Source organism: Triticum urartu, chromosome 5A, assembly GCF_056163025.1.
Source record: "Triticum urartu cultivar PI428250 chromosome 5A, HENAU_Tu73, whole genome shotgun sequence".
NCBI classification, from domain to species: Eukaryota; Viridiplantae; Streptophyta; class Magnoliopsida; order Poales; family Poaceae; genus Triticum; species Triticum urartu.
The window spans coordinates 381,125,638-381,197,726 of NC_141877.1; the positions used below are offsets into that span (position 1 = coordinate 381,125,638).

The 72,089-nt window shown below is 46.1% G+C and overlaps 1 protein-coding gene across 1 annotated transcript; it reads right to left on the minus strand.

The window, feature by feature from the left end:
* Window positions 1-31,921: 31,921 nt before the first annotated feature.
* LOC125509117 (Leucine-rich repeat protein kinase family protein) lies at window positions 31,922-35,144 on the minus strand. The gene has a single exon (XM_048674003.2). The coding sequence runs from the start codon at window positions 34,810-34,812 to the stop codon at window positions 32,083-32,085; it is 2,730 nt and encodes a 909-aa protein (XP_048529960.2). The 5' UTR covers window positions 34,813-35,144; the 3' UTR covers window positions 31,922-32,082.
* Window positions 35,145-72,089: the final 36,945 nt, after the last annotated feature.

Here is a 72,089-nt window from a genome sequence, read left to right on the forward strand (position 1 = left end):
TCCAGAACTGCAACGATAAAATTGTGGCAACAACACCTCGGAGCTCAACTCCCCGGGACACTGCCACAACCCCTAAATGACAGGAAGCACCAAGAACAATGTTCTCGTCACAAATCCATCGGAACAATTCCAAAATACCCGCGTGATCCTTAAAAAAATTAGTGAAATTTGGGAAGAGAAGAGTCAAAACTCTATGTCAGGAAGCCTTACCAGAGCGATGAGGAGACTGGGGAGTAAAAAGAATTCCTAAACTCTCCAATATATAATTCCTAAATGACTCAAAACATTTTTCTAGACTCAACAACGGCTGCTAAAAACGATCAAGCAGTGGGGGCTCCTAAGGTCAGGGAAGGCTCTGATTACCAACTTGTAACGCCCTCGATGCGGCTATATCTCCTACGTGTCGAAGCACGACTTAGAGGCATAACCGCATTGAAAGCAATGTCGCAAGTAAGGCAATATTCACAACATCCCATGTAATATAGATAATAAAAGGGGAAGGTACATAGTTGGCTTACACTCGCCACGTCAAACAAAGTACATAAATAGCATTACATCATCCAATCACTCATGGCCCGACTACGGTGCCAAAATAAAATATCAACCCAACATGCGACATGGTCCCGATCGCCCAACTGGGCACCACTACTGATCATCAGGGAAAGACACGTAGTAGCGGCGTGAGTCCTCGTCGAACTCCCACTTGAGCTCAAGCGCGTCATCTGGAATGGAGTCAACAGGCCCTGCATCTGGTTTGGAAGTAATCTGTGAGCCACAGGGACTCAGCAATCTCGCACCCTTGTGATCAAGACTATTTAAGCTTATAGGTAAGGCAAGGTTAATATGTGGAGCTGCAGGAAGCGACTAGCATATATGGTGGCTAACATGTTCGCAAAAGAGAGCGAGAAGAGAAGGCAAAGCGTTACTCCAACACCGTGTTCACTTCCCGGACTCCGCCGAGAAGAGACCATCACGGTAACTCACACAGTTGATTCATTTTAATTAAGTTAAGGTTCAAGTTATCTACAACCGGACATTAACAAATTCCCATCTGCCCATAACCGCGGGCACGGCTTTCGAAAGTTCAAATCCCTGCAGGGGAGTCCCAACTTAGCCCATGAAAAGCTCTCACGGTCAACGAAGGATATACCTTCTCCCGAGACGTTCTGGTCAGACTCGGTATCCCGGTTCTACAAGACAACTCCGACAATGGTAAAACAAGTCCAGCAACACCACCCGCTATGCTGACAAATCCCGATAGGAGCTGCACATATCTTATTCTCAGGGCACACCGGATAAGCTAAGCGTACGGGAGCCAACGTAACCCAAGTTGCTAAGGGACGGCCCCGCACGGTGCTCTAGGTTGGACCAACGCTTAGAGAAGCACTGGCCCGGGGGTTTAAAATAAAGATGACCCTTGAGTCCGCGAAACCCATGGGAAAAAGCCTAGGTGGCAAATGGTAAAACCAAGGTTGGGCATTGCTGGAGTTTTATTCAAGGCAGACTGTCAAGGGGTTCCCATTATCACCCAACCGCGTAAGGAACGCAAAATCCGGGAACATAACACCGATATGACGGAAACTAAGGCGGCAAGAGTGGAAAAAACACTAGGCGAGAGGCCGAGCCTTCCACCCTTTACCAAGTATATAGATGCATTAAGATAACAAGATAATATAATGATATCCCAACAAGTAAACAATGTTCCAACAAGGAACGGTCTCCAATCTTCACCTGCAACTAGCAACGCTATAAGAGGGGTGAGCAAAGCGGTAACATAGCCAATCAACGGTTTGCTAGGACATGGTGGGTTAGAGGTTTGACATGGCAATCTGGGAGGCATGATAAGCAAGTGGTAGGCATCGTAGCATAGGCATAGCAAAAAAGCGAGCATCTAGCAAAGCAAAGATAGAAGTGATTTTGAGGGTATGATCATCTTGCCTGCAAAGTTGTCAGAGTTGACTGGATCCTCGAAAGCAAAATCAACGGGCTCCTCGTTAGCGAACTCGTCTCCTGGCTGTACCCAAGCAAGACAAAAAAGCAACAAGAACACAATCAACCACGTGCAAAGCTCAAACAACATGATGCAACATGGTATGCTATGCGGGATGCGATATGTGATGCATATGTAAGATTTGACAAGGAATGAAAGAACCTGGCCTCAACTTGGAAATCCAAGTGTGCCACTAGAAAGGTGAGGTGATTTAGGTTGAAAACGATTTGAAGAACACCGGAATCGGAGACACGGTTTGGAAATGGCAAGCAATTCAAATATGGCACCGGTCTGCGATAAACAGCAAGTAGCCATCTAAATGCAACAAGACAAACATGCTACAGCACCCAAACATGGCAACAAAATACATGGCAGGGATCCAATCATAATTCTTAACAAAAGATGAACACTGAGCTACGGCCAATTCATCCATTAACAGGTTCAAACAAGCATGGCAAAAGTGCAATTGGTAAACAGATTTCAGACAGTGAAATTAACACTTGTCTGGAATTTCAGATCAAGTAGCACACTTTGGAGCATGAAAACTAGATGCTACAGGAACTTAACATGGCAAAGTAAAGCATGGCATGGAGCTACTCAAAGAGCTTAACAAAACTCCCTTAGTAACTTTGAGCCAAAAGGGATCAGAAAATACAATTGCAAGCATGTGAACATGGCACAAACATAAACAGATCACAGACTTAGAGAAAAACTGGAGCATGCAAATCAGATATCAAGTAGGCATGTTTACGAGCTCGATGCACTCACTACAGAGCATGTCATGATAATCTAAGCATACCCCCATCAAGAATACACATTATACAAGCTAGACATGGCAAGAACAAGAACATAGCATGCACGGATCAACTACAACATCCTCGGCAAAATCGCTAACAAGTAGACAATCTGCCCAGATTCACGAAATAGCAAAAGTAGAGCTCAATTGACTCAAGCTAGGGTGCTCCATAAATGCAAACAAGGACACGGATGGATAGAGCACTACAAGATTAACAAAACATCCTTACTAATCATCCTCATAAGAGGCACGGATCACTAGGAAACAACATGAACATATGGCATATTCATCAAAACAGTCCAAGGACTCAGTGGAATTGCTAAGTCCCTGTAATCAGCATTAACGAATGCACCACTTTGCAAGCGTGTGCTAGTCACCACACACATCACAAAAATACATGGATGGCACCTATGGAAAGATGGCAAAGCATATAACAAAACACATGTAGAGCTCAGGGGCATATCATGCACACATTAATCATGGAAAAAATGACAAATAGCTATTTGGAGCAGCAGATCTGACAATTAACTCAAATAGCACTCTTCCAACAGCATTTCGGGCATCAATATGAACTCAAATGAAAATGATGCAATGAGATGAAATGATGTACTCTCTGAGGCGAACATTTTGATATGCTACACGCCCAAAACAGATCTACGGATGCAAAGTTATGGCACGATAAACATGGCAATAAAATTAGGGTTTCGGGAGGAGAAACAACCCTCTCAGATCTAGATCCGGATCTGGGTACTGTTCATGCGCGGATTCTGAGGATCGCCCGACCGGACTTGATGACCTCGCCGGAGTTGGAGGGGCCGGCCGGAGGAGGTGCGGGCGTGGAGAAGGAGGTGCGGGCCGAGGAACTTGCCGCGGCGGAGCGGCGACGACTCGTCAGCGGCGTGCAGCGCGGGAACCGGTGTGGCGGGCGGCGACTCGAGCTTGCCAGAGTTGGCAACGCGGCGACCGGAGGTGGCCGGAGCCGAGCAAGGTGGCGGCAGGGCGTTCGGGTGCGGGGCGTGGGGCGGCGCCCGGATCTGGGCCGCGGGGACCGGCCTTGGGCCCCGGCGGGCCCGCGCGGGGTGGCGGCGCGGTTGAAGTGGGCGCGGACGGCGGCGAGTGGGAGGCGGACACGTGGCGGCGGCGGCTGGGTCGGACGTGTCCGGCCCGAGCGGACGCGTCCGGCGGCGAGAGGTGGAAGACGACTAGGGTTTCGGGAGAGGAAAACGAGAATTTCGGAGGGGGTATATTTATAGGCATAGAGGGAGCTAGGAGTGTCCAAATGAGGTGCGGTTTTCGGCCACGTGATCATGATCGAACGCTCTAGATGATGGAGAGGGTTTTGGTGGGTTTTGGGCCAAATTGGAGGGGTGTTGGGCTGCAACACACACGAGGCCTTCTCGGTCCCTCGGTTAACCGTTGGAGCATCAAACGAAGTCCAAATGGTACGAAACTTGACAGGCGGTCTACCGGTAGTAAACCAAGGCCGCTTGGCAAGTATCGGTCCAATCCGGAAATGTTTAGCCCCCACACACGAAAGGAAGGTAGAGATGACCACCGGAGGAGAACGGAGCGCCGGAATGCAAAATGGACAACGGGGAAAAAGCTCGGATGCATGAGACGAACACGTATGCAAATGCAATGCACATGATGACATGATATTAGATGCATGACAATGACAACAACACACGGAGACAAAAACCCGAACCCGAGAAAATAAAATAACTTAACGCCGGAAACGGCAAGAGTTGGATTACATATTAGGTAAATCACATCCGGGGTGTTACATACTGCTTCCCCCATTCATAAGCACCTTGGTGAACTTATACCCCCCAACCTGAGGTGCCACCACTAAGGCCAGCTGACCCGGATTATCCACCTAGGGTGGGTGATCCTCTCTACTCCATAAAATGGGCTGCTCAAACCAGCGCAGATACTGAGGCACCACCGGTTCAACAGAGTTTACTACCCTCTTGTGAAGCTTCTGATCACGTTTACATAAGCTAGTGGTAAAGACATGATACTGCCCACTATTCAACTGCTTCGGACTGCTATGATAACCCGACTGCTGCTGCTGATTCCCCTGATGGTTATAACCTCCTTGATTGCCCTGGTTCCCTTGATGGCCATGTCCGGTTTGATTGCCTTGGAATCCTGAACCGGAGCTGCCACCTTCGTAACCCGGCCCATGAAAACCGCCTCCTGAACCGCCGGGCGGGCCGTTGTCATATTGAAACATATTGGAATTCTTAAACTCCCGCATAATGAAACAATCCTTCCAAAGATGTGAAGCTGGCCTTTCCTTCGATCCCTGCTTTGGACAAGGCTGATTTAACAGGCGCTCCAGATTGGGGCCTGACCCTCCGCCCCTCTGAGGCTGTTTACCCTTACGACACTGACCGTTGTCCTGAGTGTTGGTGTTAGCCACAAAGTCCAAACTATTGTCCGCCTTGCGCTTGCCATTATTCCCATGACCTGTCGGATTGTGCTACTGCCCATTAGTATTGCCGTTCTTTTTCCCTTTCCCCGGTTAGTCATCCTCAGACTCAGGGTCTTTGGTACTATCTGAATCGGCGTATTTCACCAAAGCAGCCATAAGAGTTGACATATCATTGCAGTGACGCTTGAGCCTCCCTAGCTTCAATTTTAATGGCATAAACCGGCAGTTTCCCTCCAACGTCAAAACTGTTGTATCTACATTAATGCGGTCTGACGAATGCAAAATAGCTAAGACTCGGTTCACCCAATGTGTGGTAGACTCCCCCTCCTCTTGAACACAAGTGGCTAGGTCCACAGTTGACATAGGCTGCTTACATGTATCTTTGAAATTCTGGATAAACCGGTGCTTTAGCTCAGCCCATGACCCGACAGAGTTAGCTGGTAAGCTCTTTAACCAGGTTCGAGCGGTCCCATCCAACATCATGGTGAAGTATTTAGCACACACTGCTTCATCCACGTCCAGCATCTCCATCGCCATCTCATAACTCACCACCCACGACTCCGGTTGCAAATCGGTGGTGTAATTGGGCACCTTACGAGGTCCCTTAAAATCCTTGGGCAGCCGTACATTACGCAAAGCGGGGGTAAGACACGGCACCCCTAAAGAACTGAAGACCACGCCGGGCTCCACTGAGGTGGCAGGGAAAACCGGAGTAGGTTGACGAGCGGCGTGCAGGGCTGCCAACTCGGCTTCTCGACGTGCACGACCATGATCCACCACATCCTGCGCATTAGCTCCACCACCTGTCGGGTTGTGTCCTCGCGGCGAGTTACGGTGACGTGCACTACTTGACACGGTCGGTTCGTCCTCAATGTGCCTTCTGTAGCTCCGACTCGGACGGGGGGTGGAGTGAATCCTCTCGCGACTATGCAAATAAGCCTGCTGCTGGTTTAAAGTTGTTTGAAGGAGCTCTCTGGCCCGTCGTGTCTCAACCGCCACTGGTGACTCGCCGTTAGTTGGGAGGGCTGCCAATCGTGAAGCGGCGGCCACAATGTTATCCAACGGGTTGGAGTAATGCCCCGAGGGCGTCGGGACATACTGCGGCACAACGTTGTTCTGACGAGGCGGGTTCATCATGCACGGCTGAACCGGCGCTCCTGTTCCCGGTGCCTCCGTCCGATTTACCACTGGCTGGTTACTGGTTCCGGCTCCTGGCATGTTGAAGAGATTTCTTGGCTCATAACCCGGCTGGAGGTGCGACCGGTATCTCCTTCTCATGACTTCATCTGAGGCATTCTGGTCCAACCTAAGCCGGTAGGCCTGAGCTTCCAACTCGGCCGTTCTGTAGCCATCCTGGCGTTCTCTGCTTCCAGGTCCGCTTTAGCCTGAGTTATCTGATCTTTCACCTTTGCAATCTCCGCATTGTGCTGATCTCGGGCTGCCGCGTCCACCTCCGCGGCCATCAATGTTGCCAAAGCGTCGAACAAATCAGACAAAACCTGAGCAGGAGGTGGCGCAGAGCCCCCTGCTCCTGCTCGTGTTGCTGTTGCTGAACTGGAGAACATTGCCGCGGCGATAGAAGAGTGTTGCGCTGGTTGTGTACCGGCCATGAAGACCGTGACCCGGTGCTACCTCTTGAGCACTGCGTTGGATTTCCCCGAAGAGGAGAGGATGATGCAGCAAAGTAGCGTAAGTATTTCCCTCAGTTTTGAGAACCAAGGTATCAATCCAGTAGGAGCCTACGCGTGAGTCCCTCGTACCTACACAAAAACAATAGCTCAACGCAACGAACGCGCTTAGGGGTTGTCAATCCCTTCACGGTCACTTACGAAAGTGAGATCTGATAGAGATGATAAATAATATTTTTGGTATTTTTGGTATAGAGATGCAAAGTAAAAAGTAAAAGCAAAGTAAAAGCAAAGCAATAATAAAGTGATGGAGATTGATATGATGAGAAAGAGACCCGGGGGCCATAGGTTTCACTAGTGGCTTCTCTCAAGAGCATAAGTATTCTACGGTGGGTGAACAAATTACTGTTGAGCAATTGACAGAATTGAGCATAGTTATGAGAATATCTAGGTATGATCATGTATATAGGCATCATGTCCGAGACAAGTAGACCGACTCCTGCCTGCATCTACTACTATTACTCCACTCATTGACCGCTATCCAGCATGCATCTAGAGTATTAAGTTAAAACAGAGTAACGCCTTAAGCAAGATGACATGATGTAGCGGGATAGTTTCATGCAATATGATAAAAACCCCATCTTGTTATCCTCGATGGCAACAATACAATACATGCCTTGCTTCCCCTTCTGTCACTGGGAAAGGACACCGCAAGATCGAACCCAAAGCTAAGCACTTCTCCCATGGCAAGAAAAACCAATCTAGTAGGCCAAACCAAACTGATAATTCGAAGAGACTTGCAAAGATAACCAATCATACATAAAAGAATTCAGAGAAGATTCAAATATTATTCATAGATAGACTTGATCATAAACCCACAATTCATCGGTCTCACCAAACACACCGCAAAAAGAAGATTACATCGAATAGATCTCCATGAGAGAGGGGGAGAACATTGTATTGAGATCCAAAAAGAGAGAAGAAGCCATCTAGCTACTAACTATGGACCCGTAGGTCTGAAATAAACTACTCACACTTCACCGGAGGGGCTTGGATGATGATGTAGAAGCCCTCCATGATCGATGCCCCCTCCGGCGGAACTCCGGAACAGGCCCCAAGATGGGATCTCGTGGATACAGAAAGTTGCGGCGGTGGAATTAGGTTTTTGGCTCCGTCCCCAATCGTTTGGGGGTACGTAGGTATATATAGGAGGAAGAAGTACGTCGGTGGAGCTTTGAGGGGCCCACGAGGCAGGGGGCGCGCCCTAGAGGGGCGCCCTCCACCCTCGTGACCGCCTCGTGGCTTTCTTGACGGAGGGTCCAAGTCTCCTGGATCTTATCTGATGAGAAAATCATGTTTCCGAAGGTTTCATTCCGTTTGGACTCTCTTTGATATTATGTTTCTCCGAAACACTAAAATAGGCAAAAAATAGCAATTCTGGGCTGGGCCTCTGGTTAATAGGTTAGTCCCAAAAGTAATATAAAAGTGGAAAATAAAGCCCAATATAGTCCAAAATAGTAGATAATATAGCATGGAGCAATAAAAAATTATAGATACGTTGGAGACGTATCAAGCATCCCAAGCTTAATTCCTGCTCTTCCTCGAGTAGGTATATGATAAAAAGAGAATTTTTGATGCAGAGTGCTACTTGGCATAATTTTAATGTAATTCTTCTTAATTGTGGTATGAATATTCAGATCCGAAATATTCAAGACAAAAGTTCATATTGAGATAAAAATGATAATACTTCAAGCATACTAACTAAGCAATTATGTCTTCTCAAAATAACATGGCCAAAGAAAGTTCATCCCTACAAAATCATATAGTTTAGTCATGTTTCATTTTCGTCACATAAGAATGCTCTCATCATGCACAACCCCGATGACAAGCCAAGCAATTGTTTCATACTTTAGTAATCTCAAACCTATAAACTTTCACGCAATATATGAGCGCGAGCCATGGACATAGCACTATGGGTGGAATAGAATATAATGAGGGGGGTTATGTGGAGAAGACAAAAAAGGAGAAAGTCTCACATCAACGAGGCTAATAAATGGGCTATGGAGATGCCCACCGATTGATGTTAATGCAAGGAGTAGGGATTGCCATGCAACGGATGCACTAGAGCTATAAATGTATGAAAGCTCCACAAAAGAAAATAGTGGGTGTGCATCCAACTTGCTTGCTCACGAAGACCTGGGGCACTTGAGGAGGCCCATTGTTGGAATATACAAGCCAAGTTCTATAATGAAAAATTCCCACTAGTATATGAAAGTGATAACATGAGAGACTCTCTACTATGAAGATCATGGTGCTACTTTGAAGCACAAGTGTGGTAAAAGGATAGTAACATTGTCCCTTCTCTCTTTTTCTCTCATTTTTTTGGGGGCCTTCTCTTTTTTATGGCCTTTTTTGGGCCTTCTCTTTTTTTATGGCCTTTCTCTTTTTTTTTATTCCTCGCTTGGGACAATGCTCTAATAATGATGATCATCACACTTCTATTTATTTACAACTCAATGATTACAACTCGATACTAGAACAAAGATAACTCTATATGAATGCCTCCGGTGGTGTACCGGGATATGCAATGAACCAAGAGTGACATGTATGAAAGAATTATGAACGGTGGCTTTGCCACAAATACTATGTCAACTACATGATCATGCTAAGCAATATGACAATGATGAATGTGTCATGATGAACGGAATGATGGAAAGTTGCATGGCAATATATCTTGGAATGGCTATGGAAATGCCATAATAGGTAGGTATGGTGGCTGTTTTGAGGAAGATATAAGGAGGTTTATGTGTGAAAGAGCGTATCATATCACGGGGTTTGGATGCACCGGCGAAGTTTGTGCCAACTCTCAATGTGAGAAAGGGCAATGCACGGTACCGAAGAGGCTAGCAAGGATGGAAGGGTGAGAGTGCGTATAATCCATGGACTCAACATTAGTCATAAAGAACTCACATACTTATTGCAAAAATCTACAAGTCATCAAAAACCTCGGCACTACGCGCATGCTCCTAGGGGGATATATTGGTAGGAAAAGACCATCGCTCATCCCCGACCGCCACTCATAAGGAAGACAATCAAATAACACCTCATGTTTCAAATTTGTTGCATAACGTTTACCATACGTGCATGCTACGGGACTTGCAAACTTCAACACAAGTATTTCTCAATTTCACAACTACTCAACTAGCATGACTTTGATATTATTACCTCCATATCTCAAAACAATCATCAAGCATCAAACTTTTCTTAGTATTCAACACACTCATACGAAAGTTTTATTATTAATCTTGCATACCAAGCACATTAGGATTTTAAGAAAATTACCATGCTATTAAGACTCTAAAAATAATCTAAGTGAAGCATGAGAGATCAATAGTTTCTATCAAACAAATCCACCACCGTGCTCTAAAAGATATAAGTGAAGCACTAGAGGAAAACTATAAAGCTCAAAAGATATAAGTGAAGCACATAGAGTATTCTATCAAATTACAAATCATGTATGGCTCTCTCAAAAGGTGTGTACAGCAAGGATGATTGTGGTACACTGACAAGCAAAGACTCAAATCATAAAAGACGCTCCAAGCAAAACACATATCATGTGGTGAATAAAAATATAGCTCCAAGTAAAGTTACCGATAGAAGTAGACGAAAGAGGAGATGCCTTCCGGGGCATCCCCAAGCTTTGGCTTTTAGGTGTCCTTAGATTATCTTGGGGGTTCCATGGGCATCACCAAGCTTAGGCTCTTGCCACTCCTTGTTCCATATTCCATCAAATCTTTACCCAAAACTTAAAAACTTCACAACACAAAACTTAAAGTAGAAAATCTCGTGAGCTCCATTAGCGAAAGAAAACAAAAGACCACTTCAAGGTAATGTAATTAACTCATTCTTTATTTATATCGGTGTTAAACCTACTGTATTCCAACTTTTCTATGGATTATAAACTATTTCACTAGCCATAGATTCATCAAAATAAGCAAACAACACACGAAAAACAGAATCTGTCAAAAACAGAACAGTCTGTAGTAATCTGTAGCTAGCGCAAGATATGGAACCCCAAAAATTCTAAAATACATTTCTGTACGTGAGGAATTTATCTATTAATCATCTGCAAAAAGAATTAACTAAATAGCACTTTCCAAATAAAAATGACAGCAGTTCTCGTGAGCGCTAAAGTTTCTGTTTTTTACAGCAAGTTCAACAAGACTTTCCCCAAGTCTTCCCAACGGTTCTACTTGGCACAAACACTAATTAAACACAAAAAACGCAACCAAAACAGATGCTAGATAATTTATTTATTACTAAACAGGAGCAAAAAGCAAGGAATAAAAATAAAATTGGGTTGCCTCCCAACAAGCGCTATCGTTTAACGCCCCTAGCTAGGCATAACAAGCAAGAATAGATCTAGGTATTGCCATATTTGGTAGGCAATTCTTCAATGAGGCATATATCTCCCTTAGGAATTTCTTTCTTTCTAGTGATTATCAAACTCTTAGGCACAAGATCGAAAAATTCATTTGTAGCAATTGGTTCCTTAATGATAGCAAAAGGATTGGGATGAATACTTATAGATTTAAGATCCGCAGTTTCCTTTCTAGATGATTCACCCTTATTTTTAGGAACATACATAAGCTTGGAAATTTTAGTAGGAGGACTTGGAGTATTCTTTACGGAAGAAAAAGCGGTTCCCAAGTTTGTAATGATACCCTCAAGTTTATCGATTCTAGTGGAATCTAGATTTATTTTCTCATTAACTATGGGTTCCTTTTCCTTAATATTTTTCAAAGTCATTCCTACCCTAGATCCATATTGGGTAATTTGATTGTGGATCTTTTTATCTAGATTTTCAATTAATTCAACGGTAGCAACTTTATTTTCAATAATTTCAAGTCTTTGCATAACATGCTCCAAAGTTAACATAGTTCCATTAACCAAAAGAGGTGGTGAGCCAAATAAATCTAACATAGCATTATAAGAATCAAAAGTATGGCTACCCAAGAAATTCCCTCCGGTAATGGTATCAAGGATATATCTATACCAAGGACTAGCACCTACATAAAAATTGCGGAGAAGAACTGAAGTAGATTGCTTCCTGGTAGATCTATTCTGAGCATTGCAAATTCTATACCAAGCATCTTTTAGAATTTCTCCCTCCCTTTGTTTAAAATTTAGAACTTCATTCTCGGGAGACAATGGAGAAGATATGAGACTAGCCATAACGACAAGCAAACAAACTAACACACAAGCAAACAAAAAGCAAACGGGCAAAAAGAGGCAAATAGAGAGGGATGATAGAGAGAGAGGGCGAATAAAACGGCAAGGGTGAAGTGGGGGAGAGGAAAACGAGAGGCAAATGGCAAATAATGTAATGCGGGAGATAGGGATTGTGATGGGTACTTGGTATGTTGACTTTTGCGCAGACTCCCTGGCAACGGCGCCAGAAATGGCTCATTGTCGGGAGTCAAATATTGACTTGCGTGAACCTCCCCGGAAACGGCGCCAGAAATTCTTCTTGCTACCTCTTGAGCACTACGTTGGATTTCCCCAAAGAGGAGAGGATGATGCAGCAAAGTAGCGTAAGTATTTCCCTTAGTTTTTGAGAACCAAGGTATCAATCCAGTAGGAGGCTACGCGCGAGTCCCTCGTACATACACAAAAACAATAGCTCAACGCAACCAACGCGCTTAGGGGTTGTCAATCCCTTCACGGTCACTTACGAAAGTGAGATCTGATAGAGATGATAAATAATATTTTTGGTATTTTTGGTATAGAGATGCAAAGTAAAAAGTAAAAGCAAAGTAAAAGCAAAGCAATAATAAAGTGATGGAGATTGATATGATGAGAAAGAGACCCGGGGGACATAGGTTTCACTAGTGGCTTCTCTCAAGAGCATAAGTATTCTACGGTGGGTGAACAAATTACTGTTGAGCAATTGACAGAATTGAGCATAGTTATGAGAATATCTAGGTATGATCATGTATATAGGCATCACGTCCGAGACAAGTAGATCGACTCCTGCCTGCATCTACTACTATTACTCCACTCATCGACTGCTATCCAGCATGCATCTAGAGTATTAAGTTAAAAACAGAGTAATGCCTTAAGCAAGATGACATGATGTAGAGGGATAGTTTCACGCAATATGATAAAAACCCCATCTTGTTATCCTTGATGGCAACAATACAATACATGCCTTGCTTCCCCTTCTGTCACTGGGAAAGGACACCGCAAGATCGAACCCAAAGCTAAGCACTTCTCCCATGGCAAGAAAAACCAATCTAGTAGGCCAAACCAAACTGATAATTCGAAGAGACTTGCAAAGATAACCAATCATACATAAAAGAATTCAGAGAAGATTCAAATATTATTCATAGATAGACTTGATCATAAACCCACAATTCATCGGTCTCACCAACCACACCGCAAAAAGAAGATTACATCGAATAGATCTCCACGAGAGAGGGGGAGAACATTGTATTGAGATCCAAAATGAGAGAAGAAGCCATCTAGCTACTAACTATTGACCCGTAGGTCTGAAATAAACTACTCACACTTCACTGGAGGGGCTTGGATGATGATGTAGAAGCCCTCCGTGATCGATGCCCCCTCCGGCGGAGCTCCGGAACAGGCCCCAAGATGGGATCTCGTGGATACAGAAAGTTGCGGCGGTGGAATTAGGTTTTTGGCTCCGTCCCCGATCGTTTGGGGGTACGTAGGTATATATAGGAGGAAGAAGTACATCGGTGGAGCTTTGAGGGGCCCACGAGGCAGGGGGCGCACCCTCCACCCTCGTGACCGCCTCGTGGCTTTCTTGACGGAGGGTCCAAGTCTCATGGATCTTATCTGATGAGAAAATCACGTTCCGAAGGTTTCATTCTGTTTGGACTCCGTTTGATATTCTGTTTCTCCGAAACACTGAAATTGGCAAAAAACAGCAATTCTGGGCTAGGCCTCCAGTTAATAGGTTAGTCCCAAAAGTAATATAAAAGTGGAAAATAAAGCCCAATATAGTCCAAAATAGTAGATAATATAGCATGGAGCAATCAAAAATTATAGATACATTGGAGACATATCACCCAGCTTGGCAGATTGAGGGGGTCCGGAATACTGTTGCCATCGGAACTCCCACTAATCCGACCGTCCTGCAGCTGATATAGCGACTCGGTTTCTCCGGTTGAAGACTAGTCATCAGAACAGACAACGGCTTCCCCATCAGATGCCAGTCCATCCTCATATTTTGATCCATGGATGACACCTACGAAAACATGCCTTGGTGCGGGCTGAACCGGGGTAAGGCTTGCACGCTGAGCCGTCTGGATGATGTCGGTGCAGGTGTCCGGCTCAGGGCCCAGTTCGCCGATCTTGCCGATGAATAAGTGAATTCCGCCAAAGGGGACCCGGTACCCGTATTCCACTAAACCGGCCTCGGGACCCCATCCTGCGTCGTCGATGTAGAGCTTGCCGCGACGACTCTTCGTCATCCGGCCCACAGCATATCCCTTGAGTCCTTCGAAGCTGCCCTTCAAGAACTCGAAACCATCATGCGATAGCCCCACGATGGGCGCCAACTGTCGTGGTTTTTTTCACGGCAGATGTCCTCGTGAAAGGACTTAGTCGTGGAGCCATTGCTACGGGTTAGCTTAAAGGGGTTAAACCGAACAAGGGACACGATGGTTTGTATACTAGTTCGGCCCCTTCGATGAAGGTAAAAGCCTGCGTCTAGTTGAGTTGGTATTGCTAGGGTTTCGATGACCAGGGAGCGAATCCGCTTTGCCTGGCTCTCAAGTTGTTGTCTGTTGTCCCTAAACCGCTGCCGGGTCGTCCCTTTATATACATAGGTTGACGCCTGCCGGTTTACAGAGTCCCGAGGCCGGATCATAAACGTGTCTAGCTCGGTCCCTATCCTTCCTATCTTACAATGCAAGTTACATAATAAGGTCGGTTTACATCTACAGGCCTTAACTCGCCTTTGGGCCTTGGGCCTTGGGCCTTCGTAAAGCGTCATCATTCTTAGGTCCTCATGGGCTTCTAATCTTCATAAAGTTAATCCGGCTACTCCTGGCCGGTTTACGTCCAGTAGTAATATCCCAAACGGTGTGTTTCTCTGAATTTCTTTTCTATTTATTCAAGTCGTATCAAGGAGAAGACCATGATGAAAACATCGAGTGGCTCTCATATGAATAACTGTTGATCTAATAAAGAGCCCATTTTACCTTGTCTTCTCCCGTTGAATAAAATGTTTGCAGATTCCAGCTTAGTCCACGGCACTCTTGCACTATTATTATTTTCATATCGTTCGGTCGTACAAGTGAAATGCAATAATGATGACATTCGATGAACTAGCTGTGGTAGAGAGAAATGGGTATGAACTCGACTTGTTCTGTTTGTGTAAATATGTTTAACCTAGTATCCATGATTCAACCCATTATGATTAAACACGTTTGCAATGACAATTAGAGATTATAGTTTCTCATGCCATGCATAAGTATCTAGGAGTGGATAATGATTTATCTTGGATATCAACATTGAGTTAAAATGATTGTGATGTAGTATGATGATATGGTATCCTCCTCCGAATGTTCGAGTGGCTTGACTTGGCACATGTTCATGCATGTAGTTAAATCAAAACCAACATAGCCTCTATGATATTTATGTTCATGGTGTCCATATCCTACTCAGACAAGTGTCCAATGTTACTTATGCATAATGCATGTTCATGATCGTTGTTGCTCTCTAGCTGGCCGCTTGTCAACCTATTTGCTAGCCTTCGCATGTACTAAGTGAGAATTCTGCTTGTACATCAAAAACCTTGAACCCAAAATTTTGCGATATTACCCTGCCATCCTAAGTAAATTTGCATGTGCCACCACTAAAAACTTCTAATAAATATCTTTTTTGTGTGCCCGAATCGTTCGTGGAACGACGGGAGGTGGTCGGTATCTTCCATGCTAAGCGGGTTATTCTCAGGTCGAGTGTTTCTTCACTCGCCATCGCACGAGAAAAGGGCGGTAATAGGGATGCCCAGTCCCAAACTGCAAACAGAAAAAGCTTACAAATAATCAAACAAAAACTCCCAATGGAGTAAAAACCTTTACTTTTATCACTCGGGAACCATCACTAACGTGCTTAGCATGGAAGATATTGATAATGGATAGTCGTGAAGTAAATGAGAAGGGTGCATGTCTCAAAATATCATTTACCTCTGTTTTAAAATTTTGAGCTCTGGCACCTCTGCAAATCACGGCTTCCCTCTGCGAAGGGACTATCTATTTACTTATATGTTGTTTCATGACCTTCTAAAACAAGCGCCAGAACCTGAGAGCATTGCAGTCATGACTTATGCATTGTGTGTAGCTAATGTTGGGTGCATCATGACTGGATCTTTTCTATCATGAAGTACAATGTTTAGTCGCTGCTTGCACTTTGGAGGTGCTCTGCATTTATGTTTTGCGGTCTCAGAAAGGGCTAGTGAGATACCACTATTGTCATATTATATCATGATTGTTTTGATAACGTGTTGCCGTTTGAGATATCTTATTATTGCTCACTAGCTGATTATGTTATTGATATGAGTTAATATAATTTATAAGAGTTATTGTCGGCATGGTTAGTTATGATGTTGGCTGAAAACCTGGGTGATGTTTAAGCTTATTTATGCAAAAAAGAGCAAAAGAGTTCGTAAAAGTTATCTACTTTTCCTAACGCTTTTAAGCTTATCTAGTTTCCTAAACCTGGGTGCTTTTTAAGCTTATTGATATGAGTTATCTACTTTTCCTAACGCTTTTCCTCTTGTTTTGGACTCTAATTTGCATGATTTGAATGAAACTAACCCCGGACTGACGCAGTTTTCAGCAGAACTACCATGGTGTTGTTTTTGTGCAGAAATAAAAATTCTCGGAATGGAACGAAACTTTGCAAGGATTTTTTTTTACAATAAACAAGAATTGTAGGAGCCAAGATCCACTGGAGGGGGCACCTGGGTGGGCATAACCCACCAGGGAGCCCCCCTCCTAGCGCGCCCAGGTGGGTTGTCCCCACCGGGTGGCCCCGCAGACCCTCAAACCGACGCTATAAAATCCTATTTTTCCAGAAGAAAAAAATCAGGGAGAAAGAATTATCTCGATCCACGAGACGGAGCCACCGTCACCTCCTATTCTTCATCGGGAGGCCAGATCTGGAGTCCGTTTGGGGCTCCGGAGAGGGGGATCTTCGTTCTTCGACATCACCAACCCTTCTCCATCGCCAATTCCATGATGCTCCCTGCCGGGAGTGAGTAATTCCTTCGTAGGCTCGCTGGTCGGTGAGGAGTTGGATGATATTCATCATGTAATCGAGTTAGTTTTGTTAGGGCTTGATCCCTAGTATCCACCACTACTGCAGGATGCTGCTAACGAGACACTACGATCAGAGACCCTTCGACGAAATTGTGTGTGATGCCATAATCACAAACGGTGCTGTAAAAACTCATCAAAAAAGGTGAAAACATTTGCGATGGAGGATGCATCAAAGACGGTTCAGATTTTAGTTGCGTGTGCGATGCAGGGCATACGGTTCAGCTCAATTAACTGTTTGCGATGAGGAGGAACAAAAGAAATGGGCAGCCAGATGAAGGTGTGTGTGATGTACAGCATACGGTTCACTCAGATGAACTGTTTGTGATTAGGCAACACAAAAGAAACGGTCAGCCAGATCAAAGGTGTGTGCGATATACGGCATGTGGTTCACTCGAATGAACTGTTTGCGTTGAGACATGAGAGCAGAAATGGTTCAATATAACAAGATGTTTGTGATACGCGACAAACAGGTCTGTAATCAGAAATGTGTGCGAATACCGATAATAATAGAAACGGTTCCCTAGTGTGGTCCGTGTTCATCTGATCATCATCTCCTTCTTGTGCTAGCTCGATGTTCCTTCTATGCTAAGTTTCCATTAATTGATGGGTTTTATGAACACGCCGCCGTTTCCCGCCATTTCCTCACATATTTCCCGCCACCCAGCGATATTGCGCATAGGCGGCGCGCGACGCACGGAGGTGACAACCGCAGCCTGTAGCACAGCCACCTTTTCCAATCATGCAAACCCACCAAAGCGCCGCCTCTGCCATCAACCTCGTCGACGAGGAAAATGAGCAGGCGCCACAGCCCATCGAGGCTGAGGCACTCCCCGACAACGCGACGGATGACGTCGTGATGCGCGTCATCGCCAGGGTTGAGCAGACCTTTGGCGCGTGGTGGTTGAGCGCCGCGGATCAAGATAGTCATGTCAGCACCGATAGGCAGCAGCTCACCACACAACATGATCGATGGCACGCCACAGAGCAAGCTAGGCGTGTACGCGCCTATAGGCTGCGGCTCGCCGCACAGCGAGACCGTTGGAGTGCCGCAGAGCGAGAGGCGTGGTGCGCCGCACAGCAAGAGAGGATCCATCGGCGCTTCTGTTGTCGACACGGTGTCGCAGCTGGGTAAACGTCCGGTCAGTACTCACATTCCTCGCCAGGAGTGGGCAGAGGCCCGCAGCGCCGTACTTGCACCAGAGGCCGGCCGTGCCATACTTGCACCGGACGCCCGCTGCGCCGTTCGCATGGGTGTCGTCGTTCGCCTTGTCCGTGGCCCGCTGGATGCCAACGCGCTGGTCCGTAGGCTCGACCGCCTCCTTGGCCCAGGTGTCCACCTGGGCGGAGTAGAGGAACATGGTCGTCCCATCCTCGAGCTGGTGATCTCCGATGAAATAGCCAACTTGGAGCTTGAGATCGCGCTCCAGATGTACCGCGAGCGTGTCGACCGCTTGGACGAACGCCTGCACGAGTTCAGGCAGAGCCAAGAGCTACCGTAGGCAAGGCTGCTGGTCATGGTCTCATGGACGCATTTTATTTTGAGAAGTCGTTTCGACGTGGATAGCTATGTATTCACAGTAATCATAGTATTGCTCTGTTTCAATGTGTGTACTTTGTTTTCCATTCTTATATGTTTTGTTTCAATGTGTGTATATACGCTTTCCATTCTGTATATGTGTATGATAACAGCTAGATTCAAATTAGTATACAAAAACAGATAGAAAATGGAATTTATAATATATATGTACATTAAATGTTCATTAGTTCATCATAGAATATATATATATATATATAATATCATCACATATACGTGATGATACTTAACTACTAGGTGCAATGCATAAAATTGAAAATGAACAATACTAAAACTAATAATCCCTCCTGGGGCCAGTATTCCGGCAGCCCCTCGCCAGCAGCCCCTTGGTGCGCGGCGTCTTCCCAGTGCGGAGATAGTACTCCACCTCCTCTGCCTCGCAGCGCTTGACGTACCAATCTGCCTCTTGCTGGCGGACGCGCGCGACAGATCTTGTCATTTCGTTAGGCGCCCACTGGAGCTCCCCGTCGGTGGCATGCTGCATCTTATCGGCCTACCTCCACGCAGCGACGAGGCGCCCAATGCCTATGACCTTCCTCACGAAGTATCCGTCTTCGTACACCTCCTCGGCACGATGACGCGCCCGCCCACAAAGCTCCGCTGCCTCGTTTTTCCAGGCGGCATCACGGGCTTCACAGGCCGCCTAGTACCTGGCTTCCTCCTCCGCCATCTCCTCCGTGAACGCCACTTGCCTGGCTTTCTCAGCCGGCGGCAGCGACTTCCACAGACAAAGATTGTACTGGCCCCAAAACCAATCCGAGGGTCCAGCGCAACCTCGTCAGGCGGCGCGTAGGGGTCCTCGTCGCTGCTAATCGAGTGAGCGTCCTCAGGGGGCGGCAACTCCTTGCTGGCACGTGGGCAGACCGGCGGCGCCATGGCAGAGATTTGAGAGAGAGAGAGAGAGAGAGAGAGAGAGAGAGAGAGGGCGAGCGAGCGGGTATGTAGATGAGAATGCAGGCGGGACGACGTGAGCAATGTAGTATTTATTGGCGGGCGGAATATAGATCGACGGGGACAGTACACATGCCAGTCGCCGGAATTTACGAGTACTGTAGTTTGAAATACACACGATTCCCACAGCAAAATCCGTGTGTGAACATAATAGCCAAAATTCATGTGTGAACATAATAGCTGACAGTTTCCAATGTAGAACCGTGTCTGATTAATGATCCCCGCCACTCACCTACCAAACCTCGAGCCGCGAGATAGAGTGCCAATCGTGTGGGGGGCGGTTGTCTTGCCAGATCTTTACATTTTCTTTTTTGAACACCAAATATTTACATCGTCTTATGATTTTTTAACTCGCACACAAGTACACAAAAATATGATTTTTCAAACCGTTATGGTTAGGCATTGCATGTAGATGTAGTTCAAATTTGAATTACGGTCATTAAATGGTTAGAAAATCACTTAAATGACTTTAAAAGGTCAAATGACCCCTGAAATTTTCCAAATTTTCGCAAGACAGTTGTATTAGTGCACGTTAAACATAGAAAAAAAATTAAAGGACGTAAGAGGAAGCTATCTCCCCTTCGTCATCAAACATGCATTGTTCCCTCTCGGAACCACGAACCTTCTAGTGAGTTGCTCCGGTTTTTGAGGGGTGTGTGTCCAAACTTTTGTCAAACATGCCAATTTTTTACCACATCATCTTGGTGGCATGACATTAAATCAAGCAAGGTTTCATGTTTTCTAATCATTTTTAAATTATTTGGAATTAAAATGCCATGGCACTCCATGCATGTGTGCCCATGCCTTGAGACCAATTTTTTTGAAAGTTCCTTCCAATTTACTGCACATGGAATTAACTCGCACACAAGTACACAAAAATATGATTTTCCGAACCATTATGGTTAGGCGTTGCATGTAGATGTAGTTCAAATTTGAATTATGGTTATTAAATGGTTAGAAAATCACTTAAATGTCTTTAAAAGGTCAAATGACCCCTAAAATTTTCCAAATTTTCACAAGACAGTTGTATTAGTGCACGTTAAACATAGAAAAAAATTTGAAGGCCATAATAGGAAGCTATCTCCCGTTCGTCATCAAACATGCATTGTTCCCTCTCGAAACCATGAACCTTCTAGTGAGTTGCTCCGGTTTGTGAGGGGTGTGTGTCCAACCTTTCATCAAACAGCCCAATTTTTTTACCACATCATCTGGGTGGCATGACATTAAATCAAGCAAGCTTTCATGTTTTTCTGATCATTTTTTAATTTTTTGGAATTAAAATGCCATGGCACTCCATGCATGTGTGCCCATGCCTTGAGACCAATATGTTTGAAAATTCCTTCTAATTTACTGCACATGAAATTAACTCGCACACAAGTATAAAAAAATATGATTTTTCAAACCGTTATGGTTTGGCATTGCATGTAGATGTAGTTCAAATTTGAATTACGGTCATTAAATGGCTAGAAAATCACTTAAATGTCTTTTAAAGGTCAAATGACCCCTGGAATTTTCAAAAATTTCACATGACTGTTGTATTAGTGCACGTTAGACGTTGAAAAAAATTTGAAGGCCGTAAGAGGAAGCTATCTCCCGTTCGTCATCAAACATGCATTGTTCCCTCTCGGAACCACGAACCTTCTAGTGAGTTGCTCCGGTTTGTGAGGGGTGTGTGTCCAAACTTTCATCAAACAGGCCAATTTTTTTACCACATCATCTTGATGGCATGACATTAAATCAACCAAGGTTTCATGTTTTTTGATCATTTTTTAAATTTTTTGTAATTAAAATGCCATGTCACTCCATGCATACGTATGCATGTGTCCATGTTGTGAGACCAATATGTTTGAAAATTCTTTCTAATTTACTGCACATGGAATTAACTTGCACACAAGTACACAGATATGATTTTTCAAACCATTTTGGTTAGGCATTGCATGTAAATGTAGTTTAAATTTGAATTACGTTCATTAAATGGCTAGAAAATCACTTAAATGTCTTTAAAAGGTCAAATGACCCCTAGAATTTTCAAAAAAATCACATTACAGTTGTAGTAGTGCACGTTAGACGTAGAAAAAAATTGAAGGTCGTAAGAGGAAGCTATCTCCCGTTCGTCATCAAACATGCATTGTTCCCTCTCGGAACCACGAGCCTTCTAGTGAGTTGCTCCGGTTTCTGAGGGGTGTGTGTCCAAACTTTCGTCAAACATGCCAATTTTTTACCACATCATCTTGGTGGCATGACATTACATCAACCAAGGTTTCATGTGTTTCTGATTTTTTTTTTAGTTTTTTGGAATTAAAATGTCATGTCACTCCATGCATACATATGCATGTGTCCATGTCGTGAGACAAATATATTTGAAAATTCCTTCTAATTTACTGCACATGGAGTTAACTCGCACACAAGTACACAAATATGATTTGTCAAACCGTTATGGTTAGGCGTTGCATGTAGATGTAGTTCAAATTTGAATTAAATGGCTAGAAAATCACTTAAATATCTTTAAAAGGTCAAATGACCCCTAGAATTTTCCAAGATTTCACATTACAGTTGTAGTAGTGCACGTTAAACATAGAAAAAAATTGAAGGCCGTAAGAGGAAGCTATCTCCTGTTCATCATCAAGCATGCATTGTTCCCTCTCGGAACTACGAGCCTTCTAGTGAGTTGCTCCGGTTTGTGAGGGGTGTGTGTCCAAACTTTCGTCAAACATGCCAAATTTTTTTCCACATCATCTTGGTGGCATGACATTACATCAACCAAGGTTTCATGTGTTTCTGATATTTCTTTTATTTTGTTGGAATTAAAATGCCATGTCACTCCATGCTTAATTGTGTCATAGCCGTGAGACCAATATGTTTGAAAATTCCTTCCAATTTACTGCACATGGAATTAAATCGCACACAAGTACACAAATATGAGTTTTCAAACGGTTATGGTTAGCTGTTGCATGTACATGTAGTTCAAATTTCAATTACGGTCATTAAATGGCTAGAAAATCACTTAAATGACTTAAAAGGTCAAATGACCCCTGAAATTTTCCAAATTTTGACATGACAGTTGTATTAGTACTACAAACGTTCTCGTACATTTAAAACACCATCCGTTGCCATTGTACTGCAAATTCGTTTTTCACATCTAATAAAAATATCTACAACATCGCACCCAGTTGTTTTCTAGGAACCGTTTGCGATGAAAATATCTGGGTCTATTTAAGTCTCCCTCCTTAAGCTTCGTCGGCTCGTCTGCTTCAGTGCCGGCAACCCCCGAATCCACGAATCCCGACCCCATTCCCGCACCCCTTTCTTGCAAAGATGACGCCATGGAAATGCTCGTGAAGGCCCGTACGATGGCCGCGTCCCCCCTGAGCGCCGCCGCCTGCGCCGAGAGCGCGGCTGCCTACGCCGGGAGTGCCGCCGCATCCGCATTGAGCGCGGCCGCTTCCACCGAGAGGGTGTCTGCAGCAGTCGATAGGGCATCTGCAGCACCCGAGACGGCTGCATCTGCAGCCGCTACTGCGACGATGGCTACAAACGCCAAGAGCGCTCGAGCTGCCGTTCGTGCCACTGATGTCGCCCTGGCCTGGGTCGAGGCCATCCACGCCAAGATCGTGGATGCACACGCCAAGATATTCTAGGCCACCTCGGACTCCAGCATGCAACCCACATCTGAAAAGGCGACTGTGACCATGGAGCACCTGCTTCCTCATGAGGTCGCCGAGCGGGAGATGGAGATGCAGGAGGCGGTGGAGATCGAGGAGGACCGGGAGGAGGAGTTGCGCGTGGCCGAGGTCGAGGTAGAGAAGAGTTTGTCCATTGAGGAATTAGCGGTGGAGTACCAACACGAGCTCTGGCGTAGCCACTACTACGAGTACTACAACCTTGAGGGCGGCGCCGAGGACGAGGACGAGGACGCGGTCGACTTCCGCAGGGGGGACGGGGAGTCCACCAACGGCGGCATGTCGCCAGGATAAGTCATCAACGTCTCATCTCAAAGCGGTGATGCATAGGCCGGCGCGGCGGCGGATTTGTTAAAATTATGCTTTGTTTTTAATGTTGGTCTTTTGTTAGAGCAACGTTTAGGTCAACTGGCTCTGTTTAATTACTAAAATTGCTCGATTCAGTAAGTGTGGCATGTCTGTTGTACGCTCTTTTGTGTGCCCAAATTAGCAAGCGATGTTAAATTATACAATGACATACCCGGGGAAATTTCCACCAAAATTTGAATTATCAAACTCATCTCATGTGCGTAAAGCAGGAGAATCGTTTGCGATGCACACAATCGTTTAAAGTGAATGGTCCGGCGGCACCACGCGCAAAGTTTTCCTCCACGTTTCCAAAATTTTGGCCTACCGCCAAAATATCTACCATAAGTCACATTTCCCCTGTTTCCTCCTTCCTTCCTTCCTTGCTAAGCTATAGCTGCTTCCTCGCTCTCGCCGTCTCACATCCTACCACCGGGGTCGCCATGGTCTTCTTCAAAGACCTCTCCAGCGGTTCCTCCTCTGGCGACTACTCCTTCACCATTCGGGTATGCCTCTCTTCTCTCTCTCGGGCTATGACTTGGAATGAAGGATTTTTATCCGGGGGTCGATTTGATTCATTTCTTCCTCTTGTAGCTCCCTAAGACCATCAGTGGCAACGAATGGAGCGGGGTGGCTGAAGATCTATCTGCTCGTTGTCACCATCAATCTCCATGCGTGAAGCTAGTTGTGTTTGATTCTGTGGATAGTGGGAGGAAGTTTCCGACATGGGCAGAGAAGGTTAGACCCTCTTTTGTTGTTACAAATCATTTGTTAGATGTGATTCAGACACTGTCACGGTCCCAACCCATTCATACCATACCTTCAACCAAACGCATCCTAAGACAGTGTCACAGTTTGTATCTAGTATCTTAAATTGTTGCCATATCATCAGCGGTGCCATTAGAAAATTATTTGGCACCGCTTCAGCAGTTTGTGCAGCCAACTTTGGTCCACACATCCGAACAGCCAAGTAGTAAAATACTAAATCTTTATGGCACGAAGGAACTGGGTATCAGAGCAACTACGTGCTCCGGAGTCCGGGTCCTTGATTTTTTCCGCTACATCAGCTCGCCAGTGCAGGGCACCGATGCGAGATGTAGCAACACAGTTGTCTTTACCCCAGTTTTGGCATACATAGTGGACGTCGTTAGTGCTATTAGTTCTATATTACTAAATTTGTGCATGTACACACCTGTTAGTATCAATTTGTTGTCATCCAAACACTATCGCTATGCTATTGCAGTTATATTTACCTTCCTCATAAAATGTTCAATTTGTTATTTATTGTACATGAGTAAGAACTTGTAGCGTCGTTGTAGTTAATTATAGCTTCTGATGTTCCAGAATTTGGCTGTTGTCTCAGTACCATTTATTTCATTTGCACATTGATCTTTTTGAGAAGATATGTTATAATTAACATGTTTCTTCAGTTTTTCAAAAATAAGCATTGGTGATTTTCTATGTTGCTATAAACCCATTTCCCCTACAATTGTTACTAATCTAGTTTAAAATATTATAGGATGAACGGAAGTGTTCTTACTTGGAGTGGGTTGATCAAGAGTGGCCACAGTCTTTGAAGATGTGCCTAGCGAAGCTCTGGAGCATGTATGAGGAAGAGAACACACGTAGGCTTAGAGAAAGTGTTGTCAACGTTGAAGCATATTTCAAGATGCGGGATAAAAAGTTGAAGGTGGAGAATGAGCTTGGATTTTTAAAATCAGACTTTGCTAAGATGGTGTTGGCGAAGGAGGAGGCACTTTCCCAGTTGGCCCGTGCAAAACGGGTTCTTACAGAACTGAAAGCAGAGGTGGATAAAACGAGCCTGGATGATCTCGATTAGGAAAATGAATATATTGTTCTTATGAAGTTGAACTGGCTATATGTTGTACTGTGTTATTTTCATGTAGCTACCGTACTGTGATGTTATAATATATTTATGTGCCTGATGTGAAATTGGCAAACAGTTGTTCGATATGAAATGTGAATTTGCTTAATATTGGGATTACTAATTGTAAACTAATAAACCTGCTAAATGTGTCATTGACCTTTGGAAACGGTTCTAGCAGAAAAAGCGCTTGCGATGGATAGCCCAATGCCACACAGTTTTCTTCATCAAATCATGTGTGATATAGTTCATAAAAGCAAACGGTTAACCATGGCAAACCGTGTGTAATAGTTACACCTTTCACACACGAGCCTACACATAAAACAGTGTGGGATATACATACAAACGGAAACGCTTTCCCTGGATTGACTGTATGAGATGTACATTAGAACGGAAACGTATTCCTTGGATTGACTGTGTGTGATATACATACCTACAGAAATGTTTTTCTGGGATTCACCGTGTGGGATGTACATACCTACGGAAATGATTTTCTCGGATTACCATGTGGGATGTACATACCTACAGAAATGATTGGGTTTCGATGCCTCGCCCGATCGCACACGACCCCAGCCTGGGTCCCAGGAGGGCCTATCCCTAACGATTTCTGGGTCGTGTGCGAAGGACACCCTATCGCACACACTCACTTGGCGACGGTTCCATATGCCGTCGCGGAAAGGGGTTAAAAATCGTTTGTTTAGGACCGACGCACACCAGTGCACTATGTTCTAAGATTGATGTTGCTATGACTTTGCCATGCTTAATGCTTGTCACTTTGGGGCCGGGAGCCATGATTTCAGATCTGAACCGTTTATGTCATCACCATTATATAAATGTTCTAGATCCGATCTTGCAAGTTATAGTCACCTACTACGTGTTATGATCCAGCAACCCCGGAGTGACAATAGTCGGGACCACTCCCGGTGATGACCGTAGTTTGAGGAGTTCATGTATTCATCGTGTGTTAATGCTTTGTTCCGATTCTCTATTAAAAGGAGGCATTAATATCCCTTAGTTTCCAATAGGACCCTGCTGCCACGGGAGGGTAGGACAAAAAATGTCATGCAAGTTCTTTCCATAAGCACGTATGACTATTTATGGAATACATGCCTACATTATATTGATGAACTGAAGCTAGTGCCGTATGGCCCTAGGTTATAACTGTCTCATGATGAATATCATCCAACAAGTCACCGATCCAATGCCTACGAATTTATCTTATATTGTTCTTGCTAAGTTACTATTGCTATCATTACTGTTGCACTTGTTACAAAACTACTGTTATCACCATTGTCGTTACTGTTACTGCTGTCACTATTATCAAAACTATCATATTACTTTGCTACTGATCACGTTGCCGCAGATAATTAATCTCCAGGGGTTGAATTGACAACTCAGCTGCTAATACCTTCAAATATTCTTTGGCTCCCCTTGTGTCGAATCTATACATTTGGTTTGAATACTCTACCCTCGAAAACTGTTGCGATCCCCTATACTTGTGGGTTATCAGGCCACACTAGTGGCATTGTTGTTGGTGGACGACATGGTGGTTTGGTGGAGGTGGATGAGCGTCGGGGTGCATTACTTATGTGGTTCTTTGGCTGGCCGACGGTGGCGCTATCCGCGAGCGTCTTTCCCTTCCCGAAGGCTCCGTCACGGCTGCTCCGGTTTACTCCGAGTGAAAACTTGATCTTCTGGATCGGATGATGGCGGCACTCTGGTGTCGTGCCCTTCTTGGAGGCACCATCTTGGAGTCTTTGCTACATTGTAGGCCGGCCTCACTTCTTCATGGTGGCTAGCTCATAGTGAAGGTCGTCGGCCTCTCCAAGCGGTCTTATTGTTTATCTTTAGTATGCTTTGTGGCGTTAGGGTGATTCGGTGTTGTGCGGCACCCTTGTATCTTGCTTTGGGTGTGTGTGTTCTGTGTGTCGGTGCCATGTGTTGGGTGGTTGGTTGTATGCATGATCGTTGCTTTATATATAAAGTAGGGCGAAAGCCTTTTTTGACAAAGCGTTGAACCAAAGACTGTATCCATCAGTAGCAGTGAAGCTTGATGTTGTCCATGGTAAGATGCATGTTTGGGACCGTAAGGTTTTAAATGGCCCTCAGGCTCGCCTAAAGAAAGCCCAAAGGGAATTGATGGTATGATGCAAGCTCCCTACACAGAAGAGGTGAAACTCAAGCAGAAAGAATTGTCAATTTTCATTGAGAATTTGCTGGAGAAAGATGAAATTTATTGGGCACAGCGGGGTAGGGTGAACTAGTTATGGCATGGGGATTGAAACACGTCATCCTTTAGTCACTTTTTCTCGGCTAGGAGGAGGAAAAACTTGATTAAGAAGTTGAAAGTAAATGACAACAGGTGGATTGAGGGTAATGATAACCTCAAGCCACTCATTTCAGATTATTTTGATAACAATCTGCTATGGGCCGTTAAGCCCTTAGTTACTCATGGTATGAACATGTTACTAAATGTGTTGTATTCAGGATAGGAGGTGCACAAGGCCCTATTCCAGATTGGCGATATGAAGGCCCCGGGGCCGGACAGGTTGCACGCAATTTTCTTCAAAAGATTTTGGCACATTTTGGGAGATGATCTAACCAAAGAAGTTCTTGATGCCATGAATAATAAAAAAAATCCCGTGGGATGGAATGAACAAACATAGTTTTGATCCCTAAGGTGGAGAGCCCATAGGTAATAACCCAGTACAAACCAATCAATTTATGCAAGGTAGTGTACAAGATTATCTCCAAGATGCTGGCTAATAGACTGAAAAAAATTCTCCAAGATGTTGAATTGTTGGGCTATGTCACTCCACATGGAGGTGTGTTGGCAGCCCAACATCAGCCCCTAAGTTGTATCCAACGGTTGTGAATGCTTCCTGGTGAAGGGAGTAGAGAAGAAAACCCTAGCCAGTCCCCCCCTGCCGTGCGGTGGCTGCCATTTTCGTGAGAGTGAGAGAACACAAGAGAGGAACGCAACCTGTGAGCGAGAGGAAGAAGAAGAAGTGAAGGTTCTGTCCAGATTTGCTGCATCTGACTAGACAGTGTTCAAGCGGATAATTGGAGGCTCAAACATGCTTGGATTGACCCCAAACTTGATGATCCCAGTCCTTAATTTTAGTACTTCGATTTAGTTACCTGGTTTGAGGATTGGGTTGCATCAGATTTGAGGGTGGTTTTGTCAGCTCGGACTGCTGCAGTTTCAGAATAGAGTACTTTTGAGAGACGGACAATTTGGGTAGGAAAACGGTATCGGATTGAGCTGACATTTTGAGGGGATCTAGGAACTCGCGTGTCTACTTGTCTGTCAAATTTGGTGATAATTGGTTCAACGATTTAGAGCAGTTTGCAAAACACTGAATGGGACAGAAGCTGTGTAAACTCTACTTTGCTGAAATCTTGCCTCTTGTGGTTGCTGCTGTTGTTACCGGCTGGCAACGTGGAGAGTGTGTTGTAAATCCCTGTGGAGGTTTTAGAGAAGACCTTGTACTCATCATTCTTATAGTGAAGTTGTGTGGACTGGTCGGTCCACAACCGTGGTTTTTTACTCCTCAAGTTGAGGAGATTTTTTTCACGTTAAATCCTGTGTTACATGTGTATGTTGTTTGTGTTATTCCGCTGCTTACTTGTTGATTGAAATTATCCTCAAAGTTCACTACGGATTGGGTTATTTAGTGTGTATATTTATCATGTTGGTGAATTTGTGCAGCGCATTGCTACCGTCCAACCCCAACATGAACTCCCATTCTCCATTTTAATTCTACACTATTTCTTTCCCCATCTCACTGGCAAGTAGGACTCGCGCATATATAGGGAGATGGCGTTGCCACTTAGGCATAAATAACAAGCGAACGTCAGATTTGACGGAAATATATGAAAATATGCTGCTATTTAAGTTGTTTTACCATTTTTATAGGGTTTTATCACACTACGAGTTTTATGTATCACGGGCTAATCAATCTGTAGTTGGATGGTTAGAGGGACTATAGTATTCCCAGCCCACCAGGGTTCAAGTCCTGATACTCGCATTTATTCATGAGTTTATTTCAGGATTTCCGGTGATACGCATTCAGTGGGAGGAGACGTTCCCGTCAATGACGAGGTGCCTACGATGACTTTGTAAATTTCAAGATGATATGCCTACTCAGTCTTTCAGATGTGCTCATAGGGATAGGGTGTCCGTGTATGTGCGCTTGTATCTGTACTGTGTTCAAAACAGGTGTAATTAACTCAAATTAGATCTTATTTTTTGAACATAGTAGAACGTGAATGCTCAAATACATGCATATACACTCATTACTATGTGCACATTCGAGATATTGAGCCAACACAATATTTTAAGATTGATGAAGTCGCCATAGCATTTGCATAGTTCTCTCACTAAACAAACATAGCCGAAAAGTCTGAAATAAGTTCAGGAAAATGCGAGCAACAACCGAAGTCTACGACTTAAACGCTGATAGGTTGATTCCACCACAAAGAACCTAATCAATCCTAAGTAATGAAGATCTCCTTTCCCCTCCCAAAAAAGAAAAACAAAACCCTAACCATCTGAGCTTGCATATTTCGCAACCTTCCATGTTTTTTTTTGTTTTGCCTTACAACAGAACAGGTTTTTGCATGAACAATCAATCACTTGCACTCTACACAAACAAACAGAAAGCACGACAATCATCAAGGGTGGCGCGCATGCATGATGACAGGGATTTCCATGCCACAGTCAAGGCTCGAGAGCCGCAGCCTCTTTCTCGGAAAGCCATGACTGCAGGTGCAGGTGCAGGTGCAGGCCACGCATGGCGCGAAACCATTATCAACGCCTTTAGGTAGCGTAACCTCGAGTAAAGAAGAGCCATCCACCACTATCACCTTTTCTCCTAATTTAACCGGAAGAGCGAGGGCAAAAGTTACAACATAATGATGGTATGGAACGCGCTTTAATCTTCTTCCAACAGAAACAGTGGTGAGCAGAGCACGCTTTCAGGGCGGTGCTTGCAGCCAGCCATCATGGCCTTAATGATATGATTGAATGCGTGGGCAGTTATGTCTTGACAGATTTTCCATGACTGTACTGCCAGTAAGGTGCCTGCCAGTGGGTGAAAAAAAAAGGCCGGGAAAAGGACGGCAGCTGTGCTGCCTCATTAAAATATCGCTGGCGTGCATGGCAAATTCCGGCCGGTTTAACCAAACACGAAACGCACGTCAGTCCTCCACCAGTGCTACACTAAGCTACGGTGAAGATGTGATTGATGTCCCTCGCAAAAAAGGAAGAAGATGTGATTGATGTCATGGTGGAGAATCATACTCCAGACATAATGTTGCTGCCTCCACAAGCTTCTTTTCTCCTCAACTCTACAAGAAACAGGAATTATGGACTCTACAAGAAAGTGTTGGGTCCCAAATCATATCCTGCGATTGTGATGATCATCCCAAAAGATTCATAATAATGTCATTTTCTCTTTGGAAGGCTGCAACATGTTGCAGCAACAAAGGATGAAACTTACCCAAGCTTCTTCTTCAGCAAAACACAACACAACTGAGGGAAGGACAAGTTCACGCGTCATTGACATGAAAAATGACACTAGCTTAAAATATCAGTAACAGTCAAATATTAACTGAGAAAATTAAGATGGACGTAGCCGTAGGAGGCGAGCGCACGTACACGAGCAGATGCATCTCATGCTCTTGTCCTAATGTCCTTTGAATCAAGCATGAGGAAAATTGAAGATTTTTTTTTCGAAAAGGGATGAGGAAAATTGAAGATAACACGATCAAAGTCTCAATCTCTGGATAAGTGTGATGCTTCATTGTTTTAGAACTTTGCCCCCTATTTTCTTCAGCTCCATTACATTTAGTTCTGCTTTGCCTCACTTGCTAATCGGAGCTTCTGTTGGAAGAAAATTGTCAACAAGATTGCAGAGAAAGGAATAAGATTAAGGCATTGAGATAGAGCTGGGGTAGGAGAAAGGAACAAGGAAGGAGAAAGATTGGAACAAGAAGGTCACCTTGTTTCCCCACCGGCGACGGCGACCACCTTTGGCGTCGCCCATGACCGATCCCAGCCACCAAGCCGCAACAACGTCACCAGGCATCCATAAGACCGTCGTCGTCCCCATCAAGCGACACAAAATGAGGCCGCGCTGCCCAATCCACGACACACTTTCCTCCTACTATTACTGTTCCTACAGGACACGTGGGCATCACCACCAATGCGTAATTTCCGCTGTTGATTACTTGTTTCAATGCTAGCATTGCTATGTTAGTAAAGGAGCAAGTGTGGCAAAGCTGTATTGCAGCATCTCAGAAGATGAACAATCAAAGAAGAAGAAGAAGAAGAAGATATATTTCAGCAGAGGACCAGGAAACAACTAGGACCTCACTCGCTGCTCACACGCCTAAAATACACTAATAAATAAATATAACTTCAGTTCTCATCTGCTACTCTAGGCTCAATGTCCTTTAATAGGCCAACGATCTGCTGCATGGTTGGCCTCTTGGATGGCAGCTCGGCGGTGCAAAGGTAGGCGACCCTCAGTGCCTCGTCCATCTGCTTGTCCAGTCCCGTGTCGCGGATCTTGGGGTCGATGATGCTCGACCCTTGATTTGCCTTCACCATTGCCCTTGCCCAGCTCACCAGGCTTGCCTCCTTCTGGTCAGGGTACTCATCACCCAGTGGCTTCTTGCCGGTGATCAGCTCAAACAGCACGATGCCGAAGCTGTAAACGTCGGACTTCGACGTCGCCGTGGCGTTCTCTGGGTCGGAGAACTCCGGCGGCACATAGCCAGGGGAATGGTCGCCGTCTGTGCTTGTCCCGGCGATCATTGACAAGCCGAAATCAGACAACCTTGGCTCCATTGCATAGTCGAAGTAGATGCTGCTTGCCTTCACATCCCGGTGGACGATCTGCGGAATGCAACCATGGTGGAGGAACGCCAGTGCCCTTGCAGCGCCTAGTGCGATTTTGTGTCGGAACCTCCATGCCGCAGTGCCCTCTGGGGTGATGTTTTCAGTGGCCACGCCACCATTGTTGTCCTCCCATGTGTCGGTGCTCCAGTCTTCGGTGGTCTGCAAGCCTAGTGGCAAATCATGCAGCAAGTTGTGCAGATTGCCATTCTCCATGTACTCATATATCGCGATTCTTTGGCTTCCTGCTAAGCAGTAACCAGTCAAAGGAACCAGATTGGAATGTTTGATCCGCCCCAGCCGCTCAAGCTCTCTGGCAGCATCCTCATCTGCCATTGCCGAACCATGGACCAGCACCTTCACAGCAACCTGGATTCCACCAGGGAGGAATCCTGTGTACACTGGCCCGAATCTCCCTTCTGCCAGCAAAGTTCCCCTGTCAAAGTTTGATGTGGCTGCCAAGAGGTCGGCGAACGTGAAGCTCAGCAATGGCTTCTCAAATATGACAACTGGAACGGATGTGGCAACCTTGACATCGGCAACCCAAGTTGTGGAATCAGTCTGGAACGCAAATGGCCCTGATGTGCCAGGCTCGTCTTTGAATGACGATGGCTGCTTATCAACGGGAAATGTGTCACCCCTCTTCTTCCTCGGCTTCCTGCACACAAGTGCCAAGCAAAGCAATGCAAGAACCGAGAAGAAGAGCGTGAGCACAATGGCCAGCGCCAACTTCATCCCCTTGCGGTGCCCCCCATTCTTCTTGATGCTGTCCGGGTTCACAGCAATCGGGCAGTCATTCCTGGACCTAGCAAAGGCGGCTGTAAACGCTTCCGGGGAGAGCTCGGAGGCGCAGACGGTGAGATTGTTGTATGAGAAGTTGAATCGATCCATTGACACCAATTTCTTGACCAGTGACACAGGGATCTCCCCAGTGAGGTTGTTCACCGACAGGTCCAGCACCCGCAGCGGCAAAGTGCTCAAGTCCGGCACCACCCCGCTGATATTGTTCCGTGACAAATCCAGCACATGTAAGCCAACCAACCGGGAAGACAACGCCCCAGGGATTCGCTCATGCAACCCAGTGCTTGACAGGTTGACATACTCCAATGAAGAAATCTCACCAATGGACGCCAGCAAATTGTTGGTGGACAACTGGTTGAATGCGAGATTCATGTGCCTCAGGTTCCGGAACCGGCCAGGGAGGCCGAATTCCCCGAGAAGCTCGTTGCTTGACAGGTCGAGGTACATGAGGGACGTACCAGAATACCCACTGCTAAAATTCAACCGCGAGAAGCGGTTGTTGCTAAGGTCTATGACCCCCAACTGCTCCTGGAACGCCCCGATAATGGAGCCGCGGAGCTGGTTGCCGGACAGGTTGAGGTAGGCCAGCGACCGCAGCGGCGACAAGTCAGGCAGTTCGCCGTCCAGCGCATTGCCGGAGAGATCCATGGAGACGAGGCTCCCGCCGGCGCCCGGGACCTGGCCCTGGAACTGGTTGTGGCTGGCGTTGAGGACCTGCAGGCCGGCAATGGAGCCGAGCGCGGGGGGCAGCGCGCCGGAGAAGGCGTTGTGGGAGACGTCGAGCACCTGGAGGCGCGCGAAGTTGCCGACGTTGTTGGGGAGCGCGCCGCGGATGGCGTTGCGGGAGAGGTTGAGGCTCTGCAGCGACGCGCCCAGCTCCCAGAGGTCGTTGGGGAGCGCGGTGAGGCGGTTGGCGCTGAGATCCAGCGAGCGCAGCCTGGCGAGCTTCCCCACCGTGTCCTCCGGGATGGGGCCCGACAGGCCCATCCCGGCGGCGGCGAGCGCCAGCACCCGCCCCTCGCCGTCGCAGGACACCCCGGGCCAGGAGCAGACCGCGCCGGCGCCCGACGGCGGCGCCGCGAGGCCCATCTTGGCGTAGAAGCGCGCGACGAAGTAGGCGTCCGTGTTGGGCTCCTGCGCCGCCGCCGCGCAGCAGGCCGCCGCCGCCACCGCCAAGAAGAGCGAGGCGACGCCGCACGCACCGCCGCGGCCCATGGCGACGGCGAGAGGCGCACGCGCGCGTGCTCTCTCCCTCTCTCGAGTGTTTCTCTTGGCGCGTTCGTGGCTACTGCGGTGCCGGTGCGTGCTCGGGGAAGAGAGAGGAGGGGGGAGCAGAGCAGGGTAGGAGCGCGGCCATAAATCGTGGGGTGGTGAAGTGAGTAAATTGGGGAGTGAATTGTGGGAGGGGAGTTGATTGAGATGAGCTGCACAGCAACAGCACATCAACATACGCGGAGACAGGCAGACACATATTCATCAGACTGGTAACCAGGCACGTGCAGCGTCAATGGAAATGCAGGCGCCCCAAGATCGACCAGGTCGGCACAGCAAATGTCAACAAACGTTGCATCTGTTCTGAAGCATGCTGATCATATGATGTAGTAGTACAATTTAATCATTGTTGTGTTGTCACAAAACGAAGACTGTTTCATCCTGATTTGGTCAGGAAATAGTACTCTTCTAAAAGGAAATGGTCAGGAAAATCACATGAAGATGGAGTGCATGCCGTTGAAAATAAGGTTGAGCTCAACGATCGTCACACTTGTATTGGTCCTCTCAAGACAATGCATCTTTAAATTCACCACGCTGCGCGAGTTTGGATCTCACGCGATCAGTTGAGGTGTCCAATTGTGTAATTTTATCGGTGATTTTTGATTGGGCCATCCTGTCGAGGTGCCTTTGATCAGCGCAAGCCATTTTGATAATTAGAGCTAAGCTCCCTAGAAATGGTGCTCGCTGGGTGGGGATCGCGTGGTTCCCCGTTTGACAATGGTTACTTCGAGTTGGGTTGGGTACATTCTTCTCTAACTAGAAGCAGACGTGTATTGCCACGAAATCCAGGGTCCGTCCCAAGGGTGGCGGTTGGTTTCGGTCTCGCGTCCCTGGCGGCGATCTAGGGTTTCTAGTCCCCGCCGCCCCAGAACCCCGTCCCTGTCCAATCGATCCTCACAACCCTGTACACGTCGACGCCGTAGTCTCGTCCCGTCGGCGACCACCACTGTAACCCCCACCATAAGCCTTTCACGTGTGTGCTAGGGCACGCGATCGTACACCACTTCCCCCTAGTTTTCAGATCTGGTTCACGGAGCAGGAAGGTAGTATGGAGAGGGTCGAAGGGCTGCTCAAAACTTGAACCTGTCGGAGCGGGAGAAGAAGGGTGTCAAGATCGGATGGAGTGGATATGGCAAGGCTGGCCTAGTCGAGCCCCAAGCCCTCGCAAAGCTGCTGTCCGAAAAACCGATGCTCGTGGAGGCTATGGCCGAAACCCTGGGCAAGATCTAGTGCCCAATCAAAGGAGTGGACTGTAAGGAGGTGGGGGAGAATATATTTCTGTTCACGTTTGGGCAGGAGTCGGGCAAGAGGATGGCTCTAGATAGCGGACCCTGGGAGTTCGGGAACGATTTGCTCGTGGTCGAAGAGTTTGTACCTGCGAAGAGGATCGAGGATTACACATTCGAGACCATTCCTATATGGGTTCGCATTATGCACATGCCTTTAGGTCTGATGAATAGAGATGTTGGAGAAGCTATTGGGAAGGAGATCGGGGAAGTTCTTGATGTGGAAGCTAGAGCTGATGCTGTGACAGTTGCGAGATACCTTCGTGTGAAAGTTAAGATGGGCATCAATCATCCGTTAATGAGGGGCATCAGGGTGGAGCAAGAGGTGGAGGGGGCTGGTCAGTCTAGGGATGTTGAGAAGACCTCCGCTCAGGAGGATGAAGACAAAAACTGGTGTCCGTTTGAATATGAATACCTCCCCGAGTTTTGCTATGTGTGTGGGATTCTGGGACATGAGGATAAGATGTGCAATGTCAAGCTGAAACGAGGGGAAAAGGCGCAGTTTGGGCCATGGCTGAGAGCCTATATGCCGAGGCAGAGTGGTGGAGGGGGCCGGGGAAGATGGGGTGAGGGGGGAGCTTATCGGAGTGGGCGGAATGCAGGAAGCAAAGGCATGGGTGTTTGGAGAGGGCGGTCCTCGTCAGCAAGTGATGCGTCGTCCTGGCGTAGGAACATGAAGAGCTGGGGTGATCTCGCGGATGAGGAAGAGAAGGGGTAGGAGGTGACGAGCCCTTTGAAAATTTCGAGTGATCGTGGTCGGGGAGGGAGGGGTGAAGGGGGAGTCGTTAAACAACTCACGTTTAAGCCCAATGAGCAGAATAAACAAAGGGAGCAGGAAGGAGTGCAGGGGAGAGAACAACTCCAGGGGCTTATACAAAATGTGAGGGACCCAAAGAAGGGGCCCCAAGGCCCAAAAACAGGCCAGCGCACAGAGTCTGAGGCCATGTAGAAGGACAACACCATGTAGATCGATGTAAACACGTCCCTGGTACCTAGTAGGCAGGTGGATGGTGCGAGTCAGGAGATGCAGGAGGGTGGTGCGAAACCGGGCAAATATGCGGGTACCTTCAAGAGGAAAGGAAGAGAGCTGGGAAGGAATGCATCGGCACAAAGGATGGAGAACATAGCTGGCCTTAAGAGAGCAGCCGAGGATGCTGAGATTGATGAGGACGGGGAAGCAAAAAGAGTGAAGCAAGCTGTGGTGTCTGTTGGTGGGGGTGGTGAGGTAGATGAGGATACTCAGAATGCGGGGCTGCCAGGACAGCCCTGCGGGACCCAATGAAAATAATCGCTTGGAACTGCCGGGGTTTGGGGAACAGGCCGGCAGTTCGCGGTCTTCTGGATATCCAGAAGAGGGAGGACCCTGATATTATGTTCTTGTCGGAGACTAGGATGAATAAGGAGAGGATGAGTAGGTTTAGGGACTTATTAGGGCTACATTATATGGTGGCTCAAGATAATAAAGGCAAGAGCGGTGGATTAGCTTTGTTTTGGAGGAAAGGAATAAATGTGACCGTGAGGTGGATGGGTAGGATGCATATCGATGCTATTGTGGAGGAGAAGGATGGGTTCAAGTGGCGGTTGACTGGTTTGTATGGTGAGTCACACGCTGCTAAAAAGGTCGACACTTGGCGGCTACTAAGGACTCTTCATCACCAAGTTCAGATGTCGTGGGTCTGTCTAGGTGATTTCAATGAAATCCTATTCAATCATGAGAAGCAAGGGGGGGCTCGCTCCCATAGATGTATGCAAAACTTCCGGGAGGCCCTTGATTATTGTAATCTGCACGACCTCAGTTTTGAGGGTGATGTTTTTACTTGAGGAATAAAAATTACCGCGTTGATGGTTATATTTGTGAACGACTTGACAGGGCTGTTGCTACGCCAGACTGGTGCGCGAGGTTCCCGGCGTATAAGGTGGTTAATGGGGATCCACGGAAGTCCGACCACCGGCCTGTTACGCTCATGCTAGATGGCAGGCCGGGGCCGCGACGAGCAGCGGGGGGTGACCGATTTTTGCGGTTTGAGGCTAGATGGCTGTTGGAAGGAAGTTGTGATGATATTGTTAAGGAGGCCTGGGAAGGGGGAAGGGGAGTTAATGCGTGGGAGAAGTTGAAAGGAGTTGTTAAAGCCCTAAACACTTGGAGTAGGGATGTGTTGGGTGATCTGGGAAAGAGGACAAGAAGCTCCGGGGAGAGTTGGAGGCTGTTAGAAGGGAGCCCATCTCGGAGAGTCAGGTGCGGAAGGAGCAAACTATTAGTTTTAACTTGGACCGCCTGGAGGAATAGGAAGATCTGGTTTGGAGGAAGCGGGCTCATGTAAATTGGCTTGTGAATGGGGACCGGAACACAAAGTTTTTTCAAGCCTTTGCCTCGGAGAGAAAGCGGAAGAATTTCATTCATAAGTTGAGAAAGGAGAATGGGGAAGTTGTGGAGAGCGAGGAGGGGATGAAGGAGCTTGTGACTAACTACTTTTCGTCTCTATTTACTTCTGTCGCAGGTGATAACGCTGACGATATTCTGAATCACATTGCCCCAAGAGTTACAGACCAAATGAATGTGCACTTGACGGCAGAATTTACAGCTGAGGAGGTGAAAGCTGCCCTTGATGAGATTGGGGATCTGAAAGCCCCTGGTATGGATGGTCTCCCCGCTGTTTTCTACAAGCACTATTGGCACCTAGTCGGTGACGAGGTAACACGGGAAGTGTTGCATGTATTGCGAGGCGGCAGTATGCCGGAGGGATGGAATGATACCCTAGTGGTACTTATCCCAAAGGTGCAGGACCCTGAATACTTAAAGGATCTTCACCCTATTAGCCTTTGCAATGTCGTGTACAAACTCGTGTCCAAAGTACTGGCGAACCGTCTTAAGTGCATTTTGGGTGAAATCATCTCGCCAAATCAGAGTGCTTTTATGCCGGGAAGATAGATCTCTGACAATACCATTTTGGCATATGAAATGACGCACTTTTTGAAACGGAAGCGGATGGGGAGCACGAGCTATGCAGCACTAAAGCTGGATATGAGTAAAGCATACGATCGTGTGGAATGGAGCTTTCTGGAGAGGCAACTCATTAGTACATGCATCCGGTCAGTGAGGTTAAGGTTTAAGGTTAACGGGACGTGCACGGACCAAGTAATACCGGAGCGTGGTCTCCGTCCGGGCGAACCCATTTTGCCTTATCTGTTATTAATCTATGTGGAGGGCCTATCATCGCTGCTGCGCCATGCCGAGAAGTCCGGGAGGATAAGAGGGATTCAGTTGCCCCCCCAGGCACCCCCAATTAGCCATCTCTTGTTTGCTGACGATTCGCTTCTACTTATGGAGGCCTCGCCGGAAAGTATTGCTGCTGTGAACCAGATTCTGCATGTGTATGAGAGAGGGTCCGGCCAAGTCATTAACCGAGACAAATATGTTGTGCTTTTCAGTAAAAACACCTCAAGCTCGAAGAAACTGGTTCTGCTAAGTGCTCTAGGGCTACGGTCTGAAAGCTTAAATGGGAAATACTTGGGCCTACCAAGTTATGTGGGTCGCTCTCGCTAGAAATGTTTTGAGTACTTGCGGGAAAAATCTGGGAGATATTAAAGGGGTGGAAAATCAAGTTGTTGTCTAAGGCCGCGAGGAGATCCTGATCAAAACCATAGTCCATGATATAGCTACATATGCTATGGCGTGCTTCAACCTTACAAAGGAACTGTGTGAGAGCATCAGCAACATGGTGTGTAAGTTTTGGTGGGCGAACCAGGAGGATGAACATAAGCATCATTGGATTAGCTGGGAAAGGATGTGTTTGCCTAAGGACCAGGGTGGCCTCGGCTTCCGGGACCTCCATACGTTAACGTGGCCATGCTCGCCCATCAAGGGTGGCGACTCCTCTAGTTCCCTGACCCCCTGTGTGCCCAAGTCCTTAAAGCCAAGTATTTTCCCGACAGTGATCTTCTAGAAGCTATGGCACAGCCAGGAATGAGATACGTTTGGCGGAGTATTCTGCAAGGCCTTGAGGTTGTTAAAGCCAGGATGATATGGAGGGTGGGATCGGGCGAGAACATACAGATTTGGTCTGACCCTTGGCTGCCGTCAAATGACACTAGAAGGCCGAGTACGTTACAAGGGGGAAACCTTTTGACAAAGGTGGCAGAACTCATTGACCCTACAACTAATCAGTGGGATCACCAGCTAGTGTCACAAACCTTTACACAGGCAGATGCAGCAACGGTCTTGGCTATCCCCATTTGTGATCAGTACGAGGATTTTGTGGCATGGCACTTTGATAAAAGAGGGTTGTTCTCTGTACGTTCGGCCTACTGAGTGTATAGTGAGGTTCAGATGCAACAAAGAACCAGACAACCTAGAGAGGGCACTGCTGGAAGTTAGCAAAGAACTTGGTTCTGGAAAAAGTTGTGGCAAATCGGGTGCCCGGCGCGGGTACATCACTTCTTATGGTGCCTGGTTCACAACAGTCACCCACTACTCCGAAATGTTGAGTGAATAGGGGTTGAGCTTGACACGAATTGCCGACTATGCGGCCGTCGGCCGGAGGACGGAGGACATCTATTCCTATGGTGCAAAGAGGTGAAGAAAGTCTGGAGGGAGTGTGGTATGGAGCGAGTCCGATCTGATCTTCTGGCCGCGCAGTCATCTAAAGCTATGCTCGAGTCCATCTTCAAACTCCCAGATGAGATCAGCCTCAAAACAGCCAGCCTCATGTGGTCTTGGTGGTCGGAAAGGAACAAAACGAACCATAACAAAAAAATACTAGAGCCTGAAGCTTTTGGCGCTAAGGTGCGCCTTGATCTTGCTGAATGGAGAGAATTTCTCGCGAAGAAGAACCAGGCCACACCTGCACCGTCTACCCGGTGGGAGCCCCCCCAGCCAGACTACACCAAGATCAATTTTGATGCATCATTCGACACGGCGACAGGAGCAGGGGGTTGGGGGGGCGTAGCCAGGAACGCCGATGGCGAACTGCTCCTGGCAGCGGTGAGAGGGCTGCAGCATATGCAGGATGCTATGCATGCGGAAACGTCTGCACTGCTCAAGGCAATCCAGGTCGCTGAACAAGTTGGGATAGGTCGGGTGATTTTCCAAACGGACTGTATCCCCTTGCAGCAAGCAACGGCCTCGTCGACGTCAGATCAAAACCCCCTGGGAGTCTTATTCAGGGAAGCAAAGTTCCAGTTGCAGCAAGCGTTTATTGATGCCAATGTAGTGTTCCAGCCTAGGAATTGTAACAAGCCAGCGCATGTGCTGGCTGGCTCTCACGGTCGGAACCTCCCGACTGGCCAGCATGTTTGGCTCTCAGAGTTCCCCATAGATGTAATCCATTGTGTGGCCGCCGATTTGGTCGGTCCACCGTAATCTTTGGAATGCAAGGTATTCCAGCTCAAAAAAAGAAGCAGGCGTGTGTTTTGTTGTGTCGTTTGATCTGTAACGGTTATTTGCTGGATATGTATTTCCTATGGTTTCCCTTTTGCTTGTTCGTTGATTTATTTGTCTTTTTGTGTGCCTCCACCAGCACAACAACACAATGACCACGCTCGATAAAATCCAACGCCCAATGCAATTTTGTCTAAACAAGAACACCCTTTCCTATGTGCCTACCCAGTCCCTAGTTGTAAAAAAAATCAACCTAACACCCCCACGAGCCCTTGCCTTGTGTAAATACTTTATTTATTTTAATATATATATATATATATATATATATTGTAGAACGAGTAGAATGATTGTTCTATAGTTTCCGGTTCAAAAAAATAGCCCCTCACATCAATCCCCCTATGCAAATAAAAACAATTGTCGCAGTAAGATGGAACACATGGAAGAAGCAACACCACACTAGAGAACATGCAAGCGGAATGTACGTCTAATGCAATCAAAATGCCATCAAACGCAACACCATCCCTAAAAGACCTCCTCCAAATGCAACAAAAAGGCGAAAACAACCGAGATGGAGGTTCACAGTTGGGCTTAGACCAAACTATTATTTCCCCTAGAGGAAACACAACCCGACACCAAGAGCTCCCTATTTCTAGAGAGCTCGGAGATTAGCAACTTTTCCATATGTTAGTTTCAGCAAACCTTCATGAAAAGCTTGTATATATTTACATGTACCTTACACAATATAACTCTTACCTGTAGATGAAGCGGAATATTTTTTTCCTCATATTCAGAATTCTTGTTTGTAGGTTTCATGATCTATTTACACTAATATATCTAACACATGCATGAACATTGTAGTCATTTATAGGCATGAAAAGCACTATCGTAAGAATGTGAATTGGTCATAGTTTTATACAACATAAATAGAACAAAACTGTCGTTCAACCTATAGGAACAATAAAAACCAAATATTACCGCGGCTTTCTCTAATGGGACCAGACAACTAACAAAGTGCATTGCTTAAATTCAGATGCTGAGACGGGGCTATGCATTATGACTGTAAGAACCTATATTTATTTGGATAATGTCACATCCCAGATTTTCCCACAGATCTGGAATGTTTAAAAATTTAGACGGAATTAAAAAATCTAGAAAAACTCTTGCTTGTTTGCTAGTTAGCAAAATTGCCTATGACTTGCTTGTTGTTTGACCTTCATTGATTTGATTGATCACCTAGGAGGGTTAAAGGCCCTATACAACTAGTTGAAACCTAGGTAGACTATGGTTGAAACCTAAAACAATAGAAACAAAAACTTAAATAAAACCCTAAAGGGTTTTAATAGGAAATAATTCCCAAAAGGAAATTATTAAAATAAATACTCAAACAAATGAAGATGGGCCGGAGAAAATCAAACAAGGGGAAACTCTGAAGAAAACTATTTTTGTAAAATAAAATATAATCAAAGGAAATATTTTAGGTTTGAGTAAAAAAAGTCAAAAATTTCACTACATTTGGAGAACTTTTATTTATGCACAAAAACAATACCACGGTAGTTCTGCTGAAAACTGCGTCCAGTCCGGGTTAGTTCTATTCAAATCATACCAAAACCATATAAAATTGTTGTAAACATGGCATGAATACATCATAAATTATAGATACGTTGAAGACGTATCAACATACCATCAGTAAAATATGTTGATGAAAAATTAACACATTGCAAATTCACTAGATTAATTCGAGCCACGTGGAAAAGCCAGTTATCCAAACCAAGCATGCCTAAAAACTTGGAAATAGCAATTCTATATGTTTATCATGCATTTAGTACAACCAAATTTGATTTATTTCTCACATGGATAACAATACAAAATTGTACCCACAACAATTGAACATCGCGTTGCAGAATTGAACAAAAGAGTTAACTTAACACTACAACAAATGAACCAAATAATTAACTAATCACCACATTGCACAATAGAACCTACTAGAAGACCAGACAATTACGAAGCTTAGCATGCTTGATAACTTGGAAATATAGCAATTGCATATATGCCGCTCGTGTATTTAGTACAACCAAATTCGATTTATTTCTCACATGCATAACAATACAAAATTGCACCCACAAGAATTGAACATCAGATTGCAGAATTGAATCAAACAGTGAACTGAACATGACAAAAAATTAACTAAATAGTTAACTGAGCACCACATTGCACAATATATAGAACATATATATTAGAGGATCAGATTGCACAGTAACATTGCATAGGACAATTCACTAGAATTTGTAAAGGAAAGGCATGAGTAGCACATGCAATAGGTAAACCGAACATGCTTAACAAGCGTAGCTAGCTACTTCAACATAGGGCCTTATAGTAACACTACTGCAGGATGCTGCTAACGTGACACTACGATCAGAGACCCTTCGAGAAACTATGTGCGATGCAATAATCGCAAACGGTGGTGTATGAAAACCGTCAAAAATGTATAAAACATTTGCGATGATGGACGCATCAAACAAGGTTCAGATTTGAGTTGCGTGTGCGATGAAGGGCATACGCTTCAGTTCAATTAACTGTTTGCGATGAGGAGGAACAAAAGAAAAGGGCAGCCAGATAAAGGCATGTGCGATACACAGCATACGGTTCACTCGGATGAACTATTTATGATTAGGCAACACAAAAGAAACGGGCAGCCAGATGAAGGTGTGTGCGATATACAACATACGGTTCACTCGGATGAACTGTTTGTGATTAGGCAACACAAAAGAAACGGTCAGCCAGATCAAGGTGTGTGCGATATACGCATGCGGTTCACTCAGCCCTTGTCGTTAGTGTGTGACCTCTATGGCAACCATTCGCTCCCCAGGTGCCTCTTCGTGTACCGTGGCAACCGTACACCGACTCTTCGTCTTTCCCTCTCGATTTGGAACTGTTGTCGCACGTTCTTCCCCCTCCTCCATTTTCCTTCACCCTTCCTTCTGCCATTGTTCGATCATCTTCTCCATGGAGGGAACAGGCCGGAAATGACCCCGTTATTCTTGCCCCGATCTCAATGATGACGCGGTGGAGGAACTCATTGATTGGTGCGATGTCATCACCTCGGGTAACATGGCAGGTTCGTTCAAGACCATTCTTGACTCAACTAATAACATCATTACAAGGAACCCAAGGGTCCAGGAACAGTTTGATCTCCCCTATCTTCTTCGTCGTGACCCTGTTGACTGGCGCGGGGACGAGGGAAGCCTCGCCTTGTGTAAGTTGATGTCGCTTGATAATGATACATATGTTGTTAAGATGCCATCGCTTGAGGTCAAGGCTTGGGCAGGCGCAAATGGAGATTGGGTTGTTTATATTGGGTACAACTGCGAGTGGGAACTTGTGAATGTGTACACTCGTCACCGGGTTCCACTTCCAAAAATCTCAGATGACTGCCCAGAGGTTGATTACACCGATATTCTATGTGAGTTCAAATACGATCATGGTGACTGTTATCTATGAAATATAGAAATTTGTCGAGTTCCCAACCGCTCTTGGGATTACATTAACTATGAAGTTGTTGCTATCTTCGACAAGCTTGTTGCCGTCCTTACTTCCACGCCACAATGGATATTGCTCAAAAATCAATTTTTGTACACGGATGAGTACTGTGATGCAATTCAATACGAGGGTCTTGTGTTTGCGGCCACCACTCGTGGCACTATTCTTGCATGGAATCCTGATGCTTTCGGTACGTTTGTCTTCCACCGTAATTATAATTGTTTCATACACATGCATGCGGGTTAGCCAGTTTCCCTTTACTAATTAACCTTCTTGTGTTTCCAAGGTCTTGTGAACCTTCCACCACCTATACTTGAAATTTTTTATAACCAAGGGGGAGATGACGATGCTGATGATCACGAGCATGAGGACGAGCAAGAACCATATACTCAGTGGCGCCTGGCAACTTATTCCGATGGATCACCTCTTCTTGTCTGTATACATGGCACTGCTAATGTTACTAAGGAAGCATGTGTTGTCTCGCATGGTCGCACTCTCCAGACCTATTCCAACATCCCTTGCAGGGTATTCGGGATGGATACTAGTGTACTAGCGCCAATACCTTCTCCCTGGTTCAGTATTGAAAGTCTTGGAGGAAACTCGCTCTTCCTTGGACAAAATTATCCAATGATGGTGGAAGGCGATCCAGCTGCTGTTGACACAATGTTACTACCATTTATGAGAAGCAACTGTATCTATACCTCAGACATTATATGCTTCCCTACCGTCCCAATATGGTTCCTGACATAGGCCGCTTCAGCCTGGATGATCAGTCCTGCGTTGGTCTCGATATTGACAGTAGCTGGCCCTTCCCAGAGAATCACTTCTGGTTCAAAGCAAGCGTTTCCAATGCCGACGAGTGGTTGAGCTGAAGTTCATTTCATTGCTTTGTTATTTGTTGTGTGAGAAAAACTTTACTAGAATGTTTTGTTGGAAATGATCTATAATCCAACGTGTATCCTCGTTGTCGTTGTGGGTTGATGACTTGTTGTATGTAATCAATGGTACATTTGCATATGCGTCCATCAACTCACGCATGCTAGTGGTGTCCATATGAATAGTGCTGGCGATTTTAGTTGCAAAAATTAGATAGTGCTAGTGAATTTTAGCTGCATATTTTGACAAATCGGAATGTTACAAGGTTGACAAATGGCAATGTTACTAGATAAACAAATGTCAATCTTTCCAGTTTGACAAATGGCAACATACCCAAAATGACAGATATGCAAATCTTACCCAATTGTTTGTACATGGTTGCACACGGGTCATGCAAAACAACCGTTTGCATTGAAGGGATGCAGAAATCCTGCTCGGCAAATTTTCCGTTGGCTTCCTGGGGAAGCTGTCGGTCTGCATACGGGTGTTCTAACTAAAACGTTTGCGATGAGTGTTTTATATTTACAAACCACTGACCTTTTTTCAAAACAAAATCGTTTGATAAGTCTGTACATTAAGAGAGAAAAACGCAAGTTCATTCAATTCAAACCATATCTTTCCTTCAGTCACACTTAGAATTTATATTCATATGATCGAGAATTCGAGATACAGTATTAAACCCCAAAAAACTATTTCTGGCGGCGGCGGAGGCGGCGTGCTGCGCCGTTGTTGTCGTTGTCGTCCTCCGGGACGCCGTTGTTGAAGTTTTCGAGGCAGCACAAAATGTTCTTCACTTGTAAATCAAACATCATGTCGTCGCGCGATCGACGGGCGGGGCGCAGGAGGACGACAACTGGCGCCGCTGAGAGGTAGCAGTCGACGGCAGCGTCCCATGCCGCTAAGGGGCGCGTGCAGAGGCACGGGCACGGCCGGTGCAGCCAAACGCATGGGGACCGGCGCCACGGTGGGTGGAGGGGCCCGCACGGGCAGGGGCACGGGCGCGACGGGTGTAGCCAAATGCACGAGGCCGGCGCCATGGTGGGTGGAGGGGTGCACACGGGCACGGGCATGGGCGCTGGCGCTAGCATGTACATGAGCTCGCGTGGGTCCGCGGAGACCTCGCTGACGCTGCGGCTTCCAGCTCTGCGATAGTGCTCGGCGACCAGCCCGTCAATGCTACGGGGATTGTTGCTGGCACGGGTGCGGGGATGGGAGCTGGGACGGGAGTGGGGGCAGCAACCTCCGCGGCCAGCTCATTCTGGGCCATGTCCATGAGGCCCCATTCCTCCTTATTATCTCCTCTGGCTTGGAGTCCACTTCACCAAACTTGAAGACTAGTGGCAGATGATCATTCTACGCCGTGGCGTTGGTGGAGGTCTGCGGGAGGGGGGAATGGGAGGCGAACAGTAAGGCCGCCCGTATTAAACAGCGGCTCGGGCGCCATTAATGGAGAGGAAGGCGGGCGGCCATGGAAGTCAAAGGGCTCGCTTCCTAGTGAGCCTACGCAGCGTACAGCTCGCACACTTCCCAGTGAGCCTGCGCATTGGAGGACAGCTTGCACACCTCTGGTCAGCCTGCGCACCGGACTGCGCTCGCACGCCTCCCGTTCAGTCAGGTCAAGCAGCTGTCCACACGACACCTCCTACAACCATTAAAACCAAGACACATGGCGTCACGTGAATGATTAACATAACGCACATGGTTTGAATTATACAAACGTTTGAGATGTTAAAGTGGCAGCTATTTTTTCAAAATGCCTTTGTTGGCTGTCATTATTCGAGTGCGCCTTCTCCCAAAATGGACACGAAAAATGCCACAACATGCCGGGTGCCATTCCATGATAGCATGCCAAGTTTCATGAATTTCAGACGAGTTTTGGGTTTACTATAATTTAAAAACCAGGCATCTCAATGTTTTGCCGGCAATCAACGGTGCCCTGGTGTTTGAAATTCATTCCCATTTATTGCATGGGACCTAAGCATGCACCCAAGGACACATATTTGATTTTTCAACCAATTTATATGCACTGGAGCATGTGCATGTAGTTCAAATTTGAATTATGCACATAAATGCATTGAAAACTCAGTTAATGCATAAAAATGTCCAAACGAACCCCGAAAAATCCCAAAAATTGACACAACACTCCTATTGTTCTATGTTGACATGAGAATTTTTTTTAAAGCAATAAGAGGCAATGGATATCATTTCGTCCCCAAAGGTGGGACGTTCCCTACCGAAACCATCATGCTTGTTGTGAGAAGCTCTGGTTTGTGAGAAGCATATACCCGAACCTGCCCCAAATGGGACAAATCTTTTACCATGGTATGTTGATGCCGCTCCATGATAGCATGCCAAGTTTCATGAATTTCAGACGAGTTTTGGATTTACTAGAATTTAATAACCAGGCATCTCAACGTTTTGCTGGCAATCAACAGTGCCCTCGTGTTTGAATTTCATTCCCATCTCTTGCATGGGACCTATAAATTCACCCAAGGGCACAGATTAGATTTTTCAACCAACTTTAGTGCATTGGAGCATGTGCTTGTAGTTCAAATTTGAATTATGCACATAAAATGCCTAGAAAACCCAGTTAATTCATAAAAATGTCCAAACAAACCCCGAAAAATCACAAAAATTGACACAGCACTCCTGTTGTTCTATGTTGACTCTAGAATTTTTTTGAAAGCAATAAGAGGTAACGGATATCGTCCCGTCCCCAAAGGTGGTACGTTCCCTATCAAAACCATCATGCTTGTTGTGAGAAGCTCTGGTTTGTGAGAAGCTTATACCCAAACCTGCCCCAAATGGGACAATTTTTTTACCACGGCATGTTGATGCCGTTCCATGATAGCATGCCAAGTTTCATGAATTTCAGACGAGTTTTGGATTTACTAGAACTTAAAAACCGGGCATCTCAATGTTTTGCCGGCAATCCAATTCTTATACGACACACATATAGTTGTATGTTCACTGCAGATAAAAGGTCTAGCAATTCAAACAGCGTCCATTGCCGTAGTGACACCATTTTGCAATTCAAATCAAGTAGATCCCACACAGTTTATTATCATCAACCGTGTGAGATGTAGAACAAAATATCTTAGAGCACCGTCGGTGTATAGTATGCCTATGGCTTACGCGAGAAGGTGCGTCGGCTACAGTCCATAGCCGGCGTGTCAAGCATACTACTCGCTCCCCAAAAACTCCCACCTCTGCATCCCTCGCAATCTCGAAAATATTACTGCCTCGTAATCTCGAAAATATCTACCGTCTAGAAGGTTTTAATGTTTGATAGCACACGATTAGTATGTGCGGACCGTGTGCGATGTCTGTTACTCCCGCTCTGCTTCAGTCCCTTGATTCAAATTTTCAGTAGCCCCGGCATTTTACTCCCGCCTCTGCATCCCTCGCAATTTCAAAAATATCCGCTCGCCCTTGATCCAAATTTTCAGTAGCCCCGCCTTGTTACTCCCGCCTAGTAAATTTTTTAGTTGCCACAGAATTTCCTCAAACACAACCTTGCCCCCCGGCCCCCCTCCACACAAACCCCAAAGCCTCCGCTCACACAGACACACACAACCCTCGAAACCATTGGTAGGTCGTCGCCATCGCCGGTGCCTCCATCCTCAAACTCTGCATGTGTGCCGGGGAGCTCGAGGAGCCAATGGCCAAAAAGATGTTTATCGCGGCATTTTCGCCCGACGCCGGCGAGGTGGCCGCCGAGGTGTCCCTATCATCCTCCGCGGGCCCGATACGCCGTCATCGGTCCCCCGATCTGCCCGTCGCCGCGCCCCTATGCCGGTTCGAGGACTTCCTCGTCCTCCCTCGGACCTGGCAGCCGACGAAGTCCTACCTTGGGGTCCGACAGTGGCGGTGGGGGACGTGGGTCACCGAGATACAGATCGAGAGACCCACACCCGCCAGTGGCTTGGTAGCTTCCACACGGCCGAGCTCGCAGTCTTGGAGTACGACCGCTGGCAGGTCCGCTAGCACGACGCGGCCGCTAGGCTCAATTTCCCCTTCGGCACATGTCCGGTCGACCTCGTTCTGCCGGAGCCAGGGGTGGTGAGCTCGGCAATGACGTGGGAGCGCCTCGAGGCCGAGGCCGTCGATGAGGCCTACATGCAAGAGCTCCGCCAGCAGCACCCGGAGCTCGTGGAGGCGGAGCGGGCGATCTTTGCCAGTGTGGAGAGCGGCGAGGTTATCGCGCTATCCTCCGATGACGAGGTCGAAAGCGGCGAGGACGGCAGCGCAAAGGGCGGCGAGGTTATCGTGCTCTCCTATGATGACAAGGTCGAAGGTGGTGGCGATGGCGGCACGGAGGGCGTCGAGGTGGGCCCCGAGGACAAGGAGATCGACGTGGACGAGTGGAGGAGTGCCTTCCCCAATGACCCTGGCGACGGTACTAGCCCAGACCCGGCTCGCGGCACACCGTACATGATGAGGAAGGATTGGCTCGACCTCTACTTCGACCAAAAGTAGTTTAGCTTAGTTTAAATTTATGTTTTATGTTCGGTTATGCAAAATATCCATGTTTATGTTTGAATGCATGCTACTTTCGGTTGAACCTGCTTTGAACTTGATCAAATTGAAGTTTACAACCTTAAGTTTAGGGGATCGACTAGAAAAGGCCAAAAATTCCTGGAGTATATATATATATATATATATCCACTAAGGGTTTTAGTCCTTTAACTTTTGAAGGATCACCTAGAGATGTCCTTATGACTTGTTTATATCAGTTCTTCACAATGTGATGCTCTATATCTGCAACTATTTGCCGTGTAGTTCAATTTCATCAATAACAGTTTCAACAATACCACTATGAATTATGATATTTGGTTGCTGTTAAGGATATTGCAGTTAACATGCCTTTTCGTTTTTCAATTGTTGTTTAGCAGCATGCATTGTACTGAATGACTAAATATGCAATCCCAGGCTACATAGCAACAAGGAAGAGTGTTACCTTAATGTTCTAATGATGTCTAGATATACATGTAATAAAATCTTATATAATGGGATGGATGGAGTGTTGTACTACATCATTTTTCAATTGTTGTTTAGCTTCTAATATTAACTTGGTGCTTTTAGGTACATATATCATTGCCAACGATCCACACTTCGACCCTTTGTGCGTATGGGGCAATGAGATATTCATGAACTAGCATCAAGTGAGGAAACTGATAAATATTGTTATTAAAACGGGTCAAAAGATGTCAATCGAACTATTTGTTTACACTTTATGCAAGACAATAGTGAACTACAGGATGGTAAGTAAGAACCCTGTAGCCTTCTTTTTACTGCCAGTAATGAGTTGTGTTAGATGACAATATCTGAATCCTTTTTCTTTTGCAGTGGATCCTGAAGCAGTTTACTCAAGATTACCTCTCAAACTACATGATTGGCGGCCGGCCATCACAAGGGGTTGGACTAGAGTCCTGCATGCCTTCTGCATCAGGAGAGCATAATAGGGCCATTCCGCTTCACCTTCTTCAGCAACTAGAATGTCTGTCGCCTCTTTCTTTACCATCTGTAATAGTACAAGTATAGAACCCTGGTACATCATTCTTTATTTGGTGCTTATGGAATTCTTAAACATATGTACATGTGAATCGAATAATGCATTGATTGTTTGAACATGATGGATATGAATAAAGCTATAACCTACTTTCAAGTTTAAATTAGGTATGATTTTAAATAGCAATAATTACATTAGGGATAAATTACGTTGTGCAGGTCATTACGGCACACATGGTTGGTAAAACACAAACGTTTGCGATATACACCATAATCCGAGATGGTTCACAAAGAGGAAACGTGTGCAAGCATGCACACAGTTGCCGTTTGCAAAGCGTGTGTGATGTCAGACACTATCACATACTGTGCGGGAAAACTAAATGTGTGTGATTGTCTACCTATTGTACACAGCTTATAATCATGAACTGTTTGTGATGTGCCAAGCATCGTAAAACTCCCGTGCCTAGAATCTGCCTGGAAACTCCTGTGCCTGGAATCTGCCTGGTTTTAGGCAGAACCACAAAACTCTGACTGCGATGGCAATGCGAGCACAAATGAGTAGCAAGGATGAAGCGTTTGGGATATTCAAGATATCGAAAATGGTTATATAGGGACAACTGTATGCATCAAGGCTCCTATCCCCGACGGTTTCTCGGTCGTGTGGGAAGGACCCCCCTATCGCCCACACTCACTTGGTGTCGGTTCCAAATGTCGTCGTGGAAAGGGGTTAAAAATGGTTTGTTTAGGACAGATGCGCACCAGTGTAAGCTAAAAAACAATCTACTCCTCATCGTCGGAGATATCGATGACGATGGGATCCTTAGACTTGGAAGAGGATGAGGCCTCCACATCATGGGTTCCCTCCTCATAGTGATGAGTCACCTGAGTCGCTCCAGGCACCAACCTGCTGGCTCTGGAGTTGAGGTAAGCATGGGCACGCTGAGAAAACACCTTGTAGTCTTCGTCGAAGGCACCAATGGTGGCCTCGAGAAAACATCACAAACTATCATTTAAAGTAGCCAACCGAGTGGCATCATCTATTCACAAGGCGTCGATGGTGGCCTTGACAGTGAGGTGCTCCTCAAAGATCTGGGGGTTGACACGCATGACAGCCATCGCAACCTCACCCGCACATGCGGCCGCGATTTGCTTCTCCATTGCCAAATGCTCTTTGAGCTCCTGGCTATGCTGCATGCACCATGGCTTAGGGTGGCGCTTATTTGGATGATGGGGGTAGTGATTTGGGTGGAAGGTGTCGCGCCGGGGATCAGGGCATGTGGGTTGTAGAAGGAGGAAGAGGAGGAGGGGGGGTCAGGTGTGGATTACCTCACTAGATCGACGAGACCGAGCAGCAAGAAGGACCGTCGTCGGCAAGGAGGTGGCACTACACGCAAGCAGTGAAGGCTTGAACTTGGAAAGGAAGGAGAAAACTTGGGAAATGTGGCTTTTGGTCAGGAGGAGGGGGAGGTAGATATTTCCGCGGATGCTAGAAATTTTTGCTCGGTGCTACGAAAAACCGGAGCACAAAGTATCATCAAAGACGGTCCCTTATTCAGCACTGTGTACGATATGTGAACAACACAAACGATTCATATAGCTTACCCTGTGTGTGATGAGTCTTAACATGCAAATTTCGGACTGAATTTCCCTGGTTACAGTGGCCATCCACGTCATTGCATAATTTGGGTGCACAAAAGAGTCTACATCACACCCACACTTCTTGATGGAGCAAGTTCATCAATTAAGTAGAGCTAGCTGACCTAAACATTACTCTAACAAAAGACCGATACTCTAAACAAAGACTACTACTCTGCCTTGTACTCGTCGATCTCCGCCACCTCCTCCATGTGTAGCTCGCACTCGACGATCTCTTGGGGAAGGGGCTCCATGGCATCCATCGCAACATACTTGGCAAGCATCTCATCGTCTGCGTCCGCCATCTCTTTGGAAAAGGCCACCACGAGCTACGTGTGGGCGGCCATAGTCCAGGCGTGGACGACCTCCATCTCGGCAAGGGATGCTACCAACAAACAAACATCTGCTTGAACACTCCCGGCAATTGCCAACTCTTCGGACATGGGTTGTCGACCGTTGTTGGAGAAGCTTCGTATGATTTGTGTGATGACTACCACGAGCTGGGCGTGGGCGGCCTCCATCAGGGCTAAGGTGACCTCCACAGAACGAAAAACTGTTGTGCCGCTCTCACCATTTGCTATCCTCATAGCAGATGTTGCTGCTACCATCCGAGTTGTAGCAATAGCTACCTTTTCAGCTACCGCAAGCGACCGACCATGGATTGTGGTCGCGCTCATGCAGCTTGTGAGCGTGATCATGGCAGCTGTGGTCGCGCTCTGGCCGGAGTGGGCCACCAAAGTTGCCCTCATGACGCGGGTCCATGTCCCCATCTTTGACCGTTGATGATTGAACAACAAAATGATATTGGGGAACTAGTGTGCTTGATGCGCCAGCGGTGGACTATAGCCGATGAACCTTCCCGCGTAAGCCATATATGAGGGTGCTCCAAGATATTTTGTACTACATCTGACACAGTTCAAGATAATAAATGGTGTATGATGTACTTGATTGATTTGAAATACAGAATGGGGTCACAGTGGCAAAGGATGGTGTTCGAATTGCTAGAACATTCATCTGCAGTGAACATGCAACTACAGGAATGTTGTGATCAAATTTGGAATTATTCATGGTTCGTTTGGACATTGTTATACATCAACCGAGTTTTCCAGGAATTTAATGTGCATTCAAATTTGAACTATAGGCAAATGCTCTGGTGCACCAAAATGGGTTGAAAAATCATATATGTGTCATTGGGTGCATGTTTAGGTCCCATGCAAGAAATGGGAATGAATTTCAAACACGTCGGCAACGTGGCTCGGCCGCAAACATTGAGGAACTTGGTTTTGAAATTCCTGTAAGTACAAAACTCCTCTGAAATTCAAGAAACTTGGCATGGCATCATGAAATGGCACCAATATGTTGTGCTAAATTTTTGTCCCATTTTGGGCAGATTTTGGTATAAGCTTCCCACAAAATAGAACTTCTCACAAGAAGCTTCGTGGTTCCAGTAGGGAACGCGTCACCTTTGTGGACGAAACAACACTCGTTGCCACTTCTCGCCTTGAATTTTTGTTTCTATAGTAAAGATAGACCAATAGGAGTGTCATGTTAAATTTTGGAATTATTCAGGGTTTGTTTGGACATTTTTATACACTAATTGAGTTTCCTAGCCATTTTATGTGCATACTTCAAATTTGACTATAGGCACATGCTCGAGTGCACCAAAATGGGTTAAAATCGTATATGTGTCCTTGGGTGCATGTTTAGCTCCCATGCAAGAAATGAGAATGAATTTTGAACACCTCAGCTTCGTGGCTCGGTTGCAAATATTGAGAAACTTGGTTTGTAAATTCCTGTAAATCCAAAACTTGTCTGAAATTCATGAAACTTGGCATGGTATCATGAAATGGCACTAATCACTCTAGGCATTTGGGTACCTGAACCCGTTACCCAAACCAGAAGCGAACCAAAAACCCGAAATGTCGGTTAATTTGGGCATCGGTCTTTGGTACGGTCCTGGTTTTCAGACTGTTCAGTTTTTGGGTAAGGGTTCGGATATCAGTCTCAAAAACTCGAAATAACCATAGACCGAAGTTGACAAAACCAATGTACTAATTGCTTGTATCTGCGTTGGTATTTCCCTAAAGAGGAGAGGATGATGCAACACAACAACGGTAAGTATTTCCCTCAGTTATCAATCCACTAGGAGAACCAAGCAACAATATGTAAACAACACCTGCACACAACTAACAAATACTTGCAGCCCAACACGTAAGAGGGGTTGTCAATCCCTCCTCGGTATTGATATAGATTAAATTGTATGAGATTGGATAGATAGATCTAGCAAAAACAAAAACAAAATAAAGAAAGAGAAAGTGCAGGAAGGTATTTTTGGGTTTTTGGAATAATAGATCTGAAAACAATATGATAGGAAATAGACCCCGGGGCCATAGATTTCACTAGTGGATTCTCTCGAGAAAATAGCATATGGTGGGTAAAAAAATTACTGCAATTGATAGAAGAGCAAATAATAATGATGATATCCAAGGCAATGATCATGTATATAGGCATCACGTCCAAGATTCAGCATGCATCTAGTGTATTAAGTTCATGGAGAAACAGAGTAATGTAATAAGAATGGTGACCTGATGTAGACAAGATCTATTCATGTAGGAATAGACCCCATCTTTTTATCCTTAATGGCAACGATACATGCATGTCATGTCTCCTTCTGTCACTGAGAATAAGAACTTCAAGATCAAACCCATCACAAAGCACCTCTTCCCATTGCAAGAAAAAGCAATCTAGCTGGCCAAACCAAACCAAAGTTTGGGAGAAGAAATATGAGGCTATAAATATCATGTGTATAAGAGTTCAAAGAAGACTCAAATAATATCCACAGATAGATCTGGTCATAAACTCACAATTCATCGGATCCCAACAAGCACACTGCAAAAAGTCATTACATCAAATAGATCTCCAAGAACATCGAGGAGAACATTGTATTGAAGATCAAAAACGGAGAAGAAGCCATCTAGCTACTACCTACAGACCTGTAGGTCTGTGGTAAAATGCTCATGAATCATCGGAGGAGCACCAATGAGGATGATGAGCCCCTCCGTGATTGTTTCCCCCTCCGGCAAGGTGCCGAAATAGGGCTCTAGATTGGGTCTCGTTGTTCTGGAACTTGTGGCGGCTGGATTTGTGTTTCATCGACTCCCCTGGGGTTTCTGGAATATTTGGGTATTTATAGAGCTGAGGGTGGTGGAAAAGATCATTATGGGCTCCACAAGGCACCAGGGCACGCCTGGGGCCTCTGGCGCGCCCTGGTGTCTTATGGGCCCCACGGTCCTCCTCTGGTACACCTCCTGGGCCCCTTGAGTCTCTTCCGGGCAGAAAAAATCTCCAAAAGTTTCGCTGCATTTGGACTTCGTTTGATATGGATATTCTGCAAAGGAAAAAACAAGCAAAAAACAAGAACTGACACTGGGCACTATGTAAATAGGTTAGTCCCAAAAAATGATATAAAGTTGTTATAAAAGTAATAAAACATCCAAGATTGATAACATAATAGCATGGAATAATAAAAAAATTATAGATACATTGGAGACGTATCAGCATCCCCAAGCTTAATTCCTACTCGTACTCGAGTAGGTAAATGATAAAAACAAAAATTTTGATGTGGAATGCTGCCTAACATGTTCATCACATAATCTTTTCTTTTGTAGCATGGACATTTGGACTTTTAGATGATTCAAAGTAATAGTCTATAATTTACATGAACGACATCAATACTCAAGCATATCAACAAGCAACCATGTCTTTCAAAATATCAACACTAAAGAAAGTTATCCCTAGCCCATTGCTACCTCTTGAGCTTGCGTTGATTTTTCCCTTGAAGAGGAAAGGGTAATGCAGTAAAGTAGAGATAAGTATTTCCCTCAGTTAATAACCAAGGTATCAATCCAGTAGGAGGCACAAGCAAGTCCCCAATATATGCACCTGCACAAACTAACAAACACTTGCACACAACACGAAAAGGGGTTGTCAATCCCTTCACGGTCACTAACAAAAGTGATATCTGATAGAGATAGGTATACAAGATAAATAGAAGAGCAAGCTAAAGTAAATATAAATAAATTGCAGAAAGGTATTTTGGTTTTTTTTGATTTATAGATCTGAAAATATATGATGGAAAATAGACCCGGGGGCCATATAGGTTTCACTAGAGGCTTCTCTTTTGAAAGAAAACATACGTTGTGTAAACAAATTATTGTCGAGCAATTTATAGAAAAAGCGCATAGTTATGACGATATCTAAGGCAATGATCATGAATATAGGGATCACGTTCGTGACAAGTAGACCAACTCCTGCCTGCATCTACTACTATTACTCCACACATCTGTTGGGAAACGTTGCATGGAAAACACAAAAAAATCAACGCACACGCAAGATATATCCATGGAGATGCATAGCGACGAGAGGGGGAGAGTGTGTCTACGTACCCTCGTAGACCATAAGCAGAAGCATTTCACAACGCGGTTGATGTAGTCGAACTTCTTCGCGCTCCAACCGATCAAGTACCAAACGTACGACACCTCCGCACTCTGCACACGTTCAGCTCGGTGATGTCCTTCGCCTTCTTGATCCAGCAAGCCAGCGAGGTAGTGGATGAGTTCTGGCAGCACGACGGCATGGTGACGGTGATGGTGAAGTGATCTCCGCAGGGCTTCGCCTAAGCACTACAAAAATATGACCGGGTGTAAACGGTGGAGGGGGCGCCGCACACGGCTGAGCAATGGATCTGTTGTGTGCTAGGCGCCCCTTCCCACATATATATAGGTGGGAGGGAGGGAGGAGCAGCCAAAGGAGGCGCCCAAGTAGGAGGAATCCTACTTGGGGTCCCTCCCAAGCCGCGCCCCTTTCCTTATATGGAGTGCAGGGAAAGGCAGAGGAGGGTGGCGCCCCCCTTTTCCTTTCTCCCATGAGAGGGAAAGGCAGGAGGGGCTAGCCCTCTCCCTTTTCCTTCCCTAGGGCTAGCCAAACAAGGGAGGGGGCGCACCAGCCCCCTTGTGGGCTGGTCTGTCCCCTCGTTTGGCCCATAAGGCCCATAACTTGCCATGGGGTGCCCAAAACCCCTTCCGGTGACCCGATTCCTTCCCGGTACGTCTCGAAACACTTATGGTGTCCAAATAGCATCGTCCTATATATCAATATTTACCTCTCAACCATTTAGAGACTCCTCGTCATGTCCGTGATCTCATCCGAGAGTGCGAATAACATCCGGTCACCAAATCACATAACTCATATAACACTATATCATCAATGAACGTTAAGCGCGCGGACCCTACGGGTTCGAGAACTATGTAGACATGACTGAGACACCACTCTGGTCAATAACCAATAGTGGAACCTGGATGCCCATATTGTCTCCTACATATTCTACGAAGATCTTTATTGGTCGAACCGTTATGACAACATGCGTAATTCCCTTTGTCCATCGTTATGTTACTTGCCTGAGATTCGATCGTCGTTATCTCTATACCTAGTTCAATCTCGTTACCGGCAAGTCTCTTTACTCATTCGATAATACATCACCTCGTGACTAACTCCTTAGTCGTTTGCTTGCAAGCTTATGATGTGTATTACCGAGAGGGCCCAGAGATACCTCTCTGATACTCGGAGTGACAAATCCTAATCTCGATCTATGCCAACTCAACAAACACCTTTGGAGATACCTGTAGAGCATCTTTATGATCACCCAGTTACATTGTGACGTTTGATAGAACACAAGGTATTCCTCCGGTATCCGGGAGTTGCATAATCTCATAATCGAAGGAATATGTATTTGACATGAAGAAAGCAATAGCAATAAAATTGAACGATCATTATGCTAAGCTAACAGATGGGTGTTGTCCATCACATCATTCTCCTAATGATGTGACCCCATTATCAAATGACAACACATGTCCATTGTTAGGAAACTTTAACCATCTTTGATCAATGAGCTAGTCTAGTAGAGGCATACTAGGGACACTGTATTTGTTTATGTATTCACACATGTATTTAAGTTTCCGATCAATAAAATTCTAGCATGAATAATAAACCTTTATCATGAATAAGGAAATATAAAATAAAAACTTTAGTATTGCTTCTAGGGCATATTTCCTTCAGTCTCCCACTTGCACTAGAGTCAATAATCTAGTTCACATTACCATGTGATTTAACACCCATAGTTCACATCACCATGTGATCAACACCCAAAGAGTTTACTAGATTCAATAATCTAGTTCACATCTTCATGTAATTAACACCCAAAGATTATTAAGGAGTGATCATGTTTTGCTTGTGAGAGAAGTTTAGTCAACGGGCCTGTCACATTCAGATCCATATGTATTTTTGCAAATTTCTATGTCTACAAAGCTCTGTATGGAGCTACTCTAGCTAATTGCTCCCACTTTCAATATCTATCCAGATTGAGACTTAGAGTCTTCTGAATCGGCGTCAAAGCTTGCATCGACATAACCCTTTACAACAAACTCTTTATTACCTCCATAATCGAGAAATATCTCCTTAGTCCTTTTAGGTAAGAAAGGATAATTTTGACCGATGTCCAGTGATCTACTCCTAGATCACTATTGTACCCCCTTGCCAAACTCATGGCAAGGTACAAAACAGGTTTGGTACACAACATGGCATATTTTGTAGAACCTATGGCTGAGGCATAGTGTTGGGGATATAACTCCTAGGTTTGACCCGCCCAGGAGGGGCTTGGTCACACCATTGGCGGTTTAAGATCAGAAGGCCCATTGAGATCCAAGAGTACAGACGACGGTCCATAGAGCAAGTTCGTCGAGGGCCCAAGGCCCGGAAATGACTCGAAGCCCAAGGGTATGAGCCGCCATATGTTAGTCTTGTTCTATAAGGCAGGATTAGTTAGAAGCCGAGCCAGTCACATTTTTGTGAATCTGCCGGGACTTTGTAAGCCGCCGGGGGCATCAACCTGCATATAACGGGGTGACCCGGCGGCGGGTTAAATCAAGAAACAATCAATCGATGGTTAAGCGTATTCGCTCCCTGGTGATCGGAACCCAAGTAATACAACTAGAAGCAGGAGTAGGCTTTTACCTCATTAAGATGGGTCGAACCTAGGTAAACCCTTGTGCCTCCTGTTTCTCGTTCAACCCCTTTAAGCTAACCTAGTTGCGATGGCTCCACACCTAAGTCCTTTCACTAGGGCATCTGTCGTGACAATTCCACGACAGTTGGCGCCCACCGTGGGGCCAGTGCACGGTGGTTTCGAGTTCTTAAAGGGTAGCTTCTCAGGGATCAAGGGATACGCCGTGATCCGGATGACCAAGAGTTGCCGCGGCAAAATCTACATCGACGACGCAGGCTGGGGTCCCGAGGCCGATTCAATCGAATACGGGTACCGGGTCCCCTTTGGCGGAATCCACGTCTTCATCAGCAAGATCGGCGAGTCGGAGCCTGAGACGGACACCTACACCGATATCATCAAGACGGCTCGGCACGCATGGCTCGTCAAAGTTCAAACCATCGTGAAGCACACTTTTGTTTGTTTTATTCATGGAACGGATCTTGAGGAAGGATCTGTGTCTAGTGGAGAGACAACCATCTACTCTGATGATGAGTACTCAACCGGTGAGACCAATTCAATGTATCAACTGCAAGACGGCGGGCTTAGGGGCTATTCCGATGGTAACAGTATTCCGGACCCCTATGAGCAGTCGAACAGAGTCGCGATCTTCATGGCCGACACACAACCAGTGTTGAATTCATCAACTGTTGCGGCTATGACTTTTGGTTCAACGGCTGCTGCAACAGCCGGAGCAAGTGGCTCTGTACGCCCGTCGGCTCAGGTTTTGTCCGAGCTTTTGGACGCCTTGGCAGCTCTATTAGCTGCAGAGGTAACCTCGGCGACTCAAGCACAACATAAGACAAACATAGCAAAACTGCAAGATGAGATAACTCAGGCCAAAGATGAGCTTAATGATGAGAATGCTAGGATGGCAACAGAGAGAGTCGCCCTGGACGCCGAGTCACAATGGATTCAAGCAGAAAATTTCCAGTTAAGCTTGGATCAGAATGCATCCAACGCCATTCTACGAAGGAGGCACCAGAGTCGTCTGCCTTTGGAATACGATGCGAGAAATCTTTTCAACACACCTGGGGCCGGACCAAGTAATCCGCCTGAGGTGATTCGGGCTGCCAAGGCACCCGTGGCTGGGGTGACAGATCAACCACGTGTCGCAGACCAGCCTCGTTTGAATTTAACCCCGCCTCAACAGATGCCGACACCGCCAGGTCATTATTCTAACCCTTTGGATAACATGATTGTTGCGACGTCGTGGCTGGGGCTCTCCCGGTGCAAGGCGAGTCTCCCGCGGTGGTGGAGGCACGAAAGGCCATGGAACTTCTTCAAACCGCGGTAGCTCAACAAGCAGCATACTCATATAGCCGTGAGCGGATTCATTCAACCCCACGCCATAGCCGAAGTTATAGCCGACACATTGAGTCACCGGCGGTTTCGAGCAGTGAGCGGCACCGTCGCCGGCCCCATGGGCATGACCTGCCACGTGCTGATCAGGCCAGGGCACGACGGGAGGCAGAGCTAGAGGCTCACTTGACGACTCATTAGTAACCTCAACATAACCCGTCGGTGTCTGTAGAAGCTGGGATGACTTCTAGGACCGTGGGTGTGCCGTGCCTGGTGCCGAATTTGCGTAATGAGCGTTTGCCCAAGGATTATAAAGGCCCCCGCAAGGTGCCCAATTACACAGCGGATCAACCTCCAGAGGCTTGGATTGAGAGCTATGAGCTGGCCATGGAGATGTTGGACATCAACGATGTTGTGTGCGCTAAGTATTTCACCATGATGTTGGATGGGCCGGCTCGCACCTAGCTAAAAGGATTGCCTCCTAATTCCATCGGATCACGGGCTGAGTTTAAGATGCGTTTTATCCAGAATTTCAAGGACACATGCAAGCAGCCTCTGTCGATTGTTGATTTAGACTCTTGTATCCAACGGGATGACGAGCCAACCGCCTATTGGGTTCGCAGGATTTCGGCCGTTACGCACTCATCGGAAAGCATCAACGCTGGATCGCCCGTCCTGATTTTGGAGAAAAATTGCTGGTTCATTCCCCTAAACAGAAGCTAGGGCGACTCAAACGCCACTTCAATGACATGTGAGAGCTCACGGCGGCTCTCATCAAATACGCTAGCTCTGATAATACTAAAGACCCCGAGTCTGATGAGGAGAAGGCTGGCAAGGGGAAAAAGAACGACAAAGGACAACAGCACAATGCGGCGGGTCAGAACTAACGCAATAATGGTAAGCGCAAGCAAACTGATGGCGGTTCAGATTTTGTGGCTAATATCAACATGCAGAATAACAATGAATTAGCCTTGCCCGAAGCATGGTTCCCAAGACAAGCAGGCCACTCATCCGTGGAAAGATTGTTTCATCATGAAGGAATATAGAAATTCCGGCTTGTATCAGGACCATCATGGCCCCGCATGGCAGGGCAGGCTCCGGCTCTCACGGGCCAAGCTTTGGATGTGGCGGCTCAAATTCCGGATTTCAAGGCCAAGGCAATCAAGGCGGTTTTCATCAGCCCAATCAAGGCAATTAGCAGCACAATCAAGGCAATCAGCAGCAACAATGCGGGTATCAGAGTAATCCAAAGCAGCTGAATAGTGGCCAATATCATTTTTTACCACGAGCCCGTGCAAGCGAGATCAGAAGGTTCATAAACGAGCGGTGAGTGCGGTTGAGCCGGCAGTCCCTCGGTATTTATGATGGTCAGAACAACCCATTGTATGGAGCCGTGAGGATCACCCGCCCCGGGTTGACAACCCAGGTCAGTTAGCTTTGTTGGTTTCTCCTCAGGTTGGAGGTTACAAGTTCAAGTAAGTGCTTATGGATGGAGGCAGCAGTATCAATATCCTTTATTATGATACTTTTCACCGTATGAATTTGACTGACAAAGATCTTAAGCCGTCCTCTACAGTCTTTCATGGGGTGGTGGCTTGTAAGTCGGCGTATCCGGTGGGTAAGATAGCTTTGGAAGTAGCTTTTGGTAATGAGCATGACTATAGGGCTAAAACATTGACTTTTGAGGTGGTCAAGATCAAGAGCCCGTATCACGCCTTGTTCGGACGGCCGGCTTATGCCAAATTTATGACACGTCCTTGTTATGTTTATCTGCAACTTAAGATGCTGGGTCGCAAGGGTACCATCACGGTGCATGGCGACATGAAGATAGCTTTGGAATGTGAAGAGGGCGATGCTGGCTATGTTGAGTCGGTTTGTGCAACAGAGGACTTGAAGTTCTACAAAGATAATGTTGACCCGGCGGATATGACCCCCTTCAGGAAGCCAACCACAGAACATGACCCTTTGTTGAAGTTTAAATCAGCAGATGACATTAAGCAGGTTGATTTTGTCCCTGGCGATTCATCCAAATAGTTCACTATCAGTGCAAATATGGATCCAAAATAGGAAAGCACGCTCATCGAGTTCATCCTTGAGAACTGAGACATCTTTGCATGGAAGCCTTCAGACATGCCAGGTGTACCGAGGGAACTCGCTGAGCACACTCTCAATATTGATCCGAAGTTTAAACCGGTCAAGCAATTCCTCCAATGTTTTAATGAAGAGAGGTGCAAGGCCATTGGAGAAGTGGTGGCCCGACTCTTGTCTGTCGGGTTTATTGTTGAAGTTTTTTGTGACGCCCCCGATTTGACCGTACACTAATCATACACGCAAAGGTGTACGACCAAGATCAGAGACTCACGGGAAGATATCACAACACAACTCTAGACACAAATAAAATAATACAAGCTTTATATTACAAGCAGGGGCCTTGAAGGCTCGAATACAAATGCTTGAAGACACAAGAGTCAGCGGAAGCAACAATATCTGAGTATAGACATAAGTTAAACAAGATTGCCTTAAGAAGGCTAGCACAAAAGTAGCAACGATTGAAAAGGCAAGGCCTCCTGCCTGGGACCTCCTAACTACTCCTCGAAGTCGAACTCCACGTAGAATCAACCCCGGGATCCTCTGGCTCCTGGACTCCATCATCTGGTCGCAACAACCGAGTATAGAAAAGGGGAAAAGAGGGAGCAAAGCAACTGTGAGTACTTATCCAAAGTACTCACAAGCAAGGAGCTACACTACATATGTATGCATTGGTATCAAATGGAAAAGGGGTAACATATGAGGACTGAACTGTAGAATGCCAGAATAAGAGGGGGATAGCTAGTCCTATCGAAGACTACGCTCCTCCATCTTGCAGCATGTAGAAGAGAGTAGATGGTAAGTTAACCAAGTAGCATCGCATAGCATAATCCTAACCGATGATCCTCCCCTCGTCGCCCTGTGAGAGAGCGATCACCGGTTGTATCTGGCACTTGGAAGGGTGTGTTTTATTAAGTATCCGGTTCTAGTTGTCATAAGGTCAAGGTACAACTCCAAGTCGTCCTGTTACCGAAGATCACGGCTATTCGAATAGATTAACTTCCCTGCACGGGTGCACCACATTTCCCAACACGCTCGATCCTCTTTATCCGGAAACACTTTTCTAGGTCATGCCCGGCCTCGGAAGATCAACACGTCGCAGCCCTACCTAGGCACAACAGAGAGGTTAGCACGCCGGTCTAAATCCTATGCGCGCAGGGGTCTGGACCCATCGCCCATTGCACACCTGCACGTTGCGTGGGCGGCCGGAGAGCAGACCTAGCAACCTCCATTACAAAGGAAGTTGCGTTACGCGGTCCAACCCGACGCGCGCCGCTTAGTCGCTGATGTCACGAAGGCTTCGGCTGATACCACGATGTCGAGTGCCCATAACTATCCCTGCGTAGATGGTTAGTGCGTATAGGCCAGTGGCCAGACTCAGATCAAATACCAAGATCTCGTTAAACGTGTTATCTTGAAATAACCTCGAACGCCGACTAGGGCCAGGCCCACCTCTCTCGTAGGTGGTCTCAACCTGCCCTGTTGCTTCGCCACAAAGATCCACACAGAGGGCCGTTGGGACAAAGGTCCTTTCAACCCCCAATTCGTGAATCACTCGTGGGTGCTCCACGAGCCGACCCGACTTTAGTCACCACATGTATCATGTATAAAGTATATAGTATATACCCGTGATCACCTCCCGAGTGATCACGGCCCGATAGTATAGCATGGCAGACGGACAAGAATGTAGAGCCACTGATGATAAACTAGCATCCTATACTAAGCATTAGGATTGCAGGTAAAGGTAACAACAGTAGTAGCAAGGACATGCTATGCATCAGGATATGATTAACGGAAAGCAGTAACATGCTACACTACTCTAATGCAAGCAGTAGAGAGAAGAGTAGGCGATATCTGGTGATCAAGGGGGGGGGCTTGCCTGGTTGCTCTGGCAAGAGAGAGGGGTCGTCAACACCGTAGTCGTACTGGGTAGCAGCGGCGTCAGTCTCGGTGTCTAGCGGGAGAAGAGGGGGAAGAAACAATAAATATAATGCAAATAAATGCATGACGATGCATGACATGACAAAGCGTGATGCTAGGTGTGCCCTAACGCGGTACGAGGTGGTACCGGTGAAGGGGGAAAACATCCGGGAAAGTATTCCCGGTGTTTCGCGTTCTCGGACAGATGAACCGGAGGGGGAAAGTTGCGTGTTTGCTATGCTAGGGATGTGTGGTGGACGAACGGGCTGCGTATCCGGATTCGTCTCGTCGTTCGGAGCAACTTTCATGTACAAAGTTTTTCCATCCGAGCTACGATTTATTTTATATTAATTTTAAAAGATTTTAATCATTTTTAGGATTTAATTAATTAATTAAATCAACATTATCCAGAATAGTGTTTGCTGACGTCAGCATGACGTCAGTAGTTGACCTGGTCAACCTGACACGTGGGTCCCACATGTCATTGACTGTTTTGTCAATTAACATCAGTTAATCAGGTTAATTAGTCATTAGGTTAACTAATCATAATTAGTTAATTTAAACATAATTAATTAAGTTAATTATTTTGGTTAACTAAACAAGATTAATTAAGTTAATTAATCCTTTAATTAATTCTTTAATTAATTAATTAATTAATTTAATTAATAATTTAATTATTTATTTATTTTTAATTCTCATTCATTTTTTTATTTCCGTTCTCAGGGGGGTGGGCCCCGTTTGTCATAGGCTTAGGGGCCAAAGCGGCCACGGGCGTTGGGCACGGGCGCCCGACAGGCCGCCGCTGAGCGAGGCAAGCGGGGCTGCGGCGGGGGGCCGGCCAGGGCGGTGGTGCGGTGGACGGCAGGGGTGGCCGCGGGGCGGATGCGGTTGACTGCCGGCGAGGTTAGGCGGAGACGGGCTGACGAAGGCGGGTGTCAAGGCGGCCATGGTTGCGGCCTGGAGCAGCGAGGCGGCGAGCAGGGCACGCCGCAGCCGCCGGCGAGTGGAGGCGGGCAGCAGCGACAGCAAGCCGCATCAGCAGCAGACTGCGGACGCGCGCGGCGCACGAGCATGGGAGGCGGGCGCGGTGCGTAGGGGAGGCAAGATGGCAGCAGCAGCGCAGTTCAGCGGGCGGAGGTGGGGCGGCCAGCAGCAGCGGGCAGAAGGCGGGCGCGGTGCGGCAGCAGCGGCGCCAGCAGCGGGCGGAGGCGGGGCGGCTAGCAGCGGCGCCAGCAGCGGGGTCGCAGGCGAGGGCTCAGCGGGTGGGGCGCGCAGGGTGCGACTGCGGCGGGGGCCGAAGGGGACGGCGCGAGCGCTGGGTGGGGCGGGGCCAGGGCGATGTAGCGCGTGGTCGTCGCGGCACGGTGAGCGCGAACGGGCGCGGTGGTGCGCGCGCGCTCGAGGGAAAAACATGGGAGGAGAGGGTGAGCTCACGGGGGAAAAGCAAGGATCGGGGCAGTGGGGGTCGAGGGGGTGACAGGGACGACGGCGTAGAGGAGGCAGGCCGGTGGAGGGGCTCCGGCGTGGCGGCGTCCAACGGCGAGGCGGCGTTCTCCGAGCGCGGAGCGGCATCGAGCGGCCTCCTGATCCCGATCCAATCGGGAGAGGGGGGGAGATATTTCGGGGGGAGTGGGGCGTGTCGGTAGGGGTCTGGGTAGTGGGGGGTTAAGGAGAGAGAGGGGGGGGGGGTGGCCGGCTGGGCCGGTCGGTTGCGGCATGGTGGGCCGAAGCCCAAGAGGCCAGGGGGGGCTTTCTCCTTTTTTCTAGTTTTAGTTTTAGTTTTTCTTTTCTTTTTGTATTTTCTTTCTTTTACTTATTCTCTATTCTGTTTTATTTCATTTTAAATCATTTAGGAATTTTCTAAAAATATGTTTTCTTTACTATAATTACCCTTGTAATATTCGACAACCACCGAACATTTTTGTTTCAAATTTTAAAAACTTTTGTTGTTTGCCATTTTTTTGAATTGATTTTTGAATCGGTTTAAACTAACGAAAGTTTAGCAACAGTAATCAAAGATGACATGGCATCATTAGGAGACTAATCAAAGATGACATGGTATCATTAGGAGAGTAATCAAAGATGACATGGCATCATTAGGAGAGTTTTACTGTAGCCAAATTATCCGGGCGTTACAAATGTCCTCCACTACAAGAAATCTCGTCCCGAGATTTAAGAGGTAGTAAAAGGAGGAAAGGTTTTGGTTTTGAATCTAGCGGGTCTCCTCATCCTGGCTTGCTCTTCGCGAAGAAGTTGATCCCTGTCATAGATGTCTTCATTTCTCTACTTCAGGTCATCTTGACGAAGTCGCATCCTTTCTTCGGGGTCTATCTCGTACTTACGAATAGGTAAGGGGTAGTTCGACCATGATAGAATGCTATAAGAGTTAACCATCGGGGGTTACCCATGAATGAACACATGGTATCTCTCGACTTGGTCAAATGAAACACATCGAGAGCCAAGCAAGAAGGTATAGTAAGAAGTATCAAGCAGATAGGCAATCGTTCGATTCCCAATTAGAAGGTGAAAGGGTTTCAGGGCACGAGAATAAGTATTGCGTCTGATACCAGAATAGATCACTAGGAAGGTGACCCGTTAATTACATACATAGTCAGGCTCAAGGAATAACTTTGGCAACAGGGTGTACAGGAGAGTCAGGTTTCGATCCTGTGGAACTGTGGGTTATGGGCCCACCATGTGGGTTAAAAGTAGGAAGGGTGATGACGTCTTGCACGATCATGTAAGTAAGGCCTGTCAAAGGGTAGCCTGTCAGTTATGTTGGCAACAATGTCGGTACCAAGGGCGAGGGACGAAGAGAACCCTTTTCCTGCTCGTTGAACGAGGCAGACCATTAGGCAAAGTTCTTGTCCATCGATGGATACCGGAATGTCATCAACAATAGTAACAGGTTCTTACTAACAGAGATGTACACCGAGGTGCTTACAAAAGCAGGAGAATATTACTACTTAGATCATATAGATCACCAGAAAGGTTAAACAAAACACTGGAAAGGAAAAGGTGGTCATCAGATTAAATAGAACAATGGAAAGGAAAATGTGTTAAACACATATTTCAGGGGCATACTTTCCCAAGGACAAGCAGGGTATGATATCCATGTTAGGATATAATGTAGAAAACTCTTTAGGTAAGGGGAGAGAAATTTCATGACATTACCCATACATCGGTGTTTGGATAATTGAGCAGGAAACATTTAACATTGGGCTTCAAATGTTGGTGAAAATCGGAGTACCACAGACATGCTTCGATATAGCATTGACATGGTCACTGGGTAAAGATCGGACTTTGGATACACAAAGGATCCATCAGGAACAACTTATAGAATAAGTCTTACAATTTCCTCATTGAAGAATGGCTAACCTTGCTAAAAAGGAAACTATAACAATAGGCCCTTCGGCCAGGTGTGCTAGGCATGACATCACCTTACCGAGTCATATAAAGACCAATGCTATAACTCTTGAAAATATATTCCGACCATCATATCTGACCGAGATTCAGATCTGATTGGTGTCAGGATACCTCAGACTCTGGATGCTTGAGCAGAAAAAGGTGCGACACAAATCGATGAGATGATATTATAAGATCCTCGGGAAATGAACTATGGAAGCGAGTTCGGAAACAAGAGCTCATCATTAAACCAAGGAGATGACGAGGGGGTGGCTGATGGACTCAGCGACAATTCATCAAGATTAACAAAAGATGATTTCCACAATTATGTGAACAAGGAGATAACATTAGTCAGATCAAATGATATAATGATGTATGTTCGATGAAAACACACACAATTGAACAATGATAGAAAGGTGCACCCGGAAATCTGGACTAGTTAGCACGATCAATGTTTGAATGATGATTCAATAAGCAATAGACTTATAATGAAACTATCGACCATTAACTTCAAAGCAATAGGGTTGCTAGAAGTTTTGAAGTCGCACATCATAGTTCAATTGTCGGTTTTCCGGTTAGAAACAACACAAGGACCAAGAAGGAATGGTGATGGTGAGAAGTATCACTTGTATCGAGAATTCTCAAGTGGTAAAATTCCCACGACATTCTTGACATAAAAGGTGGTAATATTCCAAGGTAAAGAAGAACAAATGCTGGATAGCAAGGAACTCAAGGCATAACACAAAACACGAACACGTTTGTGTTGGAGGGAAGGCAATAAAGTGGCCGATGATAACACAAATCATCAAGGGCAAGGATGGCATTTCTCATCACGAATTCAATTGATATCTGGAAGAGATCATAAGGTTGATGATGATCACGACACATTTGTCGAGAGATTTCATGAAGATGTAATCGATCAGCGACGACATCAAGTCAAAGGAATGATGAAGCGAAGGGTTATTGGAAACATGGGTATGACACAAACTCATAAATCAAGTTTGTGGTTCGAGGTGAAATGATAAGACAAGGAAATCGACGTAAGCTTAGCTTATTGTCGAAAGATGTGCTCCAATAATAAGGAACGGGTGACACAGTTAAAATTTAGCACGATAATGATATAGCCAATTAGACTAGGAATGACTTGAAGGGTTATTAAACTCGTAAGCAACGAAGATTACTTAGAGTTATTGAATCGGAGTGCAGAATCAATTTAGCTATCGGTGTTCTAGAGTGACTAATAACTCAGAACCCGAGGGAAATCTGAAATCGGGGAGAAGCAATACTAGATGAAGACGCATAGGAAGCAACACAGTTCTTTGATATTCTCGAGATACCATAGCGGAATACTCAAAGGTAGAGCAGAGTCGAGGTTGGCAGGCATATTGATCTGCAGAAGACAAGCGATTTAACTTGTCCGAGAAATGGGATCAAAGAAAAACTATCATGGTCGGAACCACGGTTGCAAACGACCAAGCATAGATACAAGATGAACTTATAATAGGGGGATTATTATTATTACAAGAAGCTTCCATGATAAGTTCCACATCGGGTCCATGGGCATGAACACAAAGTTCAAGGTTGACTCCCACTTTTCCAATGCATAACCTTTCATCCACTCCCTGTTTTGAAAATGGCATTAGTGTCGAAAGTTTTACCTGGCGAAATACAAGATGAGTATGACCCATGAAATCTTTCGGGTTCACACGGATTTATGGAAGGCATAGGTTCAACCCATCGGGGCATCATGAAAACATAAAACCACAAGCTTCAATAGTAAATATCACCAGCTCAAAAGCAGAGCATGGTTGGCCAATCAAGGAATAGGATTTACCAATGGCATTATGTATCAGGGTAAGAACTTCCAAAGTGATTGAATATGAAGGACGTTGTCGGATAAAATACAACAAAGGATTCGATGGTCCACAAGGGATCTGATGTGAGCATCGGTACCCAACCAAAGGGAGAAAGAATGCAAGCAGATCAGATTATAGAAACAACTGACTAACTCAAAGTTCAATGCAAAGGAATTATGAATTCCAAGATAAGGTATCATAAGAAATGCTCTGATTAGGGATGGATAAGTTGAATAGCCTTAGGGGCACAATCGATGGAAAAATTTGATTGGTCGAGATCCAGCTCATGTTCAAAATGACGTCCGAGCCGAAAGGATGAATTCTAGGATCTGGTTGAGGATTGCGAGAATTCACACTTATTGAATCGGTGAGCTCAAAAATGATAGTGGCAAAGGATGCCTATAAGATTACTATACTTATGGGATTAACCATAATGCAATCAAGCAAGAATTTCAAGAGCAATAAGCTACTGAGGATTTTCGGAAGATCAAATAGTATTTTAAAGACTTTGGTGCAACGCATGAACAATTGGGGAGAAACAAATCCTCGGTGTGTGTGAGTATTAATTTGCAGGTGTATTCGGTGACAAGGAAGTGCAAGGCAGTAGGCACAAGGATTCTCGGAACAACAACGAGTATTTTTGGGTATCTTGTAATAACAAGAGCAACTGAGGACTAAGGTAAGAATGGCAGTGCATGTAGTTATCTATAGGGGTTAATGGTGGAAGGGAATTGCAAACGCAATGAGCACAAGTTCTCGGGATAACTTCGGAGAGTATCTTCGGAATCTTCTAGTGCAATAGGTGACCATCTGTAATAAGGGGCTCTCCAGAAGGAAGTAATTACGATAACCTAGAGTTAGATTTAGCAAAATCTTTTAACCCGAATAGAAGAGAGATCAGAGTCCCAGAGTATAGATGAGGAATAGAAGATCCTAATACCACCCAGATGGCAACGTGGGCCCGTAAGGCACATAGCCATGTTAGTAAAAAGTTTTGTAATGTCTAGACTCGACTTCGGCCAAGGAGTGTGGAAGGGGGATTCCTACAGGCAGTCGGCTCTGATACCAACTTGTGACGCCCCCGATTTGACCGTACACTAATCATACACGCAAATGTGTACGGCCAAGATCAGGGACTCACGGGAAGATATCACAACACAACTCTAGACACAAATAAAATAATACAAGCTTTATATTACAAGCCAGGGGCCTCGAAGGTTCGAATACAAATGCTTCAAGACACAAGAGTCAGCGGAAGCAACAATATCTGAGTACACACATAAGTTAAACAAGATTGCCTTAAGAAGGCGAGCACAAAAGTAGCAACGATCGAAAAGGCAAGGCCTCCTGCCTAGGACCTCCTAACTACTCCTTGAAGTCGAACTCCACGTAGAATCAACCTCGGGATCCTCTGGCTCCTGGACTCCATCATCTGGTCGCAACAACCGAGTATAGAAAAGGGGAAAAGAGGGAGCAAAGCAACCATGAGTACTCATCCAAAGTACTCGCAAGCAAGGAGCTACACTACATATGTATGCATTGGTATCAAATGGAAAAGGGGTAAC

What these genes read in the sequence shown, in the direction of transcription:
- LOC125509117 (XM_048674003.2), bottom strand. Translation starts at nt 34,812, where the DNA reads ATGTTGATGTGCTGTTGCTGTGCAGCTCATCTCAATCAACTCCCCTCC.